Genomic DNA, 64,717 nt, shown 5'->3' with positions numbered 1-64,717 from the left:
GTAATCTGTATCATCAAATAATAACAGAAAATTGTAATACTTCGTAGTATTTAACAATCCAACACAAGTTGCAAAAATTTCTGTAATACTCTGCAGCTCTGCTTGCCAATTCAGAGATTATGTACTTCAATTCTGCTCAGATGGTACGTACAAAGGGATTAAACATGAATAACTGTGACAACAGTTGGACTGTTGGAGCTCTTTTGAAGGTTCTTGTTTCTGAACTGTTAAATTTTTGTACTGTCAGGCAACCTGAATAGGTTTTAGTGGCAGTTTGCCTCCATATATATCAGGAAGTTGACTCTCGTCGACATCTTCTAGCATAGTTGATGTTAACTGCCGTTTCTCCACGAATACTATCTGTCAATGACCGCGAAAATGGATTATGGGTTCAGTCATCACACAGTAAATTTCTTTGTTGATGAACTTTTAATCTTTTGACAATGTGCTATGAATTGGAATACTTACTTTGGTCTTGGTGTTGTCGTCGATAAAAGGGTATACAATCTTCCATACTGCCATGAAGATTCTTGGTGCATGGACTATGTACAGCTTACCTAATCTTTCTGGGTAGCAATCCTGCAAACAAACCCTTCATGTCAACAAGAAACTCAACATACCATACAATTTCTAGTTAAATTTGTTACTGAACTGTATGAAATTTAGGTAATTATTGTGATCATATATTACCACCTACCAAAGGGGCAGTCAAGATACTAATCCCATTTGTCTAAAGCAGAACAAATTTAAACTGGTTTACCTGCAAGATAGAGAGAGCCCCTAGATATCCTCTGATGTCGCTATTCGAGTATCCCCATCCTTGAAGATCTCCAATAGCACAAAACTTCTCCTGTCCAAGGGGCATCCTGATTAAATAATTAGATCAAATGTTACATTTAGTTTGGCTTTCAGCATCAATGTTGACACACATTAACTACAACCAATCAACCTTAGTTTTCAGGTGTTCTAAATTTCGACATTATTCACTAGTAGGCTTATTCAACAAAAAATACCACAAAGGCTTGTATGAAAATGCAACAAATAAATTTACTGTAGTAACCTTGTGCAGATCTTGTCAAGGACATATACGGCGAATCCTGTAAAACCACCAGAAAAGTAGAAAATAAACCATGTTATCAGATCAGAACGTACACCAAATTTCCTGCAGCTGTACAACATAGCAGTGAAGAATAGGATGAGATTGATTGCATACGTTTGAATTCATCAGGGTTGGTGTTTTGGAAGTGTCGTCGAGCCAATACAACCACTATAGGACGTCCTTTCTTATCGTTACCTCCTACAAAAGTTTTGTTTTGAGAAAGTTCATTCTGTATTTCTGACTCTGAGACATATCCATTAGGTATGAATGTTTTCCTCCATTTCAGATACTTCAAGAACATCGCCCCTGCCTTCTCCACATCTAGATCGCGAGCTCTTAAAAATCGTCTAAGTGTCATGTCATCTACATCCTGGTGTGCATTTTACAAACTTTTTTAGCTTTTTTTTTTTTTTTTGGTTAAAGGATCAGAATTTAATTAATAATCATACTACCCCTCCATGGTAGTAACAGAGTATACAGAGTCAAAAGCATACAGTTAATAGTCAAGGTGGTGACACAGCACCCAAATAAACCTGCCATTTCTTGCCAAAAGAACTACAGTTTTTAGCTTTATTTTAGTGTAAGTTATTGGATCATGCATTAAAATATAAAGAAGTTTTTTCATGCATATTAACTTTGTATTCATTTTTAGCGCCTTATATTCTAACTTGATCAATCAATGTACTCTATAACACTTATTTATAAACAGAAGAAATAAGTTTTTTAGTACCTTCAATTCTAATTTTCATACTATTTGGTTCCAAGTACTCCTTGATGATTATTTTTTTTTTTTTCCTAAGTATTCTGTTTTAGGATAATCCTAGCTATTTAAGGTTGAAAAGGCGACTTTTCTGTTTAGATTTTGTGTTTAGTTTATCCAATTATATGCAGAATAGAAATAACTAAAAATGTACATTTGTACAAATTATAATTATGCCAAAACAAGTAGGAATTGACAAAGAGAAAACCTTAGAAGAAGGATCACGACATTCGACAAAGGATCTCATAAGTGACACTTTATGTTGTTCTGCAGTATTTTCCTTGCCTTGGATGATCTCCTTGGCATGATCACTCCCTTCACCGGAGTCTTCCATTCGCGATTTTTTCCTTACTCTCTATCGATTTTTCTTTTGTTTGGAAATTTTCGCGCTGTCTAAGTAGTATGTCAATTCTCTCTAAATAAACTACACAAGTAGCTCAAGTGACAGCAATAGCGTGACAAGAGGGGAATGAATGAATGATTAACCAGATTTATTATCAACCGAAATTAAATGACTCGAATTACTTGTAGAATGTAGACATGTAGTACTGATGTAGTATATGGTCCTGAAAAAAAAATGCCACAATAGTAGTGTTAGATTGTTTAGAATGGTTATAATTGGGCATGCTAATTGCCAACTACTAGAATTTATGAGTACGTAATTTGCGTTGTTGAGTATGTAGGCCAGTTGGAATTGACAACAACGTGAGCTGCATGTTATGAAAAAAATTATTTTGTTGGGTTTAATTGAATGCGTAATATCTAGAACATGAAAAGACGATCATCTAACTACATTTATTTGAATGCATCATGCATGTATGATTTTGTATGGGTGATGTTGACTAGTTCAATTCTACTCTTATACATATTCTAGAAAATGGGAGATTTGTTACTATTGTGTGTTACGATTGTATAAAATGGGTTGTAAAACATTTTGTGATTGTCTTGTAATTAAAGCTTTGAGATCAGATTAGATCAAACTATTATGCCGAACAAATCTAGTGCTTACTTAGGAGATCATCATCTTGTGGCACAACTTTGTAACGCTTCATAATACAAGAGATTGAGAAGAGATAGAAACCAATTTATTAGGGGCTCACCGACTCAACAGTTTAAAAATAATACCGCGATAGAATAAGATGGTTTTGCTTGTATAATAATTTAGCGATCAATGACATTTAAAACTCTAACTTCTTAACCTTCATCACTATAAGGGGAAAGCCGGAAAGGCCAGTAAAGAAGGCGATGCCAGTTAGGGTCACAGTCCTGCACCCTTGGCGAAGTATGAAACAGTTCAACACATATCCCATAGCGATATACTAAGCAGATGTCAACGAAGAAAAAAAAAAAAAAACACACACACACACACACCCTCTACCATAATGTTATGCGAAAGTGATGTAGCTACAAGAGATAATTTAAAAACAAGGGACAACTTCTTTGCAAGAATGTATGTATGTATGTATATATATATATATATATATATATATATATATATATATATATATATATATATAATAATAATAATAATAATAATAATAATAATAATTTTAAAACAAGAATGTATCCACATAAGTTTTCGCCATTAACCTTATAAAGAGATACACATAAGTAGTAGATCACATATTAAAATCACAACTTCTCTACAAACAAACAACGATAAATCCATCTGGAACGTGGAGATGCACAAACTGACATCTTTCAACTATATGTTACAAACTACAATAGTTAAATCCAGGAAAAATAAAGGGAGAAAATACAAAAAAAAATATCACGAATTCCATTCCACATAGTATAATAGGTGATTTGTATGAACAGATGAAAGTCCCCATTCTTCATCGTCTCCACATTTGTATGTTGAACTGTCTAGGACAGCATAAGTTGCATAGAATCTCTCTATAAAAACTCATAATATTGTACAGCATGAGTTGGTCTTTTTTGCTTGCTTGTAGAACATCTGTGCCAAAAACATTAATTTGATACCGTAAGTTATCATCATGGCATGGTAGTTGCAATGCATAAAAGATAAAGATTTTTCCCAACACTTGAACTACAACGTCACAACCTTGATGTCCGATATTTTTTATTATTTTTTTTAAAGCTTCAAGCTAAATAAATTCTTGTTTGTCATGCATATCACAATTTCAATTTAAACAATTAAACTGATTATCAGGTTTCACAAAAAAAAAAAAAAAAAAAAAAAAAAAAAAAGATTATCATCAAAACAAGATAACAGATAAAAATTCTATAGGCAATAACATTAAATTCATACTTGTTAAAACACAAAACCCAAACTCCTGTTCTTATTCTTTAATTATTTATTTCCAATGCTTCATTCTCCCAATCCTAAAGTCCAAAAGAAGGTGATTTCACATCTAGCATGGTTTAGGCCCCCGCCACCCCCCCCCCCCCCTCCCCAATCTCTCCTTTTCTATCTACGTACTCCTATAACCTTCATAATTATTTTTCAGAGTGTTACTTTCAGATCCTTTCTGTACTTTTCCTCTTAGAACTTGTTTTGAGTAAAATCTCCAAAGAGAAAACCAAGAGTTCTGCCTTTTGCAGGTACCTGTGGGTATCTTTATTGCATCCAAATATCTAAATCTAAGTACAAATCATGAGAGCTCTGATGGAATGTACAAGTAGACAAATATTCCGCACATCACATTCTAACACACACATGAAATAAATTAAATAAACAAACAATATTATCAAATTTGAGTTATTGAGTTAAAACCTTAGCTTGCACATTGACACACAACAAAACAATTAAGCTTACTTGATACAGAAATTAAATGATCCTAGAATAACAAAATAAACAGTTTATCTTGGAACATTTCCTATGTTCATCTGTGAAAAGATAAAAATACAAATTTATAGGAAATTATTTTTGAGGCTGGTTGGTATAAAACAGTTATTTTCTCCGATAAAATTGCCACTGCACCAAAGTACAGTGTGGATTGGCAATGGGACACCTATGCAATAGATCAAGAGACAGTCCTCCCACATCTTACAGTGGAAAATAAAGGCCTAAACTGTAGGACAATATAAAGAGCAGCAAATTCTAAAACACACGGGTATCTGGCAGAAGTAAAAGGAACAAACACCACTTGCAAGAAATATATACATACAAGCAAACCCCAAACTTAAAAATAGCTAAAAGTTCTGAGCAATGATCATATAAACACCTGTGATGCAGCACTAAGATCTGAACTCTTTTCTACCAAGCTATCCAGCCTTTCACCACGCTCTAGGACACTATCAATTGTCTTATGCTGCAGAAAATTGAAAAAAGGATTAATAAAAAAATAACAATTTAAAATTATCAGACAATCAAATTGAAAGAAATAAAAGAGAGTATTAAGCAGACTCATTCCTGCAATAGTGCCATTACACCTACCAACTATATGCCCTTGTATACATTTTGACCATAAAGCACACTATATTTCTTATTAGGTTACCCTATCATCACATTGCAGAAAAAGGAACTGTCGGATGAGCAGTATTGCAGTTGCAATTATATATATATATATATATACATATTAAAGTAATACATGTCAAAAAAAAAAAAAAAAAAATGTCAACAAAACTCTAAGCATTGACATAGCTTTCTAGGATTACCAAATCTTTTCAGATAACTACCCTCAAATGGTTCAAATTTGATATTACATAACCTAAAGCTGTAAAAGCTGCTGCTTTAATTATTGAAGGCTGGGCAGAGAGTTATAAAGAGCTTTTGTACCTAAAAATGTATGTAACAAAACAAAAATGGCATAAACTCAGTACACAAGTACATGTAAAGGCATGTATATGTGAAGCAAGGCAAAGCAAACTTTTAAGAGTTGGTGACAAGTACATAATAAGGTTAATAGAATAGATTGATCGTAAGATACAAGCTGTCAAATCACAGTTTTAGCAAGCAAAAGACATATTGAAATAGGCTATGTTACTCAGATGACAGTGCAAATTTCGTACAAGAATAATCTTAGTTTCATCCAGCTCCCTTTGAATCTTCAGTAGCTTATCAGCTTCAGCTGGGTCCTGTAGATTTAGTAAAAGAAACCATGATCAGTTCTGTCTCAAACAGCATACACAATTAAAGTATCTCAGTCAACATACAAAAATACCAACACAGAAATACCTGGTACTTGGCCAAAGCCTCATTCAAATAAGGCCATGGTTGTGTGCTATCAGAAGTTACACCTTTCCATGAGTCACCAAATGCCTTTTTGTATTCATCTAACACCTATAAAACATTAACATCAATAGCCATCCATGGATTGAAGTAATTCAATTGCTACGGTTACTTTGTCAATTTATCAAAAAAAAAAAAAAAGAAGGGGGATATAATAGTGTCACTAACAATACCAGCTGAAAATTTGCAGATCAAATTATCTTAAACTAAAAGTAGATAACTGTAAATAGGCAATAAATAAAGTAGAATCCTTATTCCAACATCAACATCTGCAAGAAGGGGGAAAACTAAGGTGAGCATTAGTTCAAACTACGTTACAATGAAGAACAAGCTTTTGACTTAGTTCGTACGGCGGCTTAGCTCACCAAAAGATTCGTAAAATATAAAAAAAATTATACCTATTTCAAGGGGATAAAATGTTACCGAATTAACCCCCACCCCCATGAACCGCAAACCGAATTGGAACCCCATACCAAATCTAATACTAGTAAATTGGCTTGGAGGATATTATACTCAGAATTACTATTACAATATAGCATACAACATGAATTCTTAAAACTATTTTACAAGAGTGATTCGGGGGTAAAGAAAGGATAAACATTATCAACAAAATGGAATAAACAATAGAGAGCAAATGAGGAAGGAAGAAACTAGTAAGGACACACACACAAAAAAAACAAAAAAAAAAAAAAAAGGAAAGAAAAAAGAGATTAAAGTTGTGAGATAATCCAGAAGACAGTCGTGTGTGTGTGTGTGTGCGTGAAAAAGAAAATAAGAAAACAGAGATTAACGTTGTGAGATTCCAGAAGACAGTCTCGTGTGTGTGTGTGTTTGTTTGTGTGTGCGTACGCGTGGGCGTGTGCGCATGTGTGTGTGTTATAGGAGATACTTCCAGCTAGCGCAGTTGCAGATAAAGACTGACAAGTGCGGTTAGGAGACACTACCGGCTAGCACAGTTTCAGATAAAGATACTACCAGCTAGCACAATTGCAGAAAAAGATACTACCAGCTAGCACAATTGCAGAAAAAGATACTACCAGCTTGCACAGTTGCAGATAAAGATACTACCAGCTAGCACAGTTGCAGATAAATACCAACAAGTGCAGTTAGGAGACACTACGAGCTACACAGTTGCAGATAAAGACTGACAAGTGCAGTTAGAAATCATAAGAGAGGACAGCAGAAAAAGCGAAGTAACAGTACACAGACACACACACAAACATTTTAACAAAGCCTTACATTCTAAATTTTATCTCTAAAAGACATAATAAAAGTTTTTACCATTTGAACCCTTGATCTACAAATTAGTAAATTACTTCACAAGACTATCAAGATTCAAGAATGGATGAAATTCGGTGACACTTCTTCATCCCCCACCCTCCGCCTGATTGTCATGTCAACCAAGCCCTATGGCCATCTTCATTTCAATGATAAAGAAACCAACAAGGCCCCCAATCAAAATGGATCCTAATACCAAAAAAAGTCCATAAAGTTTTATCCTTCCATTTCATCAATAGCTCGTTCAAATTACAAGTCCAATATTTTCATCTTCACCTAATATAAAGATTTTGTTGGTTTGAAGACATGGTATGCGTCAACAGCCATGTTGCTAACTCCAATGCTACACATGTTCCTGTGTCACCTACTCTTTAGATCATTTTGACAAACAATACTTGATGAGTTATAATAGAGCCTAAAGACACAATTATCCACAATTATGTTCAAATTGTAAATTTAACACCGTTATGCACTGGTGTCAATATATAAGCAGATGAGATACCAGCAGAGGCTTATTCTCTATACCATAAGTAAATCACATTACATGTAACAGGGCAAAGTACCTGAGTTAGCAGCGAAAATGCGCTCCGGACTGGGTAGGGGTCATCCATAAAACCCAGTGCACAAAGGCCCCCTCTATTGTAAGCATGCACCTTGTATTCTGATCAAAAGAAGGAAAAAAAAAAAAAAACTCAATCTCACACACACACAAAAGAAGAAAAAATTAAATAAAAGCTAATACTGAACATAAATCTGACAATCTCATTAAAGCTGAACAAGAAAAAGATGTGAATGTTCAACTATTAGCATAATCTTTCAATCACACTTTAGTTTTAGCTAAATCACTCGTCAACCAAAAAGAGCAAACTCAAGTAACGAACTAACGACACTTGTAGGACTCATTCATAGGGCAACCGCGAACCGCTGGATTCATAAGCAAAGTGATATCAAACCCTAATAGCAATCCTGAACATAATTAAACATATATGTAGTATTTGACATTCCCATTATAATAGCTGAAACAAGGTAATCTCTGCATGAATGTTCAATCATTCAACATATTTCTTCAATCAAATTACTTTTAGCTAGAACACTAATCAACCAAAACCGCAAACACGAATTATTGTACTCTTAAAAGGTGTAACTTAGAGGGCAATATCCAATATATTTAAATCAAAACAGTTGGTAAGCGAACCCAAACCTCAATCCTGATCATTATCTAACACAATAATTATCCAATAAGCAATCAATTTGATTTCAGCATATCATTACAACATTACAGCTGATCCTAAAAAAAATCTAATGATCAAATTTGCTGAACTAATCATTGAATTTCAATTCCAAATCCATGAAATCAACCCAAAAAATCGAATAATCCTAAACCCACCAAGCTCAAGTATCCATTATTGATCACAAAAACAGACAATCAACAAGAACAATTGAAAACTAAAATTGGAAAGAATTATGATTAAAAGAAAAAATAGAAACCTTCGTGTTGAACAGATTGACGTTGGCCAGGAAGGGTGCGTTTGGCAACAGTACGAGAGACGAAGACGATGAATTCACGAACGCTGGATCTCTGGAAGAATCCGAAGGTACTGACATCCGATGCATTTGCTAAGATTATCGGGTTTTCTTCGGTAGACCCGCATTTCAAAACCACAATTGCCGTGATCTTCATCCTCAGTTGTTGGTTTTCTCTCTCTAGAGTTTTCTCTCTCTACAAAACTGAGATGAATCTTATAATTTGATTTAAAGGTTTTGTTGTCTGAAAAGAAAGGTGTTCGAAGATGATGACCAATGTCACAATTATTAGCAACAGCCTGAATGAAGACCTTCAAAAACTTGGGAGAATCAAGCAACACCAGGTAGCGTTTCTTTTTTTTTTTTTTTTTTCCTTTAACGAGGAACCGCTGATAGGGAGAAAATAAAAGTTTATTAATTATTACTAGTGGCATTTTCGCGGCATTTTCGTAAATAAATCAACAAAAAAATTTCAGTTAGTATAACATCTTCGTAAATAAGTCAACATTTGTGGGACTCGTATATTAATTAAAGTTGTTAACTTATTTATGAAAATGACGTGCTTACTTGGATTATTTTTTTAATATATTTACGAAAATATCATTAGATAAATACATGAATGGTGGCTCCCTCGCTAATAGGGATGAAAATATTAAATGGATATCCGCTAACTTAATCCATCCACTTAAAATAAATGGACGAATTTTTATTGGATCTAGTTCACACTAATTTATTGTGGACCACTAACATTAGAGAAACTATGGTTGTTTTATTTATAAAAAAAAAGTCACTATAATAAAATGAAGGTCACTATGTTGAAAATAAAAGTTATTTTGGTAAAATATAGGCTATAAGAGGTTAATTTTTTAAATGAAATATTTTATAAGGTCAATATAAATAATAAAGGTCACTATGTTAAAATTAGGGTCATAACGTCGCACTTAAAGTTCACAATAGTATTAAACGTTATACAACTATTAATAAAGGTTACTACCTTAAAAATAAGGTTACTATGTTAAAAATAAGTGTCACTATATTTAATATAATGTCAGTTGCGTGTGTATAAACCTCGGGTCCACAATAATATTATTGTGGACCAGGTCCACGCCAGTATTTTTGATGGACGAAAACCCGAAATAAATAGATGAAAAGCGAGTGATGGATGGAGTGGATGAAGAATCAGATCGAATGTGGATGAAGATTTTTTCACCCACAACCATCCACCCAACGTTTGACATGTATAAGGATTTTTAATCAAAGAGTTTTAATAAAAGTAAAAATATTAAAATATACAATACTTTATTTTGTTGCAAATTAAAGTTAAATAAAAAAAAATATTAAAATATACAATAAAAATACTTTATTTTGTTGCAAATTAAAGTTTTCAAAGAATATGTAGTTAGTATTTCCTTTTTATTTGAAAAATAATAATATTTTATGGTAAAAATAACCATAGATTAAATTTTAAGCGAAATTTTTTCATATGTTCATACATTAGTCACTCGATCCACCCGTTTCATCCATGGACAATGGATGGACTGATCTAGATGATGGTTGAAGCGGGTGATGGATGGATGTAGATGAAATAATTAGAATGATGGATGGATGAGGGTGAAGCTTTACCCGATCCAAATCCGATCCATTGCCATCTCTAACCGCTTATTGTTAGCGATTCTTCTACTTAAGGAAGTTGAAAGAAGATTATAAGTGTGATATATTTTAATTAGAAGAGCCGCTGACGATGATAACGCTTTTATTGTATAGAAACACTATCCGTAGCACACATCAATTTCTCATTAATCCAAAATCTATTAACTAATACTAAAACAAAACATGCTGACATCATCTTTTTCCAAAATTGCACATGTCACTTTCACATGAAGAATTTTCCCGCCTAAAAGCTTTAATGACATCATCATTTTTTTTTTAGCTTAGCTAATCTATTTTTTATTGCTTTCAAGATTGATTCATAAATAATGATTACAAAAATCAAATAGATCATCTATAGACTACTATACAACCTGTTAATTGTTAGAAGCTAGATAATAATTATGATAACGTTGGAACTACCGTAGTAATTGTATACTATACATGGTTTTTTTCTTCAATTTCATTGATATGTATTTTTAAGTCACTTTCTTTCGGCTATTTCAATTATAAATTGTAAATAATGTATAGTGGTTCATATATTCTTACCTTTAAATTATTTTTATATCTAATTTTATTTTCTTTATACAATGTAATGCAATAGAGCATATAAAAGAAATATTAGTTTTAAACGTGCATCGCACCGGGATAACCTAGTATAATAATTAAAAAAAAATAACAAAGCTACCACCAATCCTACGTGGACAATATGGTGGGAATCAATTTTAAAACAGATGCAAATCGAGATTTATTTTGTGCTTTAGCAATTTTGAGGGAAATCGTTGAGAAAACTTGCTATCGATGAAAGGCGCGTGTATATATACACATTATTCTTGTAGACTTGGTTTAAAACAAAAATCAACACAGTACACAGGTGAGCCAGTCAACGAGTATACTGTGGTATTGCCCACGACTCCACAAGTGATGGGATGGAATTGCTTTGGTTTTGGTGGTGAATGCGTGTATGACATTTTAGGCCCATCATCTATCAACATGCAGCTATTCAAGTCACCTCACACCCGGCTCTATCCAGAGATTCAACTTGAAGTATACTCTTTTTGTTCAGAATTGATAGTCATGACGCCTTTTGTTTTCTAGATTTAGTAGTTAGCTTAAGAAAAAGTAATAGCTTTACCAATACTTGTACATTCGAAGAAAAGGATTGTGTTGACATGGTAATTATTTACGGACAGAACATTCAGTCTTTCGTATTGGGTAATTTTAAGAATGGGTTGAATCAGATTTACTGTGCAGCAGTTCTAGCTCAATTAATAAAAATTCAAAGTTAAGATTGCTGAATTTGTGATACTGTAGTATTTGGTGCAGAACCAGACATGAGTGAGTTAATGTTGAACCAAACAGTCAGGGAGAACATAAATCCCAAACTTTTTCGATCTGTATTTCAACAGCACTCAACCAAACACGAACACCATTATTGAAAGCTTTAGAACAGAGAACTTACATATAAGCAGACGCCGATATACTATAAAGAAAATTGGAGAACAATTGGACTACTAATCTAATCTTACAGGTCAAAAATCGTGTTTGTATAACAAAGGCAGATCTGTCTATCAACCACCCCAGGAAAACTGCAGCACTGTAGCATTTGTGCAGCATCCCTAGGCATTGTCCTACTTCCTAAGACAATAGCATACAATTCCTTTCTGTAATCCAAAAGAAGTGAGGTGTCCCTCAAGACAAAAACCTAGGGGAAAAATAAGAAAAACAAAAAATCTGGAGCAGAAGATAGACACGCCTTAACTTTCATCAAATCTTGTGAAGTCCAATGTTCAAGTCAGAGGATATAGAGATGAGAAGTGGCATCGTGGGGTGCCACTCAGCCTTAAAAACCCGTTTATGATGGGCTTTCACAGATTGAGAAGGCTTGTGAGAGTTGTATCTGATATCAAATACATGGATCATTGGGTCTGCTGAACCTGAAGTGAGGTACAGACCATCAGGAGACCATGCCTGATTAATCAAAGCTGACTGAGACTCGCTGCTTTCTTGCTTCCACCCAAATGCATGAAGTTCTGAGTTCCTCAGCCTAATATCAAACAGTCGAAGTTGCCTTTCTGGGGTCCTGAAACAAAATGCATAACTCATAAGAAGCAAGGCACAAACTTAGAATTTTGGGACAAGGGCAGCTTCAAGTTTTGGGATCATCAGATAACTTAATAAAGTACTGCGTAATGATTTCAATCTCCTATAGCAGTGCTAAATTCTACTCTAATTTACAAAAGTTTTCGACAAGTTCAAAATAAAAGAAACTTTCAAGCTTCATGAATCATGATCAAGGACAGGATACCATATTATTACATTAAATCTCAAGTTCTCAACCCTATTGGCCTGTCTCAAAGAAATCAGAATGAATTTAAAACACTGAATTTTCATACAGTTATAAGATGCAAAAGTTCAGATTACAGCAATGCATAAGAAGCTTGAATAACAGAATATTCTGATCAGTGGTCTTCTTATAGTTATTTTCAATTACTATAAAATATATCACCAGAACTCTCAGCAGTGTACACCACCTAAAATTGGAACCAACAAGCTCTAGCTTTGAAGAGGAAAAGAGGAAAAAAACCAACTGATTCCATCAGTTCAGCCACAATCCCGTTTAAGAATTGATTCCAATAAAAATAGTAGAAGCCTGGTTATAGACAGAATGCAAAAAGATGCAGCATGGAGCTGGCGCAACGAAACAATATGCAGAGTTGTTTGCATGATTGTTCAAATGTGAAATTCATGATAGTGTTAATATTTTAAAAGTCAGATATGCTATACAGTAAATAATACCACCACTACCTTTCTTTATCTCCTTAAAACCCAAGATGGTTGGAACCCCTAGAAGAAGGTTGCATCATGGGAAAAAAGAGAGGACAAAGGGTGTGTAAAGTGTCAAATATGTGTGGTTGAATATAATGTGAATTGTAGATGCCTAAAGTCTATCAAATAATGAAATCATCTATCAATTCCAAAATGAACAATACACATAGATCAAATACCTCACCGCTCTATTAGCTTTTCATTGCCACTTTTATAAGGTATAGTTCAGCTAATTGGCCTGCAACCACCTGTCAAGGTATCACGACATTGGCTGATTCACACAATATGGATTCCTAATGCAGGCAAGGAAAAGTAAAAGTGTGAAGCACATCACTACCTCCTACCCGCTTCACATATTCTCATATCTTCTTGCATAAAATTTTTACTTCCCCTTGAATTTAAAACTATATACTAAGCAGCACCTCAATATAGAAGAAAATAGAAGCTAAAAGCACACAATATATAGAAGAATATCATTGCATGATTAAGGTTGCCATTTACCCTGTCTGAACCATGAAAAGGTGGTAATCACATGGATTAGGAAGCACACTCATGCATTTGCTATCTATTTGATGTTTGTAATCCGCCCTTCCAGCAAGCACATCATATCCAATTATTCTCTTATCTGCACCAGCAGACACTACCATTTGCTTGTGGCGCATCCCAGCAACTCCCATGACCGCAGATGAATGCAGATTCCTATGCAATGTCTTTGGTTTCCATACATCACCACCATCTTTCTCATTCCAAGATATGACAGCATGATCACTACCACCTGTCATAAAACAAGTATCATCCCAAGGCATGAATGCAACACTATTGATGATACCCTTGATGTGCGGCTTCTCCTCCAGGAAAGATACACGAGCTCTCTGTCAAAGTCAGAAATATTAGACATCTCTCAAATCTCCTTATTTTACAGAAATATTAACAATCTATGGTATAGTAATATAACAAGAGGGTAAGACACAGAAGTAGTCCAACACCTGGCTTTTGTTCAAATTCAGCACTGATATCTGGTTATCCCCACCATCGGCACTATACACGGCAACTAGCCTATTCCCTTCCGGATGCCAAGCTATATCTTCAGGCCATCTCCTCTGTTTTGGAGATAGACATTCTGTAGAGCTCAAAAGAGTTGCACCTGATCTAGATTACAGTACGAAAAACATGCAAATACCAATCAGCGCCTAAAATAGTAAGCTTAGAAGAAGGAACTGATAAAGCAAAGTAATGCTAGCACTTTCACTGAGCTTTTTGAGCTACACTCAATCTCTTTATATCTCCCTTCTTGATTACAGATTGGATTAATGCTGACAGAGTTTGTGTTTATTTACATATCTGTTCAAACAATATTATAGAAATATATATCGCATATCATATCATAATTCAGATCAATAAGTAATCATAATTACAAGAGCTGGGGTGAAGTGGAATTTACATACTGACATTCTTAGGCATAAAAAAGCAAATAAACATTTACAAGTTAGCCAAACTCTTAAGATCTAGATATAAGATGGTTATCCTTCCACATAACATGTTTCAACCAAGCAACTATACAAACTTTGAATATTTAAAAATAAAATATAAAAATAAATAAATAAATAAATTAAACTGATCAAGATATCAGCAATTTAGCACCAAGTTAGCTTACATGGAGAAGTCCTACTTCACTAGAGCAAGTGAGCAACCGTGTATGCTCACTTATGCCTCAACTTTCAAACTCCATAATAAATAATTAAAAACATTTGTGATTCAAAGACAAGAGATAGAGATGCCCCTTGCATTCACATGTACAATGGTTTCCTAATACTAATTATTTTGTTAAAGTTCATGCAAAGTTGCAAACGACATGAAGCTAATTTGGGTTTGGATCTTTCACCACATGAAATATTAACCATAAGCATAGCCTCACTCACAGATTCCTTTCATTGAACTCCAGCCTCAAAACAAAATGGAAAAAGGAAAGAAATAAAAAGAAAAAAAATAAAATAAAATAAAAGAAAAATGAAAAGAAAAGGAAAAAGGAAAGGTATGGAAAAGGAAGAAAGGACAAGTTTTATGTTTCATCAAGCACCATTCATCCTCCCATCCACTCCTGAAGACACATCAGAGCTATCTTTACAACATTAACAATATTGAAAGAACATGACACAAGTCACATAAAGGATCAGAATCACAATTTGACTAAGAGGCAGGATGGGGAATAAAGCATTTAAGAATTAAACATGTTTTTATATATGCACCAATGTACAGAACTTCTGATGCTTTTTATTTCATTAAATATTCCATATCTGAATTGCCTCGTGATAACAGATTATTTCACTCAAGATCCCAGTCAGAAATCAACAATAACTACAATACATGGAACAATCTTAAAAACAGATAAGAGAGTCAGATATTACATACCCTTTAGCCTGGATCTGCCATAAATTCACCATTCCATCAAGTGCACTGGAGCATATCAGCAACACAAAATGAAATATTTAGCAGCTTGTGACTTGGTAAAAAATCATTTAAGAAAATGCAGATAATATTCCTTCCATCACAGGAAACAGCATGTTTAGAGCCACCATTAGTAATTAGCACATTGACACATCCTTTATGCCAATGCTGATGGGCTAATATCTAATGCTGAGTCAATCTATCTCTGTCCTCCTGAACAAGAGTGTTAACATCCATGACAGCTTTTCTAAATGGATAGATACCTGTTCACACAGGCTTATCTTGTACTCCCTCCATCCCTAAATTAAAAGCCTCTTTCTCTTTATTATGTGAGCAATAAATGCTAGAAAGAGGCTTTGTATTAAGGGACGGAGGAAGTATCATTTAATCAGAAGGATGAGACGTAAACTTCATAGTTTTGACTAAAATGTTCTACTCTTTCTTAACGATAAACCTTACAAATACGATACTTGTGAAGATAAAACTATCATAGGATTAATGAAAAACTTCAAGTGACCCTTACAAACACGGTACTTGTGAAGTAATAAACTATGATAGGATCAATGAAAAATCTTCAAGTGTCAGTTCATTAATAATTGTTACAATTTCTAAATCTCTTAAACAAAATAACTTGCAAACTAGAGATTCATTTCATATCTTCTCTACTGATGAATTATCACAACAGAATAAAAATGTCGTCCAGAACATATTTAAAAATTTCGAAAAAAGTAAATAAGGCAATTCGAGAACCGTGAAGACAAATCAAGTTAGATCGCTACCTGGTAATGAAGAGCTTATCAATCACAGGACATATAGTCAGACTTCTGAGCTTCCTTTTATGCTGACTTGAGATATGAGTACTTGCATAGCTCTTGATCATAGTTGGTGAAGAAGAGCTGCGTACTTTGGATGTTAATTCAATATGTTCTTTGCATTCTGTAAACACCATTGTGTGAGGGAAAAAGCACATTTCTTTCAGCATGGAAACCCAAGAAGCTAAAAACTAATACTATAACCAATAATTCCATGATGTAGGCAGGTATATCTTACCAAGCTTCCTCTTTGCCCCTACAACCTGGGACTTTGCATCTTCTGATCTATCTCCTCTTGCCTTTACAGGAGTATCATGGCGACTGGGTGAAGCTTTTGGACCATAAGATCTATCTCCTCTTGCCTTCACAGGACTATCATGGCGACTGGGTGATGCTTTTGGACCATGAGATCTATCTTCTCTTGCCTTCACAGGACTATCATGGCGACTGGGTGATGCTTTTGGACCATGAGATCTATCTCCTCTTGCCTTCACAGGACTATCATGACGACTGGGTGATGCTTTTGGACCAGTTTCAGCCACAGTCATTGGCCGGGAAGATTTTTGGTTACCACCTGGAATCAAAAGTTGTGGTTTGGATTGCAACTGATGCTGAGAGGAGCCTCCATTCACTGGATTAGATCTGTGCTCCTTTTTAAGACCAAGCGGAATATTCCACTTAATGTCGCTTATTTTGCGCCGAACATTAACCAACTTATTTTGTGAATCATCTAATCTCTGTTTTGCTTGTTTAAGCTGCAGAATTTTCCTAAAAAATTAGGCAGTGGATCCTTCGAGATTTGTTGAACAAAATCCTAAGTTATCATCAGCAAAATATACTCCAACCCGATGAAAAGAGAACAAAGGTAAATTTTCAGTATGCTTCGTCAGAAGTTATAGCTTCTAAAACGTGTAACTGGCCACCTAAATAAATTCTAGGCAGGAAAAAAATAATAAGTCATTGAAATGCTTCTAGTTCCAAGCTTCTCACTCTCATCTAGATAAAGCACAGAATAAAAATATTCCCTTCAAGAACTCTTGACAGCTTTTCATCTTCAGCATCCGTAGGCCTCATTCAACACCTTTACTGATATATGCGATACAATCTATCGCCTATCTACTTTAGGTTCCATGATCCTCATCTACAAAATTCCCTTTTTGTTTCAAGCTTAAAGTCTGTATTCTATGTCATTTCCCAATATGATAATTGTTAGTATGGAGTATTACTTTATTTTAAAGATGTGAAAATAAAGTTTATAGTTCTAATAGTTCTTGTCTGATAATAATGAATTGGGAGAAAGAAAAGAGCAAGTAAAAAGGGATTATAACTTGATACCAAAGCTCCTTTTTATGGTCTCATTTCTTTTCTACACCAAATTGATCGGAATTCGAAAAAAAATAAGAAAGCTAACAAGAGTTCAATTCATTTCCTTACCATTGAACTCTCCAAACCCTAAAACATAGAAAGTAGATTCCCCTTTCTTCCTAATCACTAAACCTAAGTACGTTTAACAGCAAGAACAACAATTTCTTCCCTATCTTTTCACTTCCTTTTTCTCCCCTTCTTTCTTTTCGTCGCCAACCGGTCCGTGCCCGAGCAACTTTTTACAAAATACAACTTTCATATGAACAAAAGCAAAAGAACAACAACATTTAGCATTGTAAAATGAAAATGTTCTCTTTTCCAATTATAAATTTCAGACAAAATATTTCCATTGCTCCCTAATACAAACTTAAACACAATCATATTCATTCAAATCAACCCTAATTCATATATAACATACCCATTGAAGAACCCCATCAACAAACATCAATATAATACAAGAAAAACCCAAAATTCAACCACCCAAATCATAAAATCATCAAGAACCCCATCACCAAACATCAATATAATACAAGAATAACAAATTCAAAAAAACCCATTAAATTCTGCTACAAAACAATGCAGTAAATTAAAACAATTAAACAAAAAATGAAGAATTGAAGAAAACCTGAGTTTGGTAATAAGCGATGCGAGTATTAAGATGTTCAACTTCTTTGGTACGATGTTCAATGAGAGCAACAAGGGCTTCTTCTTGTTCATCATATCTGCTAGTACTAGCACTTCCATCATCATCATCAGAATCATCATTAACAACAAAATCATCATTATCTTTGGTAATAGTATAGTTATTAATGGTTAAATTTTTGTTATCATCTTCAGCATCTGAATCAATCTCTCTTTTGGGTTTCTTAAGTATTCCTCTGCCGTTCATTTCGCTCATCTTTCTCTCTCCTCTTCTCTTCGTTGGTGGTTGCGGTTGTGGTTGCTGCTGCCACAAACTTGAACTGAAAACTCAAATTATAAGGCGGTCCATTTTTGGGTGTAGGTATCATACCATTTATTCATTCACATTTTTTAGAATTTTTTATAAACTAAAACACGAGTTTTAAGCTGCCGTCTCAAAATAAAAGTCTCATTTAGTTTAAGGTCTTAAGGATAAAGTTTTTAAAGAGTAAGCGAGTAAGTCATAAATGTGAATGGTCATTCACAGGTTTTTTATTTCTTTGTTGAGCTGTTTGAGTATTACGCCGTTACCCTCTACTTATCATGTGTGATTGGAAAGTCAAGAAACATACTTTAGTTATTAGATCGTGTTAACACATGAAATCTAACTTGAGATCCACATGATTTCATATATCTAATTTGTAAAGAATAATACCAACATGGAAACTTAAATTTGAAGAGTTGTGGTTAAAAGTTACAAAAACAGCTTATAATTTTTTTTGAAAGAAAACGGGGATTATTATTAAGAAATATCAATCTCCGCAAAAGTCAATAAACTTTGCGGAAACGGACCAAGGCAAACAAACTCATCACAGTTCCTAGTATCCCACCTAGCAACGAGGTGAGCTACCGTATTCCCCGCCCTCTTTACATGAGAAATAGAAAAAAGACCAAAAGACATAGACAGAGCAACAATATCATCAATAAGGAGGAAGAGAGGTGAGCAGCCCCTCGTCTTTTGCATCACTTTCAGCACCACACTTAAGGCATCACTCTCCACTTGTAATCTACCATAACCCAATCTTCTAGCAATCTGCAACCCAAACAACACAGCAGCAGCCTCGGCATACTCCACAGACCAGCCATCACCACCCCTTTTTACAGCAGCCGCAACAATTTCCCCACAATCGTTTCTAGCAACCACCCCCACTTGGGTACTATCACACACATAGGCATCACAATTAATTTTAATGGTACCTTGAGATGGTTTGCACCAACAATTAGCGGCAGATGGGGTAGAACGAGCAACAGGGGGACTGATCTTCTTAGAGTAGCTATTATATTCACATACCAGTTTCACCATACCTGATGCAATAACAGTCGGGTCAAAGGTTTCAGTTTTAAAAATTGCCTTATTCCTACAAGTCCACGCAGCCCAACAAAGAGTTACAATGCTCTTCAGTTCATCCTTTGACACATTATCATTCAACCAAAGAAGTCTTGTAGAGAAGCTGTCCTCAGGAGCTTGAGATAGGATCTCTTTAAAGTTGCTCACATCCCATATCTTCCTTGCAGCAGAGCAGTGAAAGAGGGAGTGAAGGATTGACTCATCACCATTCCCACATACAGCACACAACTTATCATCTAAAATGTGGCGATAGACTAACCTTTCTCGTACAGCAAGGAAGCCCTTACAGGCCCTCCACAAGAAATGTGTTCACCATCTCTACATCCCAAGAGTTACTACCATGGTCGATTAAATCAATTACCCTTAGGTTTAAGTCACTATCCACGGAAGGGGTTGGGACTAAAGTGGATGTGTTGCCAGGTAGCCACGCATCACTCCATACATTGATTTCACTACCATTCCCCACCCTCCACTTCAGCCCATCAAGTAACAATGATCTTGCTCCCCACATACTCCTCCAAGCATAACTAGGATCAAACCCCACACTTGATTTCAAAACATCACAATTTTTGAAATATTTTGCCTTGAGTGTCTTGTGTAAGAGAGTGTCTGTATTGTGGTGTAGTCGCCAAAACTGTTTTGCTAGAAGAGCTTGGTTAAAATACCGGAGGTCACGAAACCCCAGGCCACCTTTACCCTTCGGCTGACAAAGCAAATCCCACCTCTGCCAATGCAGTTTCCTACCTGAATCCGTGGACCCCCACCAAAATCTCGCTAGAAGTGAATGAAACTCATCAATTAAAGAATCCGGGATTTTGAAAATACTCATCATATACGTCGGAATCGCTTGAGCCACAGCTTTAATGAGAATTTCCTTTCCCGGTCTAGAGAGTAATTTCTCCTTCCACCCTTGAAGCTTCTTCCATAGTCTTTCTTTGAGTCCTGCAAAAATCACTTTCTTCGATCTGCCAATAATAGTAGGGAGGCCTAAATATTTTTCATGCTTTTCAACCTCCTGTACACCAAGAATCTCAATAATTTCCTCCCTCCGAACAGTATTAACATTTTTGCTAAAAGATACATCAGTTTTGCTAAGATTAACCTTCTGACCCGATGCCCTCTCATACTTGCTGATAATGTCAGCTATAACGGAGCATTCTTGCACATTAGCTCTAGCAAAAAGAATACTGTCATCGGCAAAAAATAAATGAGACACTCTAGGAGCTCCCCTGCAAATTCTGGCACCATGAATAAGGTTATTTGTTGCCGCTTTATTTAATAAAGTTGAAAACGCATCAGCACAAAGCAGAAACAAATATGGAGAAATGGGATCACCCTGTCTCAATCCCCGAGTTGGAGTAACGGAGCCTGAAATTTTCCCGTTAATTTTAAAAGAAAAATTAACACTCTCAAGACAAGCCATGATACGACCTATCCAAGCATCGGAAAAACCCATCTTCTTCATTACCAACTCCAAAAAAATCCACTCCACCCTGTCATAAGCCTTACTCATATCGAGCTTCAAAGCAATGTTCCCCTCCTTCCCACCTCCACCTCTCTTCATGTTGTGAAAAATCTCGAAAGCAACAATAGCATTTTCAGTGATAAGACGCTTCGGGACAAAGGCACTCTGATTTTGTGATACAACATCCCCTAAGAATCCCTTCAATTTATTGGCCAACACCTTCGAAACAATCTTATATATTACATTACAGCAACTAATTGGCCTAAACTCAGAAATCAACTTCGGATCATCACATTTCGGAATGAGAACCACACAAGTATTATTAACATCTTTTAAATCCGCTTCCCCTTTCCACCATTTTTTCACAAAACAAATAATATCATTCCCAATAATATGCCAAAATTTCTGAAAAAATAAAGCATGCATACCATCGGGTCCGGGTGCTTTGTTGGGGTGCATCTGAAAAAGAGCCTCTTTGACCTCCTCATCCGTGGGTTCTCTATCCAGTTCTGCATTCATCACATCTGACACCACTTCCTCTATGCCCTCGAGAGCTCCCTGAAAACCTGTGGGAGAGCTTGTAGCAAACAGATCCCTGAAATATGCTTCGATTAGACGTTCAAGATCAACACGTTGATGAAGCCAATTCCCATTCTGATCGAGCAGCCCATTAATTCGGTTGTTTGCTTTTCGTTGACTAGCCTTATGGTGGAAATATTTGGTGTTTTTATCCCCATCCCTAAGCTCATTAGCACGGGCCCTAGCAAACCAAAAGGACTCTTCTTGCATGTATAAAGAATCAAGGTACTCAGAAAGGCTTTTACAAAGCTCAAGAGTTGCGCCATCCATTGCCCCCTCTTTCAATTCTCTAAGCCTTTTTTCAGCATCCTTGATTTTCTTTTTAATAGACCCAAAAGCCTTTGCTGCCCACGAACTTAAGTCCTCCCCACAACGGGCTATCTTTCGATCGATATTTAAATCCAAGCTAGCATGCCAACTTCTGTCAACAACTTCCCCACATTCTTCACTTGACAGCCATAGCGGTTCAAACTTGAAGCTTTTGCCATGCACATCGCCAACATTCTTCTTCTTCAAGTACACCATAATTGGCGCATGGTCTGAACTGTATATAGGAAAGTTTCGAACCTCAAAATCAGGAAATAAAGACATCCACCCATCATCTGCTAAGAATCGGTCAAGGCGCTCTCGAACAAAAGTATTCATAGATTTGCCCCTTTCCCAAGTGAAAGTACACCCTTTAAACCCCAAATCACGCAACTGGCATTGATCTATAGCATCTCGAAAGGCATCCATCAATCTCTCACACCTTGGAACACCCCCTTCCTTCTCAGACAAACTTGTAATCTCATTGAAATCGCCAAACATAATACAAGGTAAATTATTGCAAGATTTTAAAGAAGTCATCAACGACCAAGTATTATGTTTTTGAGCTTGTTCGGACCATCCATAAATGCCAATTGCTCTCCATATAGGAGTATTATTATTATCACAAACAAGGACATCGAAATGGTGATGGGAAAAAGATACAATACTAGCATTAATGTCTTTCCACCAAAATCCCATCCCACCCGAATGACCCGTACTACTAATACACAAGCCATTATTAAAACCACACCTATTTTTTATTTTTTCTAACATAGAACTATCTATCATAGACTCCATTACAAAAACAAAATTTGGCCTTTCCCTCCAGCATTTATCTTGAAGGGCTCGAACACGCCTCGGGTTGCCAAGCCCGTGGCAGTTCCAACTTAAAATTTTCATGGCTTTTCGAGGGCTTGGGAATTACCAAGTCCCTCTACTTGAATAAGATCACTAAGAGATAAATCTTGAGATGAAATTCTACCTCTTTTCTCACGCACTACAACATCTTCAGTCACATCATCAACATCACAACATCTAGCCTTTCTTTTCTTGTTAGCCAGAATAACACCAGTTGACTCATTAGTATCCATGTCCACAACTTCCAGTTGCACATCCTCTGCACTCACCATACATTCAGTACTACTGATGTTCTGGACTTCCCCCTGCTTCAAACTCCCAGCTATTGCATTAGACCCAGCATCAACAGAATTTGCAGCAGCTACTTTAGGATTTTGCGCTACAGAAGGCCGTAGCACCATTTTTTGGCCACTCTCATCAGCAACAGCCACCAAAGTGATAGCACGGGGCTTTGGGGTCGAGCTACTTGGCTTCACGGGTGTGGAGAAAAGAAGCTTTCTTGCAGCACCAGGGGGCCCTAAACGGATGGCAGCTGGGTCATTATAATTAGAGCGATGAACCCTTCCTTTGTGAGACAGAGTGCCCAGCAATTTTTTCTCCTTCTCCCTTTCAATAGCAGACACCTTCGAACGATGAGGAGATGCCGTTAAGAAGGGTCCATATTGGAAGACCATTGACGAATCATCAGCACAATTATCCTTCTCCTCACAGTCTTTGTCATTGTGGCCAATTCTTCCACAAAAATAACAAAAATCGCCAAGCCTTTCATATTTGAATCCCACCCATTTGGTGAGACCCGACTCAACACCAATCTTGATGCCCCTTCGTAGAGGTTTGTGAATGTTGACAGAAACCTTGACTCTCATGTACTCATCCCACCCAAGAGGGTCGGATTCATCAACTTCGAGACACTCCCCAATGCAATCCCCTACCTCTCTAGCAAAATGTGATGATCTTTTGCCAAAGGGAACGTCTAAGAGTCTAATCCAGAAAGGGCAGGACTCAAAGGAAACATCAGAGGGTTGTTCTTCAGCACATATTTCCTTAAGCAACAGGATTTGATTATCGAAAGCCCAGGGTCTACCTTCCAGCACCCTCGCTCTATCCTCCTCCGAGAAAAACTGGAACACAAACAGATTCGTGTCGATTGCTCTAACTGCTAAGTTATCATCCACACGCCAAAGGTTCTTTAGCACTCTTTTCATAGCATCCAAATTGAACGTTTTCTTGGTGAGTAATTTACCCACAAGAGACAGGCCAATTCTAAAATCCGACGCATTATCATCCACCATCGAACTTGAACCATCGAGGACAGCATTCTCTTCATCAGTCAATTTCAACTTCTCCCACGCACTCATCAATTGATCATCCATCATGCACAGGGAAAATTAAAACAGAGGAAATTGAATGGAATATTGTACGGAATTATGGTAAATTGCACAGGGAAATTGGGGAAAACCGAGGCAAAACCCTAGTCGAGAGAAAATTTTTTAAACCCTACGCGAGGGACTTTTTAAAAGATTCAATTCATTGTTTGCTTATAATTTGTTCTATCTTAATTCTCTTAAACTAATTTCTTGTATAATATGATCCATTGTCTAGTAACAAAAATTTTTTTGGTGAATGGTAACACAAAGATGTAGGCACCAATTGTTTAAATGGAAATATTTTACAAAGCAAGTCATTTTCCAAAGAAAACAATTTTGAATGGGAAACATGATTGTGAAAAGAAGTTTCCTTAAACCTTAAACATATGGAGAAAATTGAAGAATAGAAATATAAGGGAGGGGAAAGACAAAGGAGAGAAAATAGAGAAGTGTAGTAAAGAAAAAATGTGGCAATGTGGCATACCTTCTTTACAAAAGGGAAATAATGGGTTTTCTTTTCTTAAAGATAACTTTCCGCCTATGAGAAAATTGGTTTCTTTTTTGTAACAAAACAAATAAAGGAATATGGAGAAATGAAGGAAATATTTTCTATCAAAACAAATGGAACCGTAAATTGTTGAAATTTATTATGGAGTAAAAGGCTAAAGAAAAATACGAGTTTTTAGTAAAGAAATTTAATTTGTTTTGCATACTAATTGAAAAACAAAAGTGAAAAAAAAAAAAAAAAACAAAAAAAAAAAAAAAAAACAAAAACAAAACAAAACCTACCACTAAGAAACTTAGAGAAGTGGATAAATTGATGAGCAGAACTTATGTACCTTCTAAAGTATACTCTTATATGGTAAGGATTTCAACACATTCCTTATTGCATCAAAGCCTCAAAGGCATATTCTAAATTTCTAATACATCAAAGCCTCAAAGGAGATCTATGTAGCATGTTTACTTTTACAAAAATAGATGTTGTGGACTTATAAACCTCTCGAGTTATAAATTTATATTAGACGGACTGTTATATACGTAGTATTTTAGAAAAGAAATAGTGTGAAATTGTCTTACGATAAGTCATGAAGAGACTAGGGTAACTTTCAAATGCTTCAATTATAAAATAACTTTTTTCTCTTTGATGGGTACCTTTAGACATCTCGTTAGATTATTATTTTGTTACTATTTCGTGAATACTAAAAACAAAGCTAATTTACCAATAAGCCTCTACTATTTCCATTTGGAGTATTGCTAGCAATTAATATCAAAAATTGCAGCTAATTGCTATAGTCTTTCGCGATATGAAACTAACATATATTGTGGCCTCTCTTCAGTTAAAAACTAGACAACCTGGTTTTTTAAATTAATGGTAATTCAAATTCAAATAAAGAAGTTTCTACAAAAATGTAACTCTTAAGTGAATCATAACAATAAATAATACTACAATATAATTCAGCAAAAATCTATAACAACAAATATCTCCCCTCTAAACTCTATTTTAGTATAAGTTATAGATTCCCGTCCCGAACTTTAAAGTTTAAATTGTCATTTGCAAAGTCTCCGTGTTTTCTCAACCCCACTTATGTAATTTTGCATCCTAATTCCTAAGTTCTCATTTGGCGCAGCCAAGTCTTGTTTGATTCTAGATTCTCCTTTACACTGCAATAGTCAAGAGCGCCCCTTCTCATTTACCTATGGGGGCTATGCCTAACTACTCGAGGAGAATTGGATTTATCATCTTTCCTATCACATCTAAGGTTTGTAAGGGTTACAAATACAAGTATAGTATTGGCCTAGCAAACTTAATATTTACAAACCAATCTACCACCAAATTTGATTATTGTCAAGAGATAAACAGGAATGATCTCGAGATCTCGACTACCCATCATCAATAAGCTCTATACATAGTTGTACAAATTGCAATTCATTCTCCTTTGGCAACATTAAGGACCGTGCCTTGAAAAGAATTTGTGGATTCAACGGACTTGACCCAGTTGCATCAAGCAATGCTTACTCTGCTCCAAAATACCTGTGAAGAAGTGCAGAATCTGATACAAATTAACAAAAGTTGAGAATCCTGAGATTAATAACTCTTCCTTAGCTCATTGGCAATTACTATCATCTTTTTTATCATATTTCTACCGAGTTTTTCTACAATTTAAAAAGTGTTGATGACTATTCATTTATTATTGATCTCCAAAACAAAACACTAGACAATAATTTAATAGTTTAGACCCATTTGTCTTTACAAAGCAAGCTCAGACAATGGCTAATTTACAGGATTGGTAAAAATTTCGGATCATGGGAACTTCAGAAAGTGCTTCCTCAAAGAACTCCGATCCAGAATTGAGTACGGTATAGGTATAGGTTACAAACAATTGCAGGTCTTCATAGTGCAGTTTGATGAGCGCAAAACTTCAAGAACATACTTGTTTCTGCATCTCATTATCTCATGGCCCTCCTACAACAGCTTCATTAAGAAACTGAGTCATCCTTCCAGCAGCAAGGGCTTCCAGCTGAGTGAGCGATGCTTGTTTATGGGTTATAATTCGTATGCCATTGGAATTGGTTCCTGAAATGTAACAGGGTGGACAGTTAGCCTCAATTTTAATGCACAAGCTGGAGCGACTTCAGCACAGCCCCTATTCAAACTCAATATTGTGAAGCCACATTAAAGATCAGACAAAGTCACAAAACCAAGGCATGGCTTGACAAATGTTGAGGAATTGGTTAAATGGAGTGAGTTCCTGCAGACTCACTAGCAGAGGCGATGATCAACTACCACCTTTCCTTTGTCCGCTAGGAGAGGGAAAAAGTTGCATAACATGAAAAGAAAATACATATGATACCGGTTGTAAGTATATAATTTACCATGCTTTAATGCTTGGTCGGCTTCTTTAGTAAGAAATGACAAGAGACCATCAATGTGATTATCCGAAGTTGTAGCATTGAACCCTAAGCCGGAATCTTTGGGCTAGCTAGCGGTGTTGATGCAATTTCATAAGCTTCAAGACAATAGGAGCAAGGAAATAAACTCATTAATACTAGTTCTCTGCTTTTTAAGTTAGATCCTTGTGAGTTCATCGATGCAATCAGTAAGGTATCACAAAATTTCCATTGTTCGTCCACTTGCTCACTATGAGAAAAGGGTTCACCATCACAAATTAATGAGCCTTTTACTTGTAACAAGCATCATACAACAAGATCCACCTCATCAATATCAGGAGGAACCACATCTAATCTCAACATGCTTCGGTATTGTTCTGGAACAGGCGCACCTGCCTGCACACACAGCTCTACCACTGCTGGAGCCTTGCCATAGTATCTTTTCAAATTGTTGCACAAGGGTGGGTCAGAAGGATCTAGAACATGCCAGACATAGTTGGGGCCCACAAGATCATCTATGGTTGCCTCTTGCCACGCATGCAAACCGTCACGAGACTGGTGCCTACTGGCTTTGCACATCCTCAGCTTGTGTCCTTTGGGACCCACCTGAACCTCAGGACAGTAACCACACGTCCATACTGAGTATTTATCCATGATCTTTCGTGCACCCGATATCATCTCAAACCAAGATGCCATTGTCCCAATGCTCAATTCTTTCAAGCTTCCTCCCTTTTCAGGATTCAGTCGTACCAATGGATGAATAAGGTCTTTTACAGAATCACCTTTCATATCTTCTACTTCTGTCATGAAACCAGAATCTATTTTGATATTATCATCACTATGATCTTCATCATGATTTGCATTACTCTCATCCATTTCAGGATCGAAGTCTACGATTCTTCCTTCAATGCAGTAGACGGGTTTTGTTCTCCTCCTCACAGGATACTGTTCTAGATTAACACCAGCTTGTATACAGAGTTCCAATATTGCAGAGATACGAGGGACATCAAATCTCTCATTATGGACAACTCTTGGTTTCCCAACGCGGTCTTTAAGGTGGAAGCATTTGGGAAAGTAGATTACATCAGTTAAGCGTCCTTTTTTCCAATCATGCATAGCACTGCGGAAACCACTCTTTGGTCCAGTACAGGTACGTATTTCATGCCCAACATGGCCAATATGAATTTCTGAGCAAAACCTGAAACGAACCAAAAGCCATCTAAATGTACTGAGGAAATAAACGAGCCAATAATTAACTGACTGCAACTCACAACTGAAAATATTCACATCGTTTAGAGAAGCTTAGGCTAAGCCTACAAGTCCCAATAATGGTTGTCCTGTTGATGCACCATCAAAGAGAGAATTAAATTATATTTAGTTTTTATCAACTTAGCTTCTTTTTTTTTTTTTTTTTTTTCCAGATGTTGCAACATATATTTGCTGTTATCATAGTGTTAACAGATACACAATATCTACTTTTATGTTTCATGTTTCTTGATGCCAAACATGAGACAAACAGTATAGCAGCTGTCCAGTTATATGAAAGTAATGCTCTAACCAATACAGCAGCTATTATCAACCGAGTCAGTAGAACAGTCACAGATAGATGCATTGAGTGGATTTTGCTATCCATCATGGGCAGAAGTTAAAACCTACGAAGTATTTCACAGAAATTATCATCAATACACAATAAGTTGGAGTACCATTTTTACTACTATGTCAACCAAGACTTTTTTGTTTCAATAAATTGCAAGAGGTGTTCATTAAAAAAATCCTACATATCAAACATGGTATTGGATATAGCTTGAAGCACACCCTGATTTTAAAAACACGTGACAAGAAATTTATAGAACAACAAATAACCTTCTTTGGCTAATGATTATTACTCGAAAAATTCCTAATGCCACAGTGTGAAAATAAATTCATATTACATGATAACAATCATAAATAACTCGAAAAATTCCACAGCGTGAAGATAATTCATATTAAGTAACCGGGAAACACTAGTGAAAACAACTTCCCAAGTTCAAGTACCAATCTTTCTACACAATGGTGTAATTACTTGAGAACAACTTATTGAAAAATAACGCAATATACAAACCTAACCTGCATCTGAGAACAGGTATGTAGGAAAGCAGCTTTGAGACGCCAATGAGAAGTGACTCTCGTGCCCAATAAACTCGTCTAGACACTTCCACAAGCTCAGGAACAAGAAGGCCATTATCAGGGGGATGCTCAAGAACTCGACAAGGATTCAACCTCATCAATTCCTTTTCCTCCTTAGCTCTCTTTATAAGGGTTTTCATGGGAGTTACATACGGTTTCCTCTCCGATTTGCATCGAGGAGGCCCCGGTAAATCTAAATACAATGGATCATCAACTTCTCCTCCAAAGGGAATCACCCTTACATCCTCCCCATCAACACCGCCTCCATGACAATGCCGGCTTACACAATAAAGATGACAGCGAATGTATTGATGTAACTTGATTCTCTTCACTAAAATCATGACAATCTTCACATATTTAAGCTGAAATCTAAGCTCATTTTACATCAAAAATCCACCTTATTTATTCAAATTCAAATCAATCCCTCAAAAACAACACAATTAAGAAATCCATGTCATAAACTATACACTAACAATGTTCTCATAAGCTGAAAATTCCCTAACACCTTGAAAATTTCAAAACACCGAATCCCCACCCCAAGCACTAAAATTTGTTTGAAATTTTGTTTTCATGAATAACCCATATATTAAACAATATTCCGCCGTGCAAAGATTGGCTTATTCTCGACAAATTTTCTAATTAGTAATACAGCAGTAGAAGCAAGAAAACAACACCCAAATCAATGACATTGAAAGTTAACACACACAAGTTATATAAACCAACGCCTGCAACATATTAGCAACCAAAGTTGCTCAATTATCAAACTAAGCTCCAGTAATTACGTTAAATTTTTCGAGTATTTATAACCCAATAGTTCAATAATCAATTCATTTTAGAAGAACCCTAAATTGAATTAAATTAACGATAAACACTAGATTTCGAAATCGGTATTAGATAATTGAAAAAAATAAATGCAAATAATGTTACCTCAGAAGCTACCTCAATGCTCACAAGCCGCTTTAATGGAGGACAAATGTAGCGGCCTAGCGGGGGAAATTGATTTTACGGAGTAAGTGGAAAAGGCAAATAAGATACTGTATTAATTTTGTAAAGTTCGGGTTCGATCGGTTGAACCTCGTTCATGTTCGTTTATTTGATAAATGAGCCGAGCTTGAACAAATTTTAAAGCTCGTTTAATAAATGAGCTTCAAAACAAACAAACAAAGATAGATATGCTCGTTCAGATAAGTTTATAAACTACCCGTTAATTTATGTTTGCGAACTACTCGTTTATTTATATTCATGAATTATTGATATTTTAACAATCGTTAATTGAAAAAATTGTCAGGAATATTATGACCTTTCAGCGGTTCGCTCAAAATATAACGACCTTTGGATTATCCCAGAATATTACCACCTTTGACCCTTATCTTCCTTAAATGGGGCGTAACCGGTTGGTGACTTGTTTAATGAGTTAAGAGTGACGCGTGTCACTTTGTAATAGGTTAGTTTTTTTTTTCTTTTTTACAAATTTCATACAAAAAATAAATAAACCCACGACCAACCCCTTTTGCCGGCGCCACCCTCCCTACCCCTACCCCCGTCATCCCGACCACCCTGAAACCCCACGCCGGCGCCACCCGACAACTACCCTTGAACTGCCGCCTCCTCTTGTCCTTTAAGCGCCATCTGCAACCTCCTAACTTTTATTCTACACCCGAAAAAACCCCATCACTGATCAAATTAAGGATATGACAGTAGGGTCTTTGAGGTGGGGCATGGTTTCGACGAGGAGGCCATGAAAAGGGACGGAGGAGGAAGAGTTGGAGGAAGCGGTGGAAGAGGGTGGTTGCTCGATGTCGTGGGAGGGAGTGCGGTGGGTGAACGGAGGGAGGAGGTTGATAGGACTCGAGCTCGACAGGCGGCAGAGATGGTGATGAATGAGGAGGGATTATCGACTTCAACCAGTGGTGAAGGGGGGAGAGGACTACATCAGCGCCGATCGACGATGAGGGGGTGGAGGTTGCATCGGCGCCGGCCGGCCGGCGGGGCAGGGGAGGGGTCTGTAGGTACGAGAAGGGGGGCTGGGTTTTTTCTTTTTTTTTTTTTTCCTTTTTTTAAAAAAACAAATAATTAAATTTTTTTTTCAAATCTTAACCAATCAGAATGTGCCACGTGTCTAGGTTAACCTGTTTAACAGGTAAATAGTTTTTTATCCAATTTATGGAAGATCAAGGTCAAAGGTCGTAATATTCCGGGATAATCCAAAGGTCGTTATATTTTGAGCGGACCGCTGAAAGGTCATAATATTCCTGACAATTTTTCCTCGTTAATTTGGCTCTTAAGTTTTTAATCAATTAAGATTTAATTCTTAGGTTTATAATTAGGATTATTTAATTATTGTGCTAATGTTGAGATTTTCAAATGACAAAAGTACAAAGCTCGTTTATTACTAAGTTCGTTCATGAAACGCTCGTTTATCAACTCGTTTCGTTTAATATATAAACGAGCCGTTCGCGAACATATATCATAGTAAATGAGCCGAGCTTGAACAAATTTTTTAGCTAGTTTAAAAGCTCAGGATCATGCTCGAACTCGCTTAAGTTACATGAACTAGAATGTGAATTAGGTATTATTTGGCTGGGCTTATTAACTCATTTACACGATTACACCCCTATGAATAAGTATTCTGTATAACTTTTTAATTGCCACCCAATCTATTTTTTTCTTCAATTTGCGTGCTAAAATATGTTCCACTAAGTTTTTAGAGCCCATCTTAGTCGATTTGCGTGTCAATTTCTAAGTGTATCTTCGTAATTGACAAAAAAAATTAACGTAAGTGCCAGGTTTTGCGTTTCCAGAAATGTCGATTTACATGCATCAATTCTTTTTACGCGAAATTTTCTCGGGCAAAGTTTTATGGGTCATTTTAGTCTTAAGATATAGATTGGACTCGAAAACTAATGAAAATAATTAACATCCCCGCCCCAGTGAGTAAAATTTCAAAACCATCCCCGCCCCACCCCCCAATTAAATATCCAACCCCACCTAATCTTCACACAAGACCTGCCTAATTCCTGTTTTCCAAATACACAATCCTACATAATCAATTCAAAATAAACTAACCTTTTAATTAACTAAAAATAAGTCAACCTTTTAAGTGTATTATCTTTAATTAAGTTGTATGACCTTAAACCTGCCCAACAAGTCACTTTCCCTTTATGTATTTTTTTTTTCCTAAAAATTCTTCCATTCCTATTCCCAACGAACCACTACAAGGCAACCAACCACCACAACAAATGAATCACCCTCAAATTACTCACTACCCATACCTAAGCAGGTGTTAGAATCCAACTCCTTGTGATGTATTAGATGCCTTTTAGATGCTTTCCTAGTGTTTAGTTTATGTCTTCTAGGCCTTAGGTTCCATTATTGTGTTATGGTCAGTGCAGCATTCACTAGGGATTCTATGCTTGTACTACTTTAAGCTCTTTAGAGGGTGAATGAATAATGAAATCTTAAGCCTTCTACCAAGTGTTGCCTTGCTTTTATGCTTGTTTGTTGTAAGACCTTTATAGATATTGTGTCTTACTTGCATAATAGCTCCCCTCCAAACCAACTTGACGCACTAAGAACCCGTGGTTAGGACCCGCTTGTGCCCGCTTAGAAGTATCAGCCATCACAAGCCCCGACCACCCGCACTCCGTTGCCCAAATAGACGTGAGTGCTCTTGAGATTTAATTGCCCGCTTGTGTTTCTTTGTGCTCACAAGCCCCTCTTTCGCTCAACGCTAGCATTCTTGCCGCCAATAAGCTAGAGCGCGCCTCACGTTTTGGGGCCCAAACTCACGGACCATGACAGTTGTTATTAGAGCTAGGCTTAAACCTCGTTGCAAGCAACCCGTGTAGGCACCAAGGAGGGCTACACGAAGATGGAATTCGTAGAAGAAAGGCTCGGTTGGCTCGAGGAAAGGCGGACGAGTGGTCCCAACTCCAAGTCGTGGTACACGAGCAAGCCGAGAAAATTGTAAAATTGATAAATGATAGAGATTATGTCCGCGAACAATTGCAATTTGTTCAAGGACACGACGAGGAAGCACTTGAGAAATGTGCAACCCTAATGCGTGCCGTGGGCAGAGACGCACTTGGTGTTGGTGCGGCGAAGATCAAGCCGCCCAAACCTCGCTACTACAGTGGCGCTAGAGATGCTAAAGAAGTCGACAACCTCCTCTTCGACATGGAGCAGTACTTCCGAGTATGTCAATTGAGTGACGATTAGAAAGTGGATACTGCCATCATGTACTTGTCCGAAGATGCTAATCTTTGGTTGCGCACCAAGCATGCAGACATCGAAGCAGGAAGGATAAAGATCGATACATGGGCAGAGTTCAAAGAGGAACTCAAAGAACAATTCTACCCCAACAACACAGGCTTTGTTGCTCGGATGAAGTTGCTTAAGTGCCGCCAGAAGGGCTCTCTTCGCGACTGTGAAGGAATATTTGGCGATAATGTTGGACATCACATACATGAACGAAAAAGATATATGATTAGGGTTAAAAAAAAAAGAGGTTATTTTCAAGTAGTACTTTGTATATTATTATAATTTTAGGGTTAAAAATATATGATTAGGACCGTTGTCTTTTATCTTTTTACTATTAACATATGTTAAATATGGTACACATATATTTATTTTTTCACTCACCTAAATCTATATGCACTTAATAATAATAATAATAATAATAATAATAATAATAATAATAATAATAATAATAATAATAATGTATCCTTTGTAAAAAAAATAAAAATAAATAACAACCACAACAACAACAACAACAACAACATTAATAATAATAATATTAATAATAGTATTAATAATAATGTTGAAATCTGCTCTGCTCTGCTCTGCTCTGTTCTGCTCTGCTGAAATTTAATCTGCTTTGCTCTGCCTGAAGCTCAAAAAAACTGGTTCTTAGATTATTCTAGTTGATTGAGTAGTGATGATGTGGCATAATGAGAGATGAAGTAGGTGACGTGGCGTGGTCTACTTGGCACGACGGATACGTTCTTAGTAACGCCTTTTAATAGATTAGTATAGATATAGATTAGTATAGATTTAACTCGTTTTATACTATACAGTACTATACTATACTACAATACTCCTCATTTTACTTATTTAAAATATTTACCTGAAAAAATCCGTGTGTTTTCAGTTATGTACGCATAGAATCGGCGCTGTTATTATCTTTCTCAATTTCATCGCCCGTTTTTTACCCACTTCTCGTCGCTCTTCTCTCTCCTCTTTTAGATTCCTCCTGCTACAAGATTCTCTTTATTCTTCGTTATTCCTTCTGGATTAATTCGATTCCTTAATTTTTCAACTGGGATTTTTGTTTTGTTTTTTAATTTTGTTTTGAATTTGAGCTTGTTTTTTTTCTGGTCGATGATGCAGCGAATCATGGATAACGCCATTGCAATTACAAAGGAGTAAGTCGATTTTTAATTTCTGATTTTGTTGGTATTTGATTTTAAGTTGTTTTTATTTTAATTTCTGATTTTTTATTTGATTTTAAGTTGTTGTTGGTAAGTATTATTATATCTAACTAGTCTTCTGGCCCGTGCAATGCACGGCTTGTTCATAGAAAATTGCATTGAGAAATGAGTGAGAAAATACCAATAAATAATTATGAATGTAATATGTAAATGAAAACATAATTAAAGAAATAAAAATTGTGGGACTTTAATTGAAATGAGACTTAATAGAAAGAAGATGGAGGGACTAAAATCAAAGTGAGAAATTAAAAAGGTTGAGTTAAAGAGGGGAGATGAAGATGAAGTGTTTAATGAAAGAGTTAAGAAAAATTGTATAATAAAAAATAAAAAATGTAAAACGACATGTGGCACGTTGTTACAAAACGAAGGAAAGAAATTTGAGATAGGATTTTATAAACCATCATAGCTCTATCCGAAGAATCTCTGAGCTCAGGATCTAGAACTAAGCTTTATTAATGGCGGAAAATTTGGGGAAAATATTACAGAGAGAATAACTAGAGTATAATATCTAGAAGAATGTAAAATGAATGAATGAACTAAAAGCTAGAGAATCAGAAGCTTATATATGCTCTGATTTTATTACAGGCTAAAATAAAAGGCTAAAGCTACTGTTTCAACTACTTGGCTGAGCTGGCACAAGTTAGTTGTAACAGAATTTATTTCTTGTGAGTGCGCTGTACTGTAGCTATTACTGAGAGTATTTCACACCCCCCCTCAAGCTTGGGATGGTGAAAACATACCAAGCTTGGTCTTGAGCAAATTGAACTGAGGAGAAGGTAGTATCTTAGTCATTATGTCAGCAAGTTGAGAAGAGGTAGGAAGATAGGTTAGCTGTAGTAGACCCTCAAGGACTTTCTCTCTTGTGAAGTGGCAATCAATATCAATGTGCTTGGTTCGTTCATGGAACACTGGATTCCTTGCTATATGAAGTGCAGATTGATTATCACAATGTAACTGAACAGGAGCTAAGCCAGATATGCCAAGTTCAGTCAAGACCCTAACTAGCCAAGCCACCTCAGAAGCTGCAGAAGCCATAGCCCTGTACTCAGCTTCAGAGGAAGATTTAGAGACAGTTGGTTGCTTCTTGGACTTCCAACTGATAGGTGAGTTACTTGGCATCATCACCCAACCTGTAACAGACCTTCTGGAATCAATGCAGGCTGCCCAATCCGAGTCAGAGAAGGCTTGAAGTTCCAAAGTCAAACCACCCTTGAATAATATACCTTGTCCAGCAGTACTGTAAACATAATTCAAGGTGTGATGAAGAGCAGCTAAATGAGAAGACCTTGGATTCTGCATAAACTGGCTGAGAGTCTGAACTGAATAACACAAGTCAGGTCTAGTATGTGTTAAAAAATTAAGTTTGCCAACCATAGACTTGTAATAGCAAGAATCAGGCAACAAATCACCATTCTCAGCTTCCAACTTTAAATTCAAAGGCAGAGGTGTAGCAACATTCCTGAATTGCTGAATACCACTTTCTTCCAAAAGTTCCTTAGTGAACTTAGCTTGAGACATATTTAAACCAGTAGAACAATAACCAATCTCCATGCCAAGAAAATAATTGAGCACACCCAGATCCTTAATACTAAAAGTATGATGAAGATGTTGCTTCAAATTATTAATTTGAGACAAATCATTGCCAGTGACAATAATATCATCCACATAAACTGCAACTATGATCAAAAGAGTAGAAGAAACCTTGATGAAGCAGGAATAGTCATTTCTAGACTGAGCATAGCCTAGATTTCTCAACTCAGAAGTGAGTTTTTCAAACCATTGTCTACTAGCCTGTTTTAAACCATACAAGGATTTAACCAGTTTACACACCTTGTTGTCTGGATTGGAGACTCCTTCAGGCATCTTCATATAGACCTCTTCATGTAAATCACCATGGAGAAAAGCGTTGTTCACATCCAATTGAAAAACAGACCACCCTTTATGTACAGCCAATGCTAGAATAGCCCTGACAGTAGCCATTTTAATCACATGGGAGAAGGTCTCCTCAAAATCAATACCATATTTTTAATTATATCCTTTTGCAACCAAACGAGCCTTAAACCTTTCCACTGTCCCATCCTTTTTTAATTTAATTTTGAAAACCCACTTGCTGCCAATAGGTTTCTTTCCAGGAGGTAAATCCACCAAAATCCAAGTATTATTTGCCTTGAGAGCATCCAACTCTTTCTGCATTGCAACCTGCCAGTTAGGATCACCAGCAGCCTCCTTATAAGTAGTAGGTTCTTTGAGAGTAATGGCTTCAGCAATCAAGCATTTGTGTGCAGTTGAGAAATTGCTGTAAGCAACCAGATTACACCAATGTGCTGTAAACTGATCAGAAACAGCATTACCACATACATAAATGTCAAGATGGGAAGGCTTTTTCTTAGGTCTAGTTGACTGCCTGATTATAGCATCAGGAATAACAACAGAAGCATCAGAAACCTCTGAAGAAATAGTACTAGGTATAGAACTAGAAAGAGTATGAGTTTCTGAATTTGTATGAGCAGAATCTTGAAAAATATCTGGAACATCAAAGTCAAAAATCTGAGGAAATGGTGTTTGTACTGGTAGAAAGAAAGGTGAAGGTGTAGTGTTTGGGATCTCAGAAAAATGAAAAGGGAAATGCCTTTCATGGAACACAACATCTCTTGAAACTGTGATCTTTCTAGTACCCTAATGCAGAACCTTATACCCTTTCTGAGAAGGTGAATATCCCACAAAAACACAAGAATCTGCCCTAGGTTCCAATTTTGCTCTTCCTTGCTTAGTTGTAGAAACATAACAGAAGCAACCAAAAACCCTTAGATGATCAATTCCAGGTTTCTGACCATATAACTTTTCATGTGGTGTTATATCACCAAGAACTTGAGATGACATTCTATTAATCAAATATGCAGCACACTGAATGCACTCACCCCAATATGAAATAGGGAGCTTAGACTGAAAATACAAAGCCCTGCCAACCTCAAGCAAATGTTTATGCTTCCTCTCAACAATTCCATTCTGTTGAGGTGTATCAGGACAGCTGGTCTGATGAAGAATACCCTTAGAATTATACAGCTGTGAAATTTGCCCTTCACAAAGTTCCTTAGCATTGTCTATCCTTATCACCTTGACAGTTGCTCCAAATTGAGTTTTCACATGATTAACAAAGTTAAACAAGATATCCACATAATCTGTCTTATTTTTCATCAAATGAATCCAAACAACTCTAGTAAAATCATCAACCATTGTTAAAAACATGCTGCATTTATTATGAGTCATAGAATTATAAGGTCCCCATACATCCACATGTATCAACTCAAAAGGACTAGAAGTCTTTATAGAACTATGAGGAAAAGACTTTCTATGTTGCCTAGTAGCAGGACAAATACTACAAATGACTTCATTAGACAGTCTTTTACAATCAACTTTATTTTGAATGACATTCAACTGACCAAAAGGAAGATGTCCTAATCGAAGATGTAAAAGTTTAGCTTGTTCTAAACTAGATAAATCTGTAATAGCAGACATGCCAGAACCCTGCCTCCAGTTAACAACTTTTCTTCAGCAAAATAGAGTCCATTTCCCAGCTTACCAAGAACTAGAGGAGGAGTCATGGAAAGCAGATCCTGAACAATGCATTTATCAGTAGTGAATTGAACAGTGCATTTATCATCTTGACACAACTTATGCACAGAAATCAAGTTGAAGTGAAAACTGGGAACAAATAACACATTCCTAAGTGTTATGTTATTACTTAACTTCACAATTCCAATGTGTGTCACTTGGACTTTAGACCCATCAGGTATAGTAATATAGTTATTTGGATCATCAATTACCTCATAAGAATCAAACAACTCAAGCTTATGACTCAGCTCAGTTGTATGCTTTACAACAAGAAATATCTAGTGTTGCTCAAGAAGAAAGGTCTATTTCAGAATACTATAACCATCTAAAAAGGTTATGGGATGAGCTAGATAATTTGTGTCCTTTACCTGTGTGTGGATGTAGTAACTGTACCTGCACTTTGACTCAGAAATACTTCAAGATTCAGCAGGATCAGAGGTTGATGATATTCTTGATGAAGTTGACCAACAACTATGCTAATGTTAGGTCTAATATTTTGATGATGCCTAGTCTTCCAAACTTGGCACAAGCTTATAGGATGGTATTGCAGGAAGAGAGACACAAGGGGTTAAGTAACTTGTCTCAGAAGGTTGTTGAACCTGTAGCATTTGCAGCAGATAGGAGAAGATTTGATAACAGATATCAGAACAATCAGTTCAACAGAGGAAATAATTCTTATGGTAGAGGATTTCAGCAGAATTCTAATGCTTCTATGTATAGAGTTTCTGGAAACAAAAGGGTTGTGAGTTATTTTTGTGATCATTGTTAGATGAGTGGTCACACCATTGATAGGTGTTTTAAGCTACATGGTTTTCCACCAAAGTTTGGTCAGCAGTATAATCAGGGAAACAAAAGATATGCAAATTTTGTTGATAATGCTGAGAATGATGAGATGGTTACTAGTTCTTCAGCACAGGAAACTTTAAAGGATTTCAATGCTAATTTGACCATGAGTGAATATCAACAGTTCAAGCAGTTTCTAAGCAAGCAGAAAGCTGATTAGCATGATGTTAATGTTGATGGAGATGCATCTTTTGCAGGTTATTACTGTTTTCACTCTACATTTGCTGTTAAATTTCAAAACAATGTGAAATGGGCCTGGGCAACCCGAACAAGGAGGAGGAGAGTTTGGCCCACAAACAAGGCTTTGGAGCTTCCATACTAAAACCAATTGGCAATAGTAGGAGGTACTCCTCTACCTTATAAAGTGAAACCATCTCTCCTCTTTCTCCAATGTGGGACACTCATAAGTGGGCTACAATGGGATTCAACACTCCCCCTCACTTATGAGTGTCCTTAGAACTTCAGAGCTAACTAGATAAAGGCCACATCAATAATCCTCTTAGGGGCTGGACATCCTGTCGAGGTAAATCCTTATCCAGTAGCGATTAAATACCCAATTTAGAAGAGACCCGCAACCCGGGCTCTGATACCATGTTACAAAACGAAGGAAAGAAATTTGAGACAGGATTTTATAAACCATCATAGCTCTATCCGAAGAATCTCTGAGCTCAGGATCTAGAACTAAGCTTTATTAATGGCGGAAAATTTGGGGAAAATATTACAGAGAGAATAACTAGAGTATAATATCTAGAAGAATGTAAAATGAATGAATGAACTAAAAGCTAGAGAATCAGAAGCTTATATATGCTCTGATTTTATTACAGGCTAAAATAAAAGGCTAAAGCTACTATTTCAACTACTTGGCTGAGCTGGCACAAGTTAGTTGTAACAGAATTTATTTCTTGTGAGTGCGCTGTACTGTAGCTATTATTGAGAGTATTTCACACACGTTGAGTTGAAGAAGAAGAAGATAAGGAAGTGTAATAGAATGATGACATATGTTTTTTTTGGTTTGCTTTTTTAAATACTAAGTATAGATATAGATATAGAAATAGATATAGATATAGATTCTAATTGTCATATACAATATAATGTAACTAAACAAAAATTACAGTAGAAATTTATTCTAATTAAATGTCCATCATACGGGGATAATCCAGTAATACATCATCACTAAAAAATTAAAAATATTAATAACAGTAGCAAAAGTTTAAATAAGTTTATAGATCTTGTCATTATAGATAAATAAATCAGGCGAATAGAATACACTATAAATAATCGTCTATTTTACTTGATTGTAAAGAATTTTAACATAGAAAATGCTACGCAACTCCCAACCAAAAAATAAAATCCGCAAAACCGCATTGTGATTTACGTTCTTCTCAGACACTGAAGATCCAATCCCCTTTTCTTCTTAAGCACTTTCATTCTCCTTAGAAAGACGACCTTGTCAAATTCATTGACTCTTTAACCCCTTTACTTTGAGTAATTCTTTTACCATCTTATCACTTTTGTGTTTCTTCGTCCCATTTTGATCCATCTCACATTTGTCATTTTGGGGTTTCATCACTTCAATGTAATTCTTTCATGGGGTTGAAGTTAACTTCACAATGGGTTGATGTTTGATGCATAACAAGCAAATGGGTTCAACTTTTTCTAGGTAATTTGCTTGAATTCTTTCTGGGTTTTCTGAATTTTGATGGTTTTTTTTTCTGGGTTTTCTGAATTTTGATGATTTTTTAATTCTGGATTTCTGTATTGATATTTCTTTCTGAGTGTTGATAATGCTTGTAATGTGTGACTAGGATTTTTTTGATTAATTGGGTGTTAATTAAATTGCTTGATTGTGATTGATTTAACTGTTGGATGGACTTGTATTAATTGTTAAATTTGATTATTGGTTGTTACTTGCTGAGTTGCTGATACAATTTCTTGAAATGGAAACCTGTAACTTTTTTTCTTAAAAATGATTTTTAAGCTTTTTTGGGGAAAGGTATCAATTTACATTCCCAAAATAAGAAATGCCGTTAGATACTTTGTATATCTTGTGATTATGATTTGCTTGTGTTTCTCTTTTGTTGTTCCTCATCTAATTAACTCGTCGGTCGAAATGGCAAGTAACATTTTGAGTTGATTGTCTGGTGTAATGTGAGTTGATTGTGACATCATTGCGAGTACATCTTTGAACTGATAATTGTTTTTAGTGTTCTGTTAGATACTTCTATAAATTTAGTGTTCTTATGCTTGATCAAATGTTATGTAGGTGTTTGTTTTTGTTGTGGTGTAATGTGAGTTGATTGTGACATCATTACAGGTGAATCTATTCAAGAGCATTGATCATTGTATTTTGGTTTCAGGGTGTAGAATCCATAGGCTTTTTTTGGATGTTGGGGTCACTCTGGTTGTTATTGTCAAGAGGGATCTGGATATGTTGAATGTAAGTCTGAGTTATTATTATTGTTAATAATAATAAGTCTGTGTAGTAGTTGCAAGTTTGGTTTGGAAGGTAACAAGACTCAGCAAGTATTTTTTGTTTTTTCATAGTTGTGTGAATTATGCAAGAAAGTAAGTTTCCAAAGCGGTACTTGATTGTACTTTTGACATTCATATGTACGTCTGTCTGCTACATTGAACGAGTGGGCTTCTCAATTGCTTATACAATTGCTGCTGATGCTGCTGGTGTTAATCAATCAAGCAAAGGCACTATACTTTCCACTTTCTACTATGGTTATGCATTATCACAAGTGCCGGGAGGGTGGGCAGCTCAGAAAATTGGTGGCAGACGTGTGCTGCTGCTTTCATTTGTGTTATGGTCGCTGACCTGTGCTCTAGTCCCGCTGGATCCCAACCGGGTCTTCATGTTGGTTGTTGCACGCCTTCTTGTTGGCGTAGCTCAAGGATTTATCTTTCCTTCGATTCACACGGTTTTGGCACAGTGGGTTCCTCCTCATGAAAGATCTAGATCTGTTTCTCTTACTACATCTGGAATGTACCTAGGTGCTGCTGCAGGAATGCTTCTGCTTCCAAGCCTGGTGAAGTTTAAGGGTCCTCAATCTGTCTTTGTAGCTGAAGCAGCACTAGGAGCCATGTGGTCTGTGTTGTGGTTTAAATATGCATCTGACCCTCCTCGATCTGAGCATCCCAAAGCTGCTGCTGCTGGTTTTGGGGAAAATTTATTACCTGTTAAAGGTAATCATAAGTTTAAAGTGGAGAATGGAGGTAGCTCAGCCAAAAATTTAAACATACCTTGGAAGAGAATTTTTGTCAGCTTACCAGTCTGGGCTATTGTGGTCAACAACTTTACTTTCCATTATGCCTTGTATGTACTTATGAATTGGCTACCAACATATTTTGAGCAAGGCCTACAGCTTAGTCTCCAAGATATGGGTTCTTCTAAAATGATGCCGTACCTCAACATGTTTTTATTCTCAAATATTGGCGGGGTGGTGGCTGATCATCTTATCACCAGGAAGCTTATGTCTATAACTAAGACTAGGAAGTTCTTGAATACCCTAGGATTTATCGTGGCTTCTCTGGCACTGATGGCACTGCCCATGTTTAGAACTGCTGGCGGGGCTGTGTTCTGTTCTTCTGTGGCACTCGGCTTCTTGGCTCTTGGAAGAGCTGGGTTTGCCGTGAATCACATGGATATAGCTCCAAGATATGCTGGAATTGTTATGGGAGTTTCTAACACAGCAGGTACACTAGCTGGTATTGTTGGTGTTGAGCTTACAGGCCAGCTTCTTGAAGCAGCTAAAGGTGCTGATTATGATATCTCTAGCCCAGAAAGCTGGAGATTGGTATTTGTTATTCCTGGTTTTCTATGTATCTTTAGTTCAGTTGTGTTTGTGATTTTTTCAACTGGGGAAAGGATTTTTGACTGAGTTAGGCTTTCTACAGTTGATGAATAGGTGTCCATTCATACCCTATTTCACGAAATTTTTGCAAATTTATTGGGTATAGAGCCTTGATATCTTTCGTGATTGCATTGTTATGCTAACAATTTTGAATTTATGGATTTATGTCAAGCAACCTTTTGATCTGTAGCTCCTCTAGAATGTATCCAAAGTGCTATATGTGTGCTTTGGTGGAAAATTACTTTTTAGTTGGACTTCACTGCTTGATTGATGCAATGGTTTCTTGACGCAAGAGATTTCGAAGATTGGCAATCCATCCTACAAAGCTTACTAATGTTGATTTGCGAGTAGTCTTCACACAATGTTTGATTTGTGTTGTGTTGTCTGCGTACACAAGTGGCCAGTCTCATTATGTTACTTGCTCGTGTTAGTCGTGTAAAAGCTTGATAAGGCCAGAGGTTTTATACATTTATTGGGTTTATCTTGTTACAATGAACTTAAGAAATTGGGTTTTGGTGTTGTGCAGAACATTATCCCCAAAATTCTAACAGAAAATTGTCTCGTAGTCATAGACATATTCTTCATGTAATGCAATAAGGTCTGCTTTTACTTTTATCATTTAGCTGGTATATTATATCTGTTGTGCCATCTCTAATAAAGAGACTCGCAATTGTAATTGTTCAGCTTAATAAGAAATATGTGGGAGGAATCTAGCATAGCATATTTTTAAAATTTCTGTTATTGTTATAAACAATTCATCTTTGTAATATTTTTGTGTACCAATGAGACATCTACTTATATTCTGACTGTCTGAAACACTGTATCAGTGTCTTCTTAAACTACTATTTAGTTTACTAAAGTGGTTAAATTTTAAAAATCACACTTCAATGCCCTGCCTACAAATGCTATTTCATGTCTAAAATTATGGTGTTTATTCTTTATTGTTTTGTCTGAGCATGTTAGAACAAGTTCTTGTCTAGAAGTCAGACATCTTCACAGATTTTCCAGAGACAGGGGAAGGGTTTATTGATGACGTCATGACGATATAATTTCATCATTTTATTCTTGAGACTTATAGCTTTACAGGCATGCCTGATGTGTTGCATATAATCTTTATTTACACCCTTGATAACTGGGAGAGCACGTACCCTGCTATAGTTGAACTATTTTGGTAGCAGAGTGTCTTCCATAACGCAACTGATGGAGCTTCAGCCTGATCTATCTATGGTACTCATATATTATGTCTCAACACTGAAGCACAGAGTAAAGAATCAGCTCAGAACAGCATCAGGTAAAAATTGTCTTTATATAGAGAATTTTCCATGTTCGCTATTTCATCCATTTGGTTTAGGAACTTGACAAACTAGGAAAGATAGTAACTCAAAACTTCATACTTCAGGGATTATAGTAAAAAATATACTGAAAACGGTAGCTAAATTTGGAAGTATGTCAGATATATCCAATTCTCTAATTAGTTAAGATTTTAACTATGGCATATACTATGTTAAAAATCGATGTCGCCCGGAGGCTTCTATAGCTGAAGGTTATTTGGCTGAAGAGTGCTTGATATTCTGCTCTAGGTATTTAAATGCAAGTGTAAAGAAGCGATCTAAGTGGTTTAACAAAAGTCAAGAGAAAAGTAATGAAATTGATGAAGAATCACCTTTGTTCCCTAAGGCAGGTTATCCTCTTGGGAGGAAAAAGAAAGGGAAGAAGAAAGGGAAGTCATACACTCTTGATTCAAACACAATGACTCTAGCACATCGTTATGTGTTGTTTAATTGTGAAGATGATCAAGTTGAGAATTACATCAAGTGAGTAATTTTTCGATTATCTTTTTCTGTTGTGTTTGAATTTCTTTTGTTTTATTATCTTACTTATATGGTTGTTTGATACTATGTAGGGAACATGAAGAATTTGTAAAGAAGAAGTCTAGAGATAGACGAAAAAGAAGGTGGAAAGAGGCACAAGAGCATAGCAATGAATTTATGGTTTGGTTTAGAGGAAAGGTTGAGGTGGATAATGTCCCAGATCATATCAAGTGGCTATCCAAAGGTCCTTCAGGTGTTGCACGAAGCTTGGGGATGAAAAGTGTAAAACGCAAAATAGTGGAGTCTCTTTGACAGCTTTGACTCCAAGCTTCGCGAGTAGCAAGGATCACAGTCTCGTTCTTGGTGATGTCACATACTATGGGATTATAAGGTCTATAATAGAGATAGATTATTGGAGTGCTTTCAGTGTTGTGTTATTCAAGTGTGATTGGTTCCATATGGAAGTAGACGATTATGGACTCACTCGTGTTAACTTCAAGAAAATGTGCTCTAAAGATGATCCTTTTGTCTTGGCATCACAAGTGCATCAAGTGTTCTATACTCAAGACTGTCTTGAAGAAGATTGGTACTATGTGAACCGAAATTTGCCAAGAGACTTTTTTTTATGTCGAGGGGCAATCTGAACAAACATTTATGAATGAAGTTCGTGAACCCGCGGAGGATGTAATTTCTGCTACAGGTCATGTTGAACATCATAATTGGTGCAGAGAAGCTGCTTATGACAGAGTTGAGGTTCCTGTGAACAATGAAATTATGGATGATAATCGAGAAGAAAGTTCCGATATAGATGACACAGATTGGGATTGGATGGAACCATCAAAGTGACATGTCTGGAGAATTTAATTAGAATTATTATTATCATAGATTTAAACCTTTTTTGTGGATTTCACAAACTATCATTGTAGTGTTTTATTTTTCTATCTTAACTTCTTGTGTTATTTTTTTGTTTTTAAGTCGGTGGTTAAATTAAGTGTTGTGCAACAGAGCACCTCTATGTTGCTAGTTGATTTGATTCGAGGTTTGATATTATAGTGGCAGCTGAATATTCAAAGGGTCATTCTTATTTTCACCGGGACCCAAATTACATTTAGCCAACTGTTGAAATATTCTTTCTACTCAGAATATGTAAATTAATCTAGACTTTGTTTTATGTGCAGTCAGGTGTGCTGAGGTGCTCATTCTTTGCTGAGGTACTCAAACTTCCAGTCAGGTGCTCTTTCTTTGTTCCCGTCTCTCTCATTTTTTCTCTTTTGGCTTATATTGAAATCAGTGTGGAAAAGAAATTGGAGCCTTAGATTATTAGGGTGGTTGGCTTGTATGTCCTTCTTTTGAATCCTATTTAATTTACACCTTTTACAGAATAAACTTTCTTGCTGACAGCTTGCATTGAACGATAATTGTTTGTGAATGTGTGTTATCTAGCACTGTGAGCAGTAGCCGAAAAAGGTTATATGTGTGTTGCAACGAACGTTGTGGTTCAAATATGTTAAAGTGATTGGTAGTGGTTGTGTCCTGCTGCTGCTACTTTTGTTTTTTTCCCCTGTGTCCTGCTGCTGCTGCTTTTGTTTTTTTTCCCCTGCTGTCCTGCTGCTGCTACTTTTGTTTTTCTGGCTGTGGGTTGATTGCATGTGTGCAAGTAGTTAGAATTTGCATCAATGATGATAAATGCCTTGGTTTAGCACTGTCAATTTGTCATGACTCTTGAGGTTTAGACTTAGAGTGTGATTACAATTCTTGCAATGATGGACCTTGGTGTCTTAAATGAACTTTGTTGCAGCTAACTTGCAAAATCATACTTGGGAATTTTGGGACTGTTGTGTACTCGATTTGCCTCAACAATAATGTAAACAATTTACTCTAATTTAAGAAGGAAAAGCTTGAAGATTGATTACTAATTAATTCGAATTACAAACTAAGGGTGGATAGAATAGCTTGAGGCTATTAATCTCTCAAGTAGCTTGAGGCTACCAGTCTCTGAATGAATTCTCTCAATTTCTGGATGATCCCTCCAATGGTTACTACTACTAACTTATACTAAAGATTGCTAATGGTCAACAAGACCTTGAAGGCTAATACATGTGATACTTAACTAAAATGGAAAAACCATTCTTAGACATATAAGAACTAACTTGCTTGCTTTCCTTCTCTTCCTTTTAATTAACTTTGTCATGTTGCAAAGTAACGCTGCTTCCCTATGCTGCTGGTTGCTTTCCCTTATTGCGCCTCGAATAAACCATCGTAGGTTGACTTGGGTCGTTGACTCGGTCCATAACAGGGACCTTTGAGTATTGTGAGATTCACCTTTAATTTTCTGTTTGCAAGTGAATTGATGCTGTCTCTGCCAGATACTGAGTTTATAGTCTGAAACTGTAGGCTTGTAAATCCATGAGTAATACTCTTTCTTAGGCCTCATAGTAATGTACTAATGTGTATATCAATCATACTATAAAACTAAAGAAAATTACATGAATTTTTGTCTTTCTTGGCTGCTAAATTTATGCCAGAAATGGCACCTTGGTTTTTATACTGTAAAACTTTATGCCTCCTTTTCTTACGTCATTCCTGTATTTCTTTTGTATCCTAGTTGGGTTTTAATCTTGGTTTTTATACGAATTGATGCAGTAATCTAACTTATATAATAATTATTCCCTATGTGTCAAAAAAAAAAAAAAAAATTCCCTAGAAGCAACCTGTTCCCTCACTACTCTCACTTTTGACAAAGTCAAAACTGAAATCAGACCTGAATTTCAAAACTGAAATCGGACCTGAATTTCAGAACTGAATTCTGACCTGAAATTCAGAACTGAATTCAGTTCTGATCTGAATTTCAGAACTTAATTCAGACCTGAATTCAGATCAGAATTTCAGATCTGAAGTTCAGAACTGAAAATCAGATATGAAGTCAGAGCTTAAATTCAGAATGCTTGTGACTTTGTGTGCGTGTGTAAAATTCAGAGCTAATGCCGAGTTCTTGAGGGATGTCATAGTGGCTTAGTGTCATAAAAGGCTGAATCCATATCTGTATTGTTATTGTCAATATTGAAATGAATAGAGAAACTGTAAAAACTAATCTGGAACGGCAGAGTTTTGAATGCTATTTGTATCAAACTGAATGCCAGCAATACATACATATTTCCTTGACTCATCACTGCAAGTACACTCTTCCATTCCCTCGTTTTCATGTTTCCAGGACTAATCACTGCAGGACTAATCTGATGTTTTTGGAATGAGTTTTTCTGTAGGAAGCGATGGCAGATTATGAGAAAGCTAGACAAGCAAGGATAGAACAAAATAAAAGCAGAATGAAGGATTTGGGGGTTATGTCCATGGCTTATCAGCTGAAACAATCTGTGAAGGGATCGAAACAAACGAAAAAAAGACGACAGGTGGGCATTATACCCGGATAGTACTATAAGGCCGGAACAGCACCAAGACCAGTGTCTGCATTTCGAATATGGCCAACATAGGGTAAGTGTAGGAGCATGCGGTGGATGGACTAATGAGCCATGGATTATTAATGAATCCGATGGGACGATTTTACATGTGGCTACTGGTTTGGTGTTGGATGTCAAAGTGACTCAAGTACATCCTCCTCTCTATTCAGTTTATCTCAATTGTTTTGACGAAAGCTCTGTCTCCCAAATTTGGTCCATGATTTCAGCTTCAGATCCCCCTGCTACTGCTTAGTGCCTACATCAATGAATAAGCAGATCAAACTTGTATAGTTTGATACCTTCTACCAGTGTATGTTTATATCAATAAATAAGCAGAACTAGATCAAAAGTTTAATTAATGTTATCATCTGCTATATCTCTGTATGATGTGTTTGGATTTTTACTTGTTGTAATAATAAAAAGTGGCGTTGTCTTTTTCTCCAAAAAAAAAAAAAAAAAAAAAAAAAAAAAGTGGTGTTGTCTAATAATGTCTACAAAGTGTTGTTGTAACGTATAAAAAAAATAAATAAATAAAATAAAAAAAATAAAAAAAGAAAACATGACCAGCTTGGAGGATGAGTGCTTGGCTCGGGCCTCAAGGACAAACCTACAACACGAACACAAAAATGCGTTGGAATTATCGCAACATATAAAATAAACTGAAGGAAGAGTCTACAGTACATAACAAATACCGCATTATTTTTAGGAAATATCTTACTTATATTTTTAATTAAAAAAAAAAGGTAAGATGTGAGTCGAGTATACAGAAATTATGATGAACATAGTTTATTGAAAAATAAAACATGTCAAATGACCCATTTATTATAGTCTTAGTAAAAGAGCTCAAATTTAGACCACTCACAACTATGTAAGGAAAAACATGTTCACGTATAGTCTTCTTAAAAATAACTTTGTATAAATTTTACAATACGAAAATAAAGATATGAATGGTTAAAAAAAAATGCATTGATTAGTGAGAAAAGACAAATGGGTACAACAAAAAAAAAAAAAAATGCAGAGGAATTAATTTTTTTTAAACTACTTTTAATCTTTAATTTATAAGTCAAGGCAAAAATCTCTATATAATATACTTCGTAGTAACCAATTCAAAGAAACAAATAGGGATCAAGTGATGTATATTAAACAAAGCACTCCTTAAACGACTCATTCAAAGCCCGTTTGTTAATTGATAAACAAATAAGACTGAACAAAAATTCAAGTTAATTATTTAATAAATGAGCTCATCTAGAGTAACTTGGTGTTCGATTTGCTTAGGCTCACGAACATCAATTCATCCGTGATTGTTTAATTATAAGCTCATTAGTTTGTTTTTTTATTAGCTCATTTAAAATTGTTCAAACTCAAATTTAAGAGAAGTCTAAATTTACAAATAATTTCCGTTGCTATTTAGCAACAATTTAGAAATTACAATTTAGAAATTTGTTGCCAAACTTTGTTGCTAAAATACTCTCATATTTGTTGTGAATTACAACTTTGATGGATCTAATACATTGAAAAGGATTCAAAATTGATATGTAATTTATATATAAGTAGCCCTACGAGTAATCTAAATAGGTTGTATGATGCAAAATAAATCAAACAATTATATGATATTTCTTTTTGAAGGTAGTCTAGAGGGAAAAAATGGATCTAATAAATTGCAAAGGATTCAAAACTGATAATTATTTTTACATATAATGTAGTCCTACGAGTAGTTTAAATAGGTTGTATGACGTAAAATCAATCAAACAAGTATTTGATATTTCTTTTTGAAGGTGGTCTAGAGGGAAATTTTTTTAAAAATATGAGAAGGGAAATAAAAATATATGGTGAGCTCAAAGATTTGATCCTTTTTACTAATTAAAATGATAATGCATTCACGATTCACCTTCTTAGCTAGAGTCAAACTATGCTAAGGATATGCAAAAAAATATATAATATATTTAACATTTATATATAGTGCGGTACATACTTTAGTGGTACATAGCGGTCATATTTCCATATAATCATTATAAGCTATATAATCATTAAGTTAGTATAAGTAGTTATAAACGATCAGTATAAAATTTCCATTAAATTAAAATAGGAACCTTTAGAACCACATATATTTTCAATTTTAAAAAATGTTGCATGAAAATATGAAATATCAATGAATCAATGATGAATCGATAACCAACGTCATAACATGGTCCAATATTTCAATGCATGTACCTTGTACAAGAATTAAATAGCGACACTGTAGAAAGCAATTACAATTTGATCTTATCCAATCTCTACCACATCCACCACCTTTTTTTTTTTGGTTTTATTTTTTTTATTTTTATAATAAATGTTTTACCTAGTTACAAAACTTTCAATTGGTCACTGTTTTTGGATTTTGTATTTTTTTTTTTCTATTTAAACGTGTTTCTCATTGATAATCAGTACCTTGTGTTAAGCCCCGTATATAAGTTGGAAATTAAAGTTGTTCGACTGTTCATCTAATTATGAGATTTTATGGGGGAAAAAAAAAACAATAGCACAAAATAATAAAATATACATTTTTTCTTTTTTTTTTTTGAAGCCACAAAATATACATGCCTAAAAAGTTCGTCGTAGTGCAATTTGCCAATTTATCATTGTTTATGATTTGTACAAAATCGAATATCAAATACGAAGTAATTAGTAGATGATAGGGATTATGAATGATTATATTAAACTAAGGGTAAAATTGGAATATAATTTTTATTGAAAATTATCTTATTTTGCATTTAGGTAAAATGCTGCCTGCATTTAGTATTACTCCCCTATTTATATACTACCTCCGTTAACCATTATCTGCAACTTTTACCAAAAATGGACGCTAAAGATTATGTGCAACATTTCCAAACCTTTCCATATTTGGTAAAAAAATTTAATAAAATTACAAAAATACCCTTACTTAAAACTTTATAACATCAATTATATTCTTAAAAACATGATTAATTAATAACCAATCTTACCTAATTAATCTAACTGCTCACATCAAAGTTAATTCATCTCTCCCAATAATTCATTGAAATCAACCAAACTAATCCAAAATCATCCAATTTCTCCTCATTCATACTCTAATATTTTACCTTCTTCATCTTCCCCATTACCTTTCTCCTTCCCCCTTCAAATTCAATCCATATCTAGTACAATGAAGAAGAAGACGACGTAGGCTGTTGTCAGTGGGTTGGATGGGTATTCGGTGGGTGTGGCGGTTTCTTAGGTGGTTTTGGGTTCGAATTGGGGTGGTTCGTGATTCTGGGTTTGAGGTGGGGGTTTAGTTTCTGGTGGGTTGGTCATTTTCGGTGGGTGGATTTCAGTGGGTGGTCGTTTTCGGTGGGTGGTTTTCGTAGGTGGTCGTTTTCGGTGGGTGGGTGGGTTTCATAGGTTCTGGGTACTGGTGGGTGGGTGGGTGGGTTTCGTAGGTGGGTGGGTGGGTCGTAGGATCTGGGTTCTGGTGGGTGGGTGGGTTTCGTAGGTGGGTGGGTGGGTCGTAGGTTCTGGGTTCTGGTGGGTGGGTTTTGGTGGTTCCGTCGGTGGGTTTTGGTGGTTCCGTCGGTGGGTTTTGGAGGGTGGTCGCCGATCTAGGTTTTGGTGTGTGTTCGTGGAGGTGGTATTCCGTCGGTGGTTTCGGTGGCTGGGACGCTGGATGGCTCTTTCATTTTTATTTTTTATTTTTTTATTTTTTAGATTTGGATTGATTAATTATTAATGACATATCCTTACTTTTTGTTAAGTACCATTAAGAAGTTTTGCATTGGAGTCCGTTCCTCTCCCCAAAGTTGCAGATAATGGTTAACGGAGGTAGTATAAGCTTATACAGAGTACACTTATTATTTTTGTGGTAAAGAAAGTTATTGAAGAAAATTGTTTTATCCTCATATTTACATATGGACGTGGTGAGAGTGAAGGATAGCTTAAGTGGTTAGAGCTTCCCTATCGATTTTAGGAGATCTTGGGATTGATTCTCACTCCACCCTTGTGGTCCTTTAAACACCAAATTTTAACATAGAACCTTTATTAAAACTTGTGTAACCTTTAATATTATTGTAAACATGAAGTATGATGTTATGTTAAGCATAGTGACTCTAATTGACCTTTATTATTCAAATTTGACCAATTTATAAGAAAATTCTTTTAAAAAAGTTTGACCTCTCTTATAACCTTTACAATACCAAAATGACTTTTATTTAACATAATAACCTTAATTTAAATATAGTTACTTTATTTTCTATTGATAAAACAATCATAATATAGTGTCTATAATGTTAGTGGTGCACAATAAATTAATGTGAACCATGTCCATTTAAAAGTTTGTAGTGATAAAATATTTCCTCTGATTCATTCCCTTAATAATGCAATACATGGGTGAAGATACAAAATTTATAATGAGGAGAGGTATAGAAGAAATAAAGATAGAGACTCTTATGATGAGGAGATAGATATAGAAAAATTTTGTGTACATATTATGGTAATTGAATATTTGCACGAGAAGAGAGTACCACACGCATAAAAATTTTCTTTGGCACGCTTTTTAATACACAAATATAGATCGAAGTATAGACTTTCATGGTTTTTGTGCATATAGATCAAATGAGGGATAGTTATGTTTTAAATGTTTTAATACGTATCTTAGAGACTGTAAAAAAATCAAACACATAGCTTCGTACGGGCAAGCAAATAATGACAAGAGGATTACATCCTAGTATCCTACCAATGCTTGCAAATAGCTCAACAACTAGTGTTTTTTTTTTTTTTTTTTTTGGACAAATAGTTTTTAGATAGAGCTATCCCACCTCTTACAAAATACAAAAACAAGTATTGACAAAGTATGAGAAATTTGGGCATTAAAAAAAAATGTATCAGATATTTGCTAATTGCATAATCTCCCACGCGAGGCAGCGAGGCTACTAATACGTATGTACTCTCACCGGGCAGGTCTATAAAAGGCCATCCTCCTTTGAACTTAAATTTCACAAACAAATTCCTTCTAATTACCAAAAAAAAAAAAAAAAAAGGTCCATTATTTAAAAATCGTTGCAGCGCACTAAAGGTCGCACACACAAATATGTACGTAAACTTCTTCTTCTCAACACTTTTTTTTAGTTTATACATATATTTTTTTTTATTATTATTGGGTGCAGTTCTTTGATTTCAACAAATCTATCCCATACTTATGTGACATTTTATTTATTTATTTATTTTTTATTTATTAAAACTAATTAAGTTGATATTACTTGAACGTTGATTATATCTGAACTTATTAGACCTTCAGAAATTCTTATATGTGGCTGGCCACACCACCGTGTGGGCAGTTATCATGAGGTCGGGGGTTACTTGTTAGTGTAATAGGGGTTACTTGGTAAGTGTTACAAGGGTTATTTTGTTGTTGTTGTATCGGTTAACCGGTTAGTGTTAAAGGAGTTACTCGACCAATATTACAGGGGTAACTCAGTTAGTGTTATAAGGGTTATTTTGTAATTTTATAAGCGGTCACACGGTGTGGTCAGCCGCACACAAAACGAGTAGTTCGTTAGACCTTATTAAAATTAATTTTAGTTGTAATTTGAATTTAAATAACCCTTATCTGAACCTATATTTCCTAAACTGAACTAATATGAATTTAACTGAACTTAAAAAACCTCAAATAAGTGAAATTAAGATGAATTGAATAAACCCTTATTTAAAGATCAATTTTTAAAAAAATAAGTTTAATTCCTTTTTTTTTAATTTATTAATAATTGAAACTAAGTTTCAAAATTAATTTGAAAAAAAATAGAAAGTTTGAATTATTAATTTTCAAAAATTTAAAATGAATTCTTAAAATAAGAAAAATGAATTTTAATTAATTTTAGCATTTAAAAATAATTCAAAAATCATCAAATCACAACCATCTAATTTTAAAAATTATGACAGTCATTTTCAAATGACAAATGTAGAATTTTCATAAGATAAAACAATATATTGGTCATGAAAGAGAGAAATATCATGAATAACTATTGGTCATGAATGAGTGAGCAACGATTTAGCAAAAGGAAAATTTAGAACGGAAGAGGTAGGTGATAAATAACCAACTTGGCGAAAAGATTAATCGGTAATTGAAGTTTGTACACAGATTTTTCTGAAAGTTCGACTTTCTTTTGCAATTGCACGGTTTCCAATGTACATCGATCTTTAACCATTGCATGAATAAACTCCAGTTATGTATAAGTAAAAATTATAAAAAGTTGATATTTAAATTATTTATAATAAGGGCAATCTAATAAGATCATATATGCTATTTTATTTCTATTGTATAGCTCATAAAATATGGTCAAAGTTATTTTACTTTGACCACATAAAAAGTAAGTTAGTCGAACTTTCAGAAATAGATAGAGGTAGTATATAGAAGCTATAGAAAAATTAGTGTAGTCGATCGTCAAACAGAGATCTATATTGCAATTTCTTTGCTCGTTTTGATCTGAATTATGAATATTTGTTACAGTTGCTAAGCATGAAGCTGTTGTGGGTTATAGCCGTATGGTTCGCCTTACTGGTTCAACCACAAAACTGCACGGGCTTCACCAATGTGCTCTCCACTGAAAAGAGTTCTAACCCAGAAAAGGTGTTCATCGCTGGATTAAATGGCCTGTGTGCTACTGTGAATAACAGCGATAATCATAACTGGAACACTGTAGTTTTAAGTGAATGCAAAGACGGGCAAGAAAACCAACTTTGGACCATGAGAGAGGATCAAACAATTCGATCGGGAGAAAAGTGCTTAATAGCTTATCGGCATGCTCCAGGAGGCCTAGTAATGGTTTATGATTGTATTGCTGCAATACCTTATACTACAAAATGGGCATATGTGAGCACTCTCGGAAGGTTTATTAATCCCGAAACCGATCTCTCCTTAACCGCAATACAAGATATGAATGGCGGGTATTTTCTTGTAGTTGATCGCTTTCGCTATGTACCTAGCCAAGTTTGGCGTGCTACCAAAGATACGAAACCACTAGTGCATATGATTCTTGGTGGCTCACTTGTTGTAACACGAGATGGGTTTCAAAGGGTAAAGATGGATGAGATTCGTCATATAAGCAATAAAGACGCAAGGTGGGCAATTTACCCGGATGGTACTATCAGGCCGGAACAAGACCAAAGGCGGTGTCTCCGGTTTGAATATGGCGAATATAGGATCAGTGTGGCAACATGCGGTGGATGGACTAATGAGCCCTGGATTATTAGTCGACCCGATAGAACGATTTTAAACTTGGCCACTGGTTTGGTGATGGATGTGAAATGGACTAGAGAACCTCCTATTCGCTCAATTCCTTTTCTCAATTGTAGAGATGGAAGACCCTCCCAAAGCTTCACATTATCGTTTCCATTGCCACCACTCCATGCTTCAGCTTAAAAATGTATTTCAATAAATAAGCGGAACCAGATCAAACTTTTATAGTTTGGTTAGATGTCATCTGCATGCCATATCTACTGTATCATGTGTTTAATTTGTGTACTATATGAATTATTATGTGTTTGTGTACTTGTTGCAATAATAAAAAGTGGTGTTGTCTATTATTTATGTCTAAAAAAAAAAATCTACTGTATTATTTTACTTGTTGTAGGGAATATTTCAAGCATCATAGCCCCAAGCTTGAACCCCACTGTGATCATACACTTAAGTATAGTAGCGTCCAAAGGGAAAGAAAAGAGAGCAAAAGAGTCGCTAACAAGTTTTAGGAACTTGTAAACCGTTCACAGGGTGAAGGTTACACCCTTTAACGATCCATGAGATCGTCAACTCCAAAAAGTCTTGAACCAATTAGGGTTCGGGGATAAGGGTACGAATCCAATCTACAAAAGAAAGGACCCGCCCTATAAAATAGGCCTCTACTTTATTCTACTCGTATTCATGTGCGTTTTTTGACTAATATGCAAACATTATATTAACCCTAAACCTGTTTAATCTATATTGGTTGAATATTAATGCACAAATAAAGCTATTATTGGCGATCACTTGAATTAAAATTATATTAGCCTAAACAAAATTATTAATTATCTAATTAAGCGTGATTTCAAGTACAAATTCCCTTTAACAAGCATAAGAGGCGTGATCAAGCAATAACAATAAATAAATATCAAGCAACATAATAACAATTATAATAATCATAATAATAACAACAATCATAATAATAATCATAATCATGTTAATAATAAAGCTTAATAATAATAGCATGGTCATAGGCATGATACTAACAAGATTAATATCAAATCCTAGCATGTCACTAAGCAATAAAGATCAAAGCTTTACCCTAACATGATACTAACATGCTAACATAATATTAGAAATAATAAGAGGCACCCTAAACATGTAACTAGAAAGCAATAAATAACATCCTAACATGATGCTAGTAATATTAAAACAATATAAGCATGCTTTCTACATTAAAATAAATAGGGAGTAAGCTAATTTACTTAATTTGAAGTCTCGTACCTCTTTCTAATAACAAAATACACACGTTAGTAAAGTTCAATGAAAATAATAAAATTAAAGAATTAAATTAAATAAATGAAAGAAAAGAGTTAAAAAGTTTAGACTGGATTTGGGACCAAACCCTCAGAAAAGTATAAACCTTTCACGTCCAGGGCGAAGGTAAATTCGAACTTGGCTAGGTCTTTCTAGATTTTGTGAGTGCGGTATTGTGTTTGTAAAAAGCTAGTTTAGAAATCAAGAGGGAAAGAATAAGCTATATTCCTCAAGAGAGAATAGAGAGAATTAATGATTGTTGATGATTGAGCTTCAGGACCCTATTTATAAGAAAAATAGTCCGAAAACGTATATAATTTGAAAAGGAATAAAACTCCACGCTGTTGCCGCAAATTCATCTTGTCGCCAGATGACAAGACTGTCGTCAGGCGACAAGCTTTTCGTTTTGCGACAAAGACAGTTTTTTACGGATTTTGTTTTTATCATATCTTTTGATCCAGAAGTTCAAATAAGGCATATAATATGTCGTTGGAAAGTTCTTAAAGACTACTTTCCAATGCAATTAGAATCAGATTAAAATCTATTGTAAATAAAAAGACATGGCCGAAATAGTGAAAGGGTGTCAGTTTTGGATAGAGTTTCGTATTCCTTTCATATCTTTTTCGTTATAGCTCGGATTTAATATTATAATATATCATTGGAAAGATAATTTAGAGATCTATCCAACCATATAAATTTTGGATAAATAATATGAGTCACGAAAATAATATCTAATTGTCTTTGAACATCTTTAAATCCTAATAGAATTAGGACTTAAAAAGGAAAGTTTTATAAAAAGGAAAGTTTTTATTTAAATCAAATCCTTGATCTTATCTTTTCAAATAAGATAATTAAGATCTTTTAGAATCTTATTTTCCCTCCATGTTTTTTTAAGTGATACATATTGATCGGCACATCGTTTTAGGCAATTTAATTGACTTAAGTAAAATAAGAGGTAAGTGGGGTAGTGGAGTATTAAAAAATTGTTAAAGAAAGATAGTGGGGTTAATAGTTTATTGAAAAGTAATGAATGTGATAGGAAAGATATAATAAAAAAGTAGTAGTGGGTTTGGGTGGGGACCATGAGAGGAAAGAGATATAATATTTTAATGTATTGTTTTGCCAAAAAAGAAAATGTATCACTTAAAAAAACACGGCCGGAAATGGAAAATGTATCACTTAAAAAAATACGGAGGGAGTAGAAGATTCTAACCAATCCTAATTAGTTTAGAAATAGGATTAAACCTTTGGACCCTCCTCTAGATCATTGGGTCGTAGGTAAAATCCGATTTGGGCCCAGTTTAGTATTTTGGCCATAACTTCCTCATTATTCATCGGAATTGGGCTTATAATGTATCGTTGGAAAGGTCTTTTCGAGCCCCATCCAACTACACCATTATTGGACCCTTGTCACGGACCAAACTAAACTGGATTGGACGTTTTCATAAAAAAGAGTTGTTTTCAAAAACGGAAAGAAAGAATTTTAATAAAAACTAACCGCAACACTTGAGTTTTCACACTTTCACTTCATTCGATTATGGTTCGACACGAAAAGTATTCATCACTGGGTTTGGTTTTGGGGAGACACAAATGAGTGTCTACTGAAGCCCCCCACTTTGACTGAGTTTGGAGAAATTTAGGTTTCGAAAATAAAAGTCAAAGTATCGATAGGGACGGAGAATGATTTAGAACGTTCTTGTAACGCCGATACCTGCAAACTAGCGTTAGTTAAACAGATAAAAGAGTTAAGAAACACATATCTTGCACCGTCGAGCACACGTCTCTGAAGTAATCGTTTTCTGTTGCTGCATTTTTGTTTTGACGACATTCCACAAGCTAGAAAATGCCATCCAGCTTTGAAGACTGCTACGCTTGTAATTGCCTCCAATTTCCGCTGTGATAATCTTCCGCAAGCCAGGGAACACTACGAAGAATTATTTGCTCATTTATCTGATGAACAAAGAATGGTTTGTTCATTTTGTATGTATTAGGGACAAGGAATTTTTGCGCATTTGACAAAATGAACAAAGAATTGCTGCTCATTTGACAAATGAGCAAAGAATTGTTTACACGTTTGATAAATGAACAGAGAATTGTTTGCTCATGTAGTGATAAATGGGAAAAGAATTATTTGCTCGTTTGGTATATGAACAAAAAATTGTTTGCTTATTTGACAAAATGAACAAAGAATTGTTTGCTCATTTGATAAATAAAACAAGATTTTTTTGCTCGTTTGATAAATGAGCAAAGAGGTATTCAGCATACAATTTCAATCACTTGTAACTACCTGAATAACTACATAACCTTGATACATTCTATATATGACATAAGAGAATCATACCACAAACTCTATCTATGCTAATAATAAAGAAATTTGACATTTATATATTTTACAAAACTTCTAATGCTAGTATTAACCTAAAAAACACGGATCAAAATTTAGGTTTGCACTATTACTAACCATTAGCACACCAGGCCACCTAACATCCCTCGCTCAAACACGCAACAACAACCAACGACACACATCAACACAAAACTGCTGCCTGACGATAAATAGTCACACCAATAACATAGAGCTCAAGGCAACTGCCCCACATAGCAGCTCCCCACGCAACACCCCGATTGCTTCCACCTAAAACTAGCCCCACAAAGCAGCTCCCCAAGCAACCAAAACAAAATTAACCTCAACGCATTGCAAACCATACACCCCCAAACGTTAAAAATAAATCAACACACAAAATTCACAAATAAATCAAACAAAAACTAGCAAAAAATTGTTTGCTCATTTTGATAAATGAGTAAAGAATTATTTGCTCATTTTGTATATGGACAACGAATTTTTGCTAATTTAACAAAATGAACAAGGAATTGTTGCTCATATGAAAAATGAGCAAAACATTGTTTGTGCGTTTGATAAATGAACAAAACTATTAGCTCGTTTGATAAATGAACAAAGAATTATTTGCTCATTAGTCAATACTTATAACAAAGAATTTAATTTTGCTATAAGTATTGACTAATAATCTAATTATAATTTATGCAATAATGAAAAAATAATTTTTTTATTATTATTAAATAAAATTATATAGACTCAACAGCTAGTTTACCGAACACTATTATTAAAATATTTAAACATTCACAGCTAACAGCTAGTTGACAGCTAACAGCTAGGTATACAGCTGACAGCTACTACTACAGCTAACAGCTACCCACAAAATTAAGGACATGATATTCAAAAATTACTTACCAAATTATGTATAAGTGAACAAGAGGAGAGAGAAAGTATTTATCCTTGAACCTTCAAGCCATTGATGTTCCACCTTCAACTTAGGAGAGAGAGAAGAGGTTATGTTTGATGTTGGGTTTGGTTTTGTATTTTAATCTTAGATGTTGAATTTCATACAATCTAATGGTTGGTATTGTTTCTCACATAGGTGATGGTTCTCACATACGAATCTTATATATATATATATATATATATATATATATATATATATATATATATATATATATATATATATATATATATATAGGAAGACTCATGTAAGAACCCAATCTTATATAAGAACCAATCTCAGCCCTTTATAAGTTTTGATTTAACCATCTAAAATGATTCTTTAGTAATGGCATTTTTGTAATTCTTTATAAATTTTTTTTCCCTTTCTAACAAAATAAAACTCAAGGCTTTTTTCTCTCTCCTCAACATGTTCTCTCCCCTTGGCATCTTCTCTCTCCTCAAAACACAAAAGTAGCCAAACTTCATCATCTTCACCAACGAATTCATAATCTAGTAAGTTTATCAAAAAAAATTTGAAAAATTCTGATTTCATTTTAATCCTTGATTTTTTTTTTTCTAGATTTCTATTCAGATTTTCATGCGATTTTTAATTGCGATTTTTTGTTGCGTTTTTCTGTTTTTTTTTTTCGATTTTTCTTATTTTTGTTCGTACTTTCATCAATTTTAGCGTTAACATCTTTAGATTTCTTCGTTTTTATTTTCAATTTGTTCATTTTAATTTTCGATTTTATTTTTTTGATTTTTTTCCAGATTTTTTTTTTAAAATTTGTGAATTTGCTTGAGATTTTTCTGTGGATGTATGTGTGATACTATGATGAGAAGAGAATTTATTTGGAACAAAGCAATGGTGGATTTAATTCTTATGTTCTAAAGTTTCTTTATATGTTATAAAATTTTCAATCTATGTTCTAAAGTTATCTTACTATGTTCTAAAGTTTACCTTATATGTTGAAGGTTTACTCTATATGTCCTTGTCTGCCATCAGTTCAACAAATAACAATAATTCCCCTCAGTTTTCATGTTTAGACAGAAAATTATATTCCTATGCATCTCACTGATGTTATGTCTGATGTAGAATAGTTCTAATTGTTGAATTATAGTCTGATTGTTCTAATAGGAAGATATTTCAATACATGCTTTAATTTTGTGTTCATTCATTATGAGTTTTATTTATTTTTGACTTGTTTGTTGTTTTTGATCGAATTTTCGATTATATTTTGCTAAACATTCTACATTATATAGTGTCATTGAGTCTATAATGTTGTATGTTTTCGTTGAATTTTATTTTTTAGCCAATTTCCACTTGATGAATCAAGTATTATAAATCTATAGTTTTAAGTTTGTTGCCTAACTTTATAGTTAGATTGTTTCAATTTAACTTGCTGGGTTTGTTTGATAAAGAGAAAAAAATTATTTAGAACATATTAGTGGATTTAGAAGAGGCAATTAGAACATAAGGAGAAATACTTCCCATTAGTGGAGATGGTGGCGAAGGATTACATGATACTAACAGGTATAAAGTCTTTTAGAGCTCTTTTCTGCTGGATAATGGCTCGATTACAGGAGGAGGAGCTGCTAGTTTTTGCTGCTACTGCGTGGGCCTCTTAGGCCCTGTTCTTTTGAGCTTCTGGGCAGAGTAGAGCAGAGCAGGGGTCAGTAGAGCAGAGCAGATTAAATTTCAGCAAAGCAGAGCAGAGCAGAGTCGAGCGGAGCCGAGCGGAGCAGAGCAGAGCAGAGAAGATTTCAACATCATTATTAATATTTTATTAATGTTATTGTTGTTGTTGTTGTTGTTGTTGTTGTTGTTAAAAGACAACGGTTTACTTATATTTATTTCACAAAAATTTTAAAATATAATGATTTAATGAGTAATAATGATTTTACTTATAAATTTATCCTAATCGTATATTTTGAACCCTAAAATAATAATAATATACAAAGTACTACTTGAAAACAACCTCTTTTTTTTTAATTTTTAAATTGTATGGAAAGATTTGAAAATTAATTCAACTCTATGAACTAACAATCAATACCCACATAAAATGTTTCTACATATATCAAATGTTTATAAAAGAAATTGTTATTAATTGTCATTATTATTATTATTATTATTATTTATTTGGAAGAATTGTTATAACCATTAGAAATTATTAATTAATAATATTATTAAATATTAATTCTCAATAGTTGAATTATTTATTGATAATTATTTTTATTAATTATTATTATGATTAATAAATATTAATTAATATTAATATTAATAATTTTTAAAATTATTTTTAATATTAATAATTATTATAATTATTCATAGTACTACTTGAAAACAACCTCTTTTTTTTAATTCTTAAATTGTATGGAAAGATTTGAAAATTTATTCAACTCTATGAACTAACAATCAATACTCACATAAAATATTTCTACATATTGTGATTCCAATATCAAATGTTTATAAAAGAAATTGTTATTAATTGTCATTATTATTATTATTATTATTATTATTATTATTATTATTTATTTGAAAGAATTGTTATAACCATTTGAAATTATTAATTAATAATATTATTAAATATTAATTCTTAATAGTTTGAATTATTAAATATTATTATTGATAATTATTTTTATTATTTATTATTATGATTAATAAATATTAATTATTATTAATATTAATAATTTTTAAAATTATTTTTAATATTTATAATTATTATAATTATTCAAAATAATAAAATATTATCATCAATATAATATTAATTATTATTATTGAATATTAATTATTATTGTTGTTATTATTAATTATTATTTGAAAATAGAGCGCAGAGCAGAGCAGAGTCGAGCAAAGCAGAGCATATTTCTTTTAAGCAGAGCAGATTTAATTTAAGCAGAGCAGAGCAGAGCAGCTCTAAAGAATGGGGCCTTAGTCTTATTTAAACTCTCTAGTGCATCAGGAACCTTGGCAAAATAGAGATATTGAGGTAATGGGATTCTTGCAACTTGTTGGTTATTATAAAAAATATAATGTTGTTGTGTGTTGAGGAAATCAAGCAATTGCTCCCTCGAGTAGAGGATGGCATCCTCCTTCAACTAGAAAAGTTCGGGTCAATACAAATACGGCTATGCTTGTTGATGGGTGTGCAGGTTTGGGTGCTATAATAAGGGATGCAGATTGAAAGAATCTTGATGTAGCTATCCAGAGTGTGAAGTGTGGGGGAATGGTGATGATGGTTGAAGCGATAGAAGTCAGGTGGGGTGTGCACAGAAGCTTTGGTTTACTCATATTTAGCGGATATCAATGTAACTTGATTTTATCTGGTTACTTAATAAAATTTCCACCTTGTTTAAAAAAAAAGTGTACAATCATAGCATCAAAAATAAGAAAATTAGCATATATTGATGCTAAAGTTGTAAAGGATGCACTTAAAGTTTTATTAAGATTACAAGATTTGTAACTGTTGTTCCAACTTTGGTGTAAAGGATGCACATCAAGGATGCTTTCCCCATATTTTTTTCTCTCTTTTCACTTATTCTACCAATTCAATGTTGTTTCAAAAAAAAAACTCAATCCAATGTTAATATTACATGGAGTAAAAGTGTTTAATTGCCAACCTATTTGAGGAGCTATTATTATTTAGTATGTTCTAAACTTTTTAAACATATGAAGTTTTTTTTTTTTTTTTTTATATTTTTTTTTTATTTTTAGACATAACCTATGTAAGAATCGAACCTACACCCCCTATGCATGCTCTACCATTTGAGCTAATAGGTTTTACCAAGTATATCTATATCAATTAAAAAGCGTAGTCTAATCGGAAATTTAACCATTACAATAACCATCTTTTTTGATTGAAAAACTATAAGAATTTTCTTAGCGCGCCATCATAAATTTTAGTTGTAGCCAATAAAATATGAGATTAATAATTTCTTTTAAAATTAAATAATTCAAGTGTCACGTAAGTAATATTGGCGAATGAGATATTTACGTTTAAATTAATTAAAAATAAAATATAATCTTTTGATACTATGAATTTTATCTAAATACTTGGTACAGTTTCTAGCACCAGATTTAGCAAAAGCATCACTACACTTTTTTTAGTCTTCTTTTTTTTTTTTTTTTTATCATCATTGTTATTGGAATTATGTTGTACTTCTTTCGGTTTTTTTTTTCCATCTACTAAAAATGATTGGAAAAAAATGATTGGAAAATTAAAGTACGTGTATCAAGGCCTT

General features: G+C 34.8%; 6 protein-coding genes and 1 long non-coding RNA gene across 10 annotated transcripts in view; 3 read left to right on the top strand and 4 right to left on the bottom strand.

The window, feature by feature from the left end:
• Positions 1-2,266, bottom strand: part of LOC145599004 (uncharacterized) — a 2,421-nt gene extending 155 nt beyond the window's left edge. The window contains exons 1-6 of the mRNA XM_081655414.1: positions 2,068-2,266; positions 1,214-1,469; positions 1,061-1,097; positions 761-866; positions 469-579; positions 1-360 (exon numbers count right to left, since the gene is read on the bottom strand). The exon at positions 1-360 is cut by the window's left edge and continues 155 nt beyond it. Coding sequence (XP_081511540.1) covers positions 244-360; positions 469-579; positions 761-866; positions 1,061-1,097; positions 1,214-1,469; positions 2,068-2,193 — 753 coding nt within the window. The 5' untranslated portion in view covers positions 2,194-2,266 and the 3' untranslated portion in view covers positions 1-243. The remainder of the gene's footprint in view (positions 361-468; positions 580-760; positions 867-1,060; positions 1,098-1,213; positions 1,470-2,067) is intronic.
• Positions 2,267-3,423: 1,157 nt separating this feature from the next.
• LOC145598009 (VAMP-like protein YKT61) lies at positions 3,424-9,205 on the bottom strand. Its single transcript, XM_081654296.1, has 6 exons — positions 8,821-9,205; positions 7,896-7,993; positions 6,001-6,105; positions 5,835-5,900; positions 5,048-5,134; positions 3,424-3,816 (listed from the first exon to the last, which is right to left on the bottom strand). Exons 1-6 carry the CDS (start codon positions 9,011-9,013, stop codon positions 3,766-3,768), a joined length of 600 nt encoding a protein of 199 aa, XP_081510422.1. The 5' UTR covers positions 9,014-9,205; the 3' UTR covers positions 3,424-3,765.
• A 2,793-nt stretch (positions 9,206-11,998) lies between these two features.
• Positions 11,999-18,944, bottom strand: LOC145597767 (uncharacterized). The gene is made up of 7 exons (XM_081654011.1): positions 18,580-18,944; positions 16,828-17,344; positions 16,557-16,713; positions 15,742-15,786; positions 14,319-14,481; positions 13,834-14,204; positions 11,999-12,586 (listed from the first exon to the last, which is right to left on the bottom strand). Exons 1-7 carry the CDS (start codon positions 18,850-18,852, stop codon positions 12,271-12,273), a joined length of 1,842 nt encoding a protein of 613 aa, XP_081510137.1. The 5' UTR covers positions 18,853-18,944; the 3' UTR covers positions 11,999-12,270.
• Positions 18,945-26,666: 7,722 nt separating this feature from the next.
• LOC145597792 (APO protein 3, mitochondrial-like) lies at positions 26,667-30,678 on the bottom strand. 3 transcript variants are annotated; one of them, XM_081654038.1, is made up of 4 exons: positions 30,541-30,678; positions 29,554-29,982; positions 27,433-28,645; positions 26,667-27,133 (listed from the first exon to the last, which is right to left on the bottom strand). In XM_081654038.1, exons 2-3 carry the CDS (start codon positions 29,952-29,954, stop codon positions 27,754-27,756), a joined length of 1,293 nt encoding a protein of 430 aa, XP_081510164.1. In that variant the 5' UTR covers positions 29,955-29,982; positions 30,541-30,678; the 3' UTR covers positions 26,667-27,133; positions 27,433-27,753. The 3 variants fall into 3 exon arrangements, with proteins under 3 accessions (XP_081510164.1, XP_081510165.1, XP_081510163.1); XM_081654039.1 differs by having other exon boundaries at positions 29,554-29,975; positions 30,541-30,672; XM_081654037.1 differs by having other exon boundaries at positions 29,554-30,675.
• Positions 30,679-40,878: 10,200 nt separating this feature from the next.
• LOC145598232 (putative anion transporter 5) lies at positions 40,879-44,288 on the top strand. Of its 2 annotated transcripts, XM_081654565.1 has the most exons (3): positions 40,879-41,217; positions 41,915-41,994; positions 42,102-44,288. In XM_081654565.1, exon 3 carries the CDS (start codon positions 42,113-42,115, stop codon positions 43,439-43,441), a length of 1,329 nt encoding a protein of 442 aa, XP_081510691.1. In that variant the 5' UTR covers positions 40,879-41,217; positions 41,915-41,994; positions 42,102-42,112; the 3' UTR covers positions 43,442-44,288. The 2 variants fall into 2 exon arrangements, with proteins under 2 accessions (XP_081510691.1, XP_081510692.1); XM_081654566.1 differs by having other exon boundaries at positions 41,915-44,288.
• Positions 44,289-44,391: 103 nt separating this feature from the next.
• LOC145598353 (uncharacterized) lies at positions 44,392-49,355 on the top strand. Its single transcript, XR_014103539.1, has 3 exons — positions 44,392-45,228; positions 45,318-46,456; positions 48,489-49,355. It is a non-coding gene; the product is annotated as an uncharacterized LOC145598353 (long non-coding RNA).
• Positions 49,356-53,604: 4,249 nt separating this feature from the next.
• LOC145598331 (agglutinin-1-like) lies at positions 53,605-56,214 on the top strand. The gene is made up of 2 exons (XM_081654674.1): positions 53,605-53,759; positions 55,174-56,214. The coding sequence occupies exon 2, from the start codon at positions 55,183-55,185 to the stop codon at positions 56,083-56,085; it is 903 nt and encodes a 300-aa protein (XP_081510800.1). The 5' UTR covers positions 53,605-53,759; positions 55,174-55,182; the 3' UTR covers positions 56,086-56,214.
• Positions 56,215-64,717: the final 8,503 nt, after the last annotated feature.

This window comes from Chenopodium album, chromosome 20 (assembly GCF_948465745.1).
Source record: "Chenopodium album chromosome 20, dcCheAlbu1.1, whole genome shotgun sequence".
NCBI classification, from domain to species: Eukaryota; Viridiplantae; Streptophyta; class Magnoliopsida; order Caryophyllales; family Amaranthaceae; genus Chenopodium; species Chenopodium album.
Note: the sequence above shows the minus strand (reverse complement) of the source record. Positions and strands in the feature narration are given on the sequence as shown.

Coding starts and splice junctions, on each gene's coding strand:
- LOC145598009 (XM_081654296.1), bottom strand. CDS start 9,013: ATGAAGATCACGGCAATTGTGGTTTTGAAATGCGGGTCTACCGAAGAA. Junction 5,901..6,000: donor AGGCTTTGGCCAAGTACCAG/GTATTTCTGTGT, acceptor CTAAATCTACAG/GACCCAGCTGAAGCTGATAA. Junction 5,135..5,834: donor ATGAAACTAAGATTATTCTT/GTACGAAATTTG, acceptor AATTTTCTGCAG/CATAAGACAATTGATAGTGT.
- LOC145597767 (XM_081654011.1), bottom strand. CDS start 18,852: ATGAGCGAAATGAACGGCAGAGGAATACTTAAGAAACCCAAAAGAGAG. Junction 17,345..18,579: donor TCGCTTATTACCAAACTCAG/GTTTTCTTCAAT, acceptor AAAATTCTGCAG/CTTAAACAAGCAAAACAGAG. Junction 15,787..16,556: donor GATAAGCTCTTCATTACCAG/GTAGCGATCTAA, acceptor GATATGCTCCAG/TGCACTTGATGGAATGGTGA.
- LOC145597792 (XM_081654038.1), bottom strand. CDS start 29,954: ATGATTTTAGTGAAGAGAATCAAGTTACATCAATACATTCGCTGTCAT. Junction 28,646..29,553: donor ATACCTGTTCTCAGATGCAG/GTTAGGTTTGTA, acceptor GGTTCGTTTCAG/GTTTTGCTCAGAAATTCATA.
- LOC145598232 (XM_081654565.1), top strand. CDS start 42,113: ATGCAAGAAAGTAAGTTTCCAAAGCGGTACTTGATTGTACTTTTGACA.
- LOC145598331 (XM_081654674.1), top strand. CDS start 55,183: ATGAAGCTGTTGTGGGTTATAGCCGTATGGTTCGCCTTACTGGTTCAA.